This window comes from Marmota monax, unplaced genomic scaffold, assembly GCF_021218885.2.
Source record: "Marmota monax isolate L192 unplaced genomic scaffold, Marmota_monax_Labrador192_F-V1.1 WCK01_AAM20220418_F8-fsc00003, whole genome shotgun sequence".
Lineage (NCBI taxonomy): Eukaryota > Metazoa > Chordata > Mammalia > Rodentia > Sciuridae > Marmota > Marmota monax.
In genome coordinates, this window is record NW_026694084.1 from 3,474,621 (window position 1) to 3,546,709 (window position 72,089).

At 41.7% G+C, this 72,089-nt stretch overlaps 1 protein-coding gene across 2 annotated transcripts; it reads right to left on the reverse strand.

Moving 5' to 3' along the window:
- Positions 1-16,707: 16,707 nt before the first annotated feature.
- Positions 16,708-29,886, reverse strand: Gem (GTP binding protein overexpressed in skeletal muscle). 2 transcript variants are annotated; one of them, XM_046464914.2, is made up of 5 exons: positions 29,742-29,886; positions 28,050-28,389; positions 21,823-21,899; positions 20,872-21,076; positions 16,708-18,042 (listed from the first exon to the last, which is right to left on the reverse strand). In XM_046464914.2, the coding sequence occupies exons 2-5, from the start codon at positions 28,381-28,383 to the stop codon at positions 17,765-17,767; spliced, it is 894 nt and encodes a 297-aa protein (XP_046320870.1). In that variant the 5' UTR covers positions 28,384-28,389; positions 29,742-29,886; the 3' UTR covers positions 16,708-17,764. The 2 variants fall into 2 exon arrangements, with proteins under 2 accessions (XP_046320870.1, XP_046320869.1); XM_046464913.2 differs by lacking the exon at positions 29,742-29,886 and adding an exon at positions 28,657-29,694.
- Between the last annotated feature and the right edge of the window lie 42,203 nt (positions 29,887-72,089).

The window sequence follows — 72,089 nt, forward strand, 5'->3', positions numbered from 1 at the left end:
TAATTGCACAAACTTGAGGCTGCCTTCGTTAAAATAAACGCTGGACTCAAGAAAACTCAACTTGGAAGAAACAGAGGAGATCCAAGTTTGCCAGAGAGTTTTCTTAATGCTCTGAATAATCTAGAGTTGGCAGAGCTAAGCAAGCAATGGAAGTATCTTGCCTATACATTCTCCCAACACTAGCATGCTCCAGCCCAGATGATGGCAACCACCTCACTCTCTCCATTGCTATCCTCACCTTTGTTTTGAGAACTGGACCACAGCAGAAGCAAGGTGAAGGTGAGCTTAGTAAGCAGTGGGATACTGAATTTACAACACTCCAGCCACAACTGATGGACCACTTACTGTGACTCTAAGGACAGCCATGTAGACATTTAATCCTCACAACCATCCTATGATGTAGAGAGTGATCTATAAAGTAGGAATTTTAATCATCCTCCTTTTACAGAGTGGGAAACTGAGACACTGAGAGGTGATGTGGCCTGTCTGCAGCGCCCTTCTTCCCCACTGCATTATATTGCCCATGATGGCAAAAGTAGCAATGATGGCAACTCTTGTACCTGAAATGCACGAACTCGTACCAATGTAAGAGGAAGGAGGAAGCTGATCATTTCAAGAGAAAGAGTACAGCTTCCAGATGTTCATGTTTTAGAGAGATAACATTCATCTCAGAGATACAGGGTGCTTTTATTTATTCCAGTTGTTTTCAACCCTAGCTACATACAAGAACCACCTGTGGTCTTTTTAAAAATACCACTACCCAGGGAATGTGGCTCAGTGGTTAAGCACTGCTGGTTCAATCCTTGGTACAAAAAAAAAAAAAAAAACCACTATCCAAAACCTACCCCAACCTGGGCATCAGTAATTTTTAAAAATTTTGCAAGCAACTCTGAGACCCAGGCAGGTTAGAAACCGTAGTTTACTTTAATCAAACACATTTAGAAGATTAAAAAATAGAATTAGCACATGATCCAGCAATCCTGCTACTGTGCATACATCCAAAAGAAATAAGTATGTTGAAAGAACATCTACACACCATGTTTATTTCAGTGCTCTTCACAATAGCCAAGAAACTGAACAACCTAAGTCTCCCTCAACAACCTAAGTGTCCCTCAAAGTTAGTAGATAAAATATAATGGAGTCCTACTCAGTCATAAAAAAAAAATGAAATCCTGTCATTTGTGACAACATGGACAGAACTAGAGATCATTACATTAACTAAAATAAGCCAGGCATAGAAAGACAAGTGTGGAATGATCTCACTCATGTGAAAATTTTAAAAAGTTGATTTCCCAGAAGTTGAGAGTAATTACCAGAGGTTGGGGCAAGGAGGGAAGAGGTTCTTCAGTAGCTACAAAGTTCAGTTAGAAAGGAGAACAAGTTCCAGTGTGCTATTGCACAGTTAGGTGACCATAGATAGCAAATGTGTGCGGTACCTCTCAGAAAGCTGGAAGAAGAGTTTCAATGTTTCACTATAAAGAAGTGGTCAATGTTCAAGTAGGAAGATACTTATAAACTGATTACACAAGATACACAAGTATCAAAAATTACATGGTACCCCATTAATATGAATGATTTTTGTGGTTTTAGGTAGCAGCCAAAAAATAAACTAAGTTTTAAAAAATAAAAAAATAATAACCAAAAAAGGACCATTTTTAGTGGTAAACATATCTGGAAACAGAAACAGATATCATTGAATAAAATTATTCAGTATAATAAAGTTACAAGAATTTAAAGGCTTCTGGCCTGGGGTTGTAGCTCAGTGGTTGAGCACTTGCCTTGCATGTGTGAGGAACTGGGTACGATCCTCAGCACCACATAAAAAACAAATAAGTATATAAAACAAACATATTGTGTCCATCTACAATTTAAAAAAAATTTTTTTAAAAAAGAATTTAGAGGCTTCCTCAAATAGGAAGAAAAGTTTGGGTTCATAGAACAGGGAGAAGAGAATTTTGGAAGATTTCTAGACCCAGAAGGAGATACTGAAGCTCCAACAATAGTTAGACCCTGAGGGGAAGATGGCGGGGAGACTGCAAACATAGATACAATACTTCACTGCCTGTATCCATACCTTTGCTTCAGATTGAGGCTTTGCAACTTCTCACACTCAACCTGGAGTCTGTCTCCTCTACCCTTGAACGTGCACTGATCAGGTGACTCACTTTGACCAAGCGCATGTGGTGGAGTGCCAATTCCAACCCAGGCCTCAGGGACCTTGCACACCCCGCTCCCTCACTTGTCAGACATCCTATGTGTCTCTGCAGCAAACTAGCAGACCACCACAGACCAGATCCCAAGTGTTCCAGTCAGGACCCCAGACCTGTGAGAGTCCCAGCAAGATGAGCACATTGGCCCACAATTAACACGAATGCCCATTGTGAGCAGGCAGCTGAAACCAGAAGAGCCACTCACCCATTGGCTCTAAGTTGCTAACAGAATTCTAACCATGAAGGTTGAGGATGATTCATGGTGTGGAGTGAGCTGTCGTGAGAAGAGTGAAGCCTAATGCTGTTTTAGGTTGTCTTGGGTCTGTGCTCTGAACCTCCTCCAAACACACCCAACTAGAGCCCAACCTTCAGTGAACACACAACCTCCGGTTACTGGTGAAGAAAGCAGAGAAGAGTGGGAGTAAAGAAATAGGAAGGCACAAGGCCCTGGGTTCAATCCCCATGCACCACAAAAAAAAAAAAAAAAAAAAAAAAGAAAAGAAAGAAAAAGAAATAGGAGGCCACTGGGATTGTTGGTGGAACCAGGTGTGTCTGACTGAGGTTGTCTGCATTTAATTAGGTGGTCAGAGTTCTGAACATTTATTCCCCAAAGTCCCAGGCCACCCCTGCACCCTGGCCTTATCGGAAACCTGAGTCAAGTGACTCCAAACCTCTGATCCCAACCAGCCCTCTGAAACTTTTCATTCCAACCAACAATCCCAGTGGCCTCCCAGGCCACCCTCTATGCTGTTTTCACAAGAGCCAGGGCTTCTGGGTTCCTGTGACCACCCTGTCCAGCCCCCACCTGGCACTTCTGGTCCTCAGATGAGGAGTTGAGAACCAGTGGGCACTCGGGAACACTCCAGATCACCCCAGCCATCAAATTCCTTCTCCCCAGGGCTTGTGCTTGGCCCCAGAGCCAGAGGAGCCTCACACAGAGCTGCTGACCTTCCGTGTCTTCAGGAGGGAAATCAAGGCCAGCTGAGATCACAGCCAACACCAGAAACAGAGAAGAGCCCACCCACAGCCCCGCCTCCTGCCCCTCTCTCCTGCCAACCAGGGTCAAAATTGTCTGTGTGTGCTGAGAATTTCCCCCATCGAATATTATGTCTCTTGAGGAGAAATAAAAAACTGCCACCTGGTTTCTCTTTCAAATTCCAAGAGAACAGACTTGATTTTTGCTCCCCAGATCTCCAGGGGGTGGGAAAGAGGGCAATTAAGTTCATTAGCCCTCCATCTGCTCGGTTTTTGTCATCCGTGTTTTGCACAGCTTGGAAACCCCTCTCCAGTGTTTGGGAGCCTGAGAGAAGAGGAGCTGTGGGCTAAATAAACTCCCTGCAGCCCTGGAGTCTCATCCTACAGCAAGAACAGGGCCCTTCCCCAGAGACACCAGGCAGGTCAGGTAAAAATTAATTGAATGTGAAGCCTTCTCCCCAGGCTGACTGCAAGCCCTGTGTGGAGCCTCTCAGGAGTTTTATGATAATTCATCTTGTATTTTGTGAGAGGGCAGCTATAGGGACACCTTGATCCTGGTCCCTGGGTTTCAGGGCCTGAGTGAGTCCCTCCCGTGGTGACTCACAGAGGCAGGCCCTGTGCCCATCTCTGTGGAAGCCGTGACCTTGTCAGTTAGCAGCTGTCACCGGGGGTGCCTCCACAGCCATCAAAGCCACCTCCAGGACTTGGATCATTCCCCCCACAGCTTACAGATTCATCTCCAGGCAGCTCTGTATACTCCACCCATAACTGTTCCCGAGCTGCTGGGCTACCTTAAAAGGTCCCCTCTGAGTCTCCACACATCCCACACACTTCCTGTTGCTAACAAATGAGTGTAGGCTTATCAAGTCTGTGTGCAAGGTCATTAAAAACCAGGGCCTGCAGGGTCAGCTTTCAGCAGGCAATTAGGACCCCAATTACCAGCCACTAACTACTATGAGGGACCTCTGAGCTTCCTGCAGCCAGGGAACTGTCAACCTTCCTTTGAAACCTACAAGTCTGGAAAATTTCAGGGTGTGGGTACAGGGGAAGGGGACAGTGTGACATAGCGGAGGGAGACCTGGTTGGGGACTCAGACACCCTTTAGCCAACAGTAGGGAGCACAGGACCCCAGGGGAGCAGGCACAGAGGCAGTGGTAGGTCTCACCCTTAGCACTGGCTTTCCCAACCAGCTCATATATCGTTCTCAACAACAGGGCTGCTTCTGCCTCTAAGGTAGCTTTTATTGGGTTTGTGGGACCCGGAATACCCTTTGGGCTTTGAAGTCCATAATAGTTACCCATGAGGGCTTCACCCCCAGGGTCTTCAACCCAGGACAGGCCAGCTCCCTGGACTCCTCTGGACTGCTCCCCTTCCTTGTCCTCCCCATCATCTCTCTCAGTGATTCTGGGGCTGCATTGTAACATAGCAGCCCCACTCAGACCTGGGATCAAATGCTGTTGATAAGCTGGGTGACTCTGGGCAAAGTCCTCAACCTCTCTGAGCCTGTCTTTCCTCTGTAAAATACCAATATTGTAATACCTAATGAGGTTGCTGGGAGATCTCCTAGAGATAGTGCATATGGTAGGACCCAAAGTAAGTGCTTGGCAAATGATAGCTATTATTTCACAGGGTGGAAAAATCTGGGAGGAGGGGGCAAAGTCATAGTGAGCAAGCGACAGAGCAGAGAACAGAGGACTGAGAGGCAAAGGGTCTGGATAGACTCCAGGGCGGCCACTCAATGGCCGTGTGTCCTTAGACGGGTCATTTGACCCCCACCAGGGGGAAGAACAGCACGTCTCTCACGGTGGTTGTGCCAGGGCATGTGGGAGCACACCCATCACGGGCATGATATCATAGACTCACAGCACATAAGAGCAGCAAGAGCCCTTGGAAACCATCTTTACAAGGGCATGCGGCAGTCTTATTCAGTGTCATGTCCCTCTAGCGCAGAGCCCGGAGCATAACCAAAGTCCATAAATGTTTGTTTTTTAATTAATTGATTTGGCTTCACTCTCTTGGCTTTAGAGAGGAAAACCATCATGAAGCACAGAGACCACCAGGCATCTGTGGAGGAGCCCAGGCTGACGCCCAGACCCCCGGTTCCCACCTTCTGGTTCACATTCTAGAAAATACCACCCTCTGTCCATTTCCATTGACCCAGCTCCTCCCACCCAGGACTTCAGCCCCCAGACCCCACTGTCTGGGAAGCAAGGGGTCAGAGGATTTAGGAAGCTGCTTCCAAACCCTGAGAGGCTCCCAGTAAGGTCTCCGCATGGCTGCTAGAAACCCATCTCCAGAGGGTCTGAAGGGAACTGACTATTAGGTAATCCAAGAGTCTTCCCTTACAGCTGATAGGGGAGGCACCGTCCTGGTGGTTGGCCATTTGTTCCTCGCACACACACATCAGAACTTATGAAATGGTAGAACTACCTATGTCTGCCTGCAATTGGAAGAAGCTGAAAGGGGAGGTGCTGGCAACAGCCAATAAAATGCCACCAACTCTGATAGAGCACTAATCTCTAGGGTATGTAAAGAACTCAAAAAGCTAAGCACCAAAAAAACAAATAACCCAGTCAATAAATGGGCCAAGGACCTGAACAGACACTTCTCCAAAGATGATGTATAATCAATCAACAAATATATGAAAAAATGCTTATCATCTCTAGCAATTAGAGAAATGCAAATCAAAACTACTCTAAGATATCATCTCACTCCAGTCAGAATGGCAGCTGTCATGAAGACAAACAACAGTAAGTGTTGACGAGGATGTGGGGGAAAAGATACACTGCTGGTGGAACTGCAAATTGGTGCAGCCAATATGGAAAGCAATATGGAGATTTCTTGGAAAATTGAGAATGGAACCACCATTTAACCCAGCTATCCCTCTCCTATACCCTAAGGACTTAAAAACAGCATACTACAGGGACTCAGCCACTTCAATATTTATAGCAGCACAATTCACAATAGCTAAACTGTGGAACCAACCTAGATGCCCTTCAATAGATGAATGGGTTTTTTAAATGTGGTATATATACACAATGGAATATTACTCAGCAATAAAAGAGAATAAAATCATGGTATTTGCAGGTAAATGAGAAGATAATGCTAAGTGAAGTTAGCCAAAAAACCAAATGCTGAATGTTTTCTCTGATATAAGGAGGCTGATTCATAGTGGAGTAGGGAGAGGGAGCATGGGAGGAATAGATGAACTCTAGATAGGACAGAGGGGTTGGAGGGGAAGAGAGGGGAAGGGAGGGGCAGGGGGTAATTAATGATGGTGGAATGTGAAGGACATTATTATCCAAAGTACATGTATAAAGCCACAGATTAGTGTGAATATACATTGTATACAACCAGAGATATAAAAAAACTGTACTCTTTATGTGTAATAAGAATTGAAATGCATTCTGCTATCAGATACAAATTTAAAAAATAATTTTAAAAAAAGAATGATGAGGAGAGACATATGAGGACAATCAGAGGCCACACCTGAGACCACCCCTCCCACCTGACAGGGAGACTCAGGACTAATTAAGAGAAATGGGAAGAAGGCTAGAAATCGCAGGTGGCAGCAGGGATATTGTGAACCTACTTATACCCTCTATCTAGGATGGAATAGGAAACATGTTTTACATGTATTTTAATAACACACATATAACGCCAATTTCCTGAAGATCACTTATAACTAGTCTAAGAACTTTATAATTAGTCTCCAAAATTGTCACAATCTCTAGAATCCTAATACTAACATATTCTTACATGCTATGTTATTGGAATAATGTGTCAAATGTGCTGAGACACGAAAACACATGAATAAAAGATACCATTAACTGAAGAAAAAAAAAGTCACCAACTCTGAAAGTCGGGGACAATCCACAAGTCAGTAACGTAGAAACACACAGTTGTGACCGGGAGCACAGGCCCCGCCCAGGCCCCAGCTCTTTCTCCAGTCACTCAGAGCCTTTAGCTTGTCAAACACTCAAGACCTCACAAACCAGGAACCTGGCCACAACCACCAGGCCCTCTCTTCTGAGTTTACCAGGACCTCTAAAACACATCTGTACGGGGTCAAATTTAGTGTCTCGGGATGTGGATACTAAGCCATGTTGGCTGGATGCTATTGCTGTTTTAGAAGAAGTCTGCTGTCCATTTTCAGAAGCCAGGAGACTAGCTTTTGCATTTTGAAAGGCAGGGCTCTTCCACCTCTGAGAACCTTATCAGGCGTTTATCCCAAAGGTTAGGTCAGTGCTCATGGAAGTGTGGTTAGGAGACCTGCTCTACCAGAATCTCCCAGGAAGTTTGTGCAAGTACCTAATTCCTGTTATTAGCATGTGAGAGTATTTCCTAAAACATGTTCTGTGGAACAGTCAACCTGTGAGACCCTCCTAAAGTTTTCTTGGATAAATAGGTATGGAAAGAGGTACATACTCTACTCCTCCCAACCCGAGACTTACGAAGCCACATCAACCACTCTGAGAAAGTTTGCTGTGGTAAAATGTAGTGGGCATTTACGGTTCTGCCCGCCTGCGCTTCTTCTGCAAAGGCACGTAGGTTTCCTTCTGGGAAACAACACCCTTCCTCCCATTCACCCTGACTCTACATTTTATGTAGTCCTGTTTCTTGAGACCATTTAGTGCTGCTTCACACACACACACACACACACACACTCACACACATACACACACACACACACACACTCCCACTTACAGGCCCCTAGCACAGAACTACACACATGCAAAAGATTATTAGAGCTGAGCCTCTCAAATCACAACGCCCCTAGAAATTGTCCTTGAGTTGCTGTTTCTAAGATTTCTAAATTTTTCCCAAGATCTTGTATATCCGGAAATATGACCATTCTGCCTTTCTCTTAATTCCTATGAACTATTTTAAATTTTTTCCAATACTCTCCCTTTTTCCTTAAGTTAACTTATCTTGGTTTCTGTTGCCTGTAACCAATGAACTCTAGTTGATGCAAGAAACCTACTTCCATGCGAGATATATATATATATATATATATATATATATATATATATATATATATATATAATGGAATTTTATTCAGCAATAAGGAAAAATTAAATTATGGCATTTGCAGGAAAATGGATAGAACTAGATACCATCATGTTAAGTGAATTAAGTCAAACTCAGAAGGTTAAGGGATGTTTTCTCTCACATGTAGAACCTAGAGGGAAAAAGGAAAAGGAAAGTTCAGGCTGGATCTCCTAAAAATCAAAGGAAGGGGAAGAAAAAATAATCAAAGGAAGATCAGGAGAGGAATGGGACCATGTAATAGGAGACAGGAAGTGCAGGGAAATGGTATTAGCCAAATTATATTGTTCTGTGATGTGCATGTATGAATATGTAACAACAAATCCCATCAACATGTATAACTGTAATGCGCCAATTTTTTAAAAAAAGGTGAAAAAAAAAAGAAACGTATTTCCCATATGAGAAAAAATAAAGATGGACTGTTACCAAATACCATTTATAAAAATTAACTCAAAATGGGTCAAGGACATAAATGTAAGACCTAAAATCATAAAACTCTAAGAAGACAGAGAGCAAAAGCTTCATGACATTGGATTTGGCAGTGATTCCTTGGATATGACACGAGAGGGACAGACAACAAAAGAAAAAGATAAGTTGGACTCCATCAAAATTAAACACTTTTGTGCATCAAAGGACACTATCAACAGAGTAAAAAGGCAACCCCCAGAATGAGAGAAAATATTTGAAATTCATATGTCTAAGAAGGGATTAATATTTAGAACATATAAAGAACCACAACAAACTAAATTAAACAAAACTAAACTAAACAAACCAAAAAAAAAATTTTAATGGGCAAAGGACTTAAATAGATATTTCTCCAGAGATGATACACAAAAGACCAATAGGAACACAAAACAATGTCCAACATCACTGATCACTAGGGAAAGGCAAATCAAAATCACAATGAAGCACCTCGTCATACCCAGTGTGAATTGTTATTATATGGAAAAAGAAAGAAAATAGGAAGTGTCGGTGAGGATAGGGAGAAAATGGAACTCTTGTAATATAAAATGATGAAGCCATTGTGAAAAACAGTATGGCAGTTTCTCAAAAAATTAAAAGGAATTAAATCATACGATCCATCATTTCCACTTTGGGGTATATGCCCCAAAGACTTGAAAGTAGGGACTTGAACGTGGGGTATTTCTACACGCATGTTCATAGCAGCATTATACACAGAGCCAAAAGTTGGAAGCAACCCAAGGATCCATTGCCAGTGAATGGATAAACAGAATGTGGAAAAGACGGACAATGGAATATTATTCAGGAAAGAAATTCTGACATGTTTTCTAACTTGAAGAAACATTGTGCTCTGTGAAAGGAACTAATTGCAAAAGGACAAATACCATATGATTCCACATGTATGAAGAACATGCAGTAGTCAAGTTCACAGAGATAGGAAGTAGAATGGTGATAGCCAGGAGCTAAAGAGAGAGGGGAGTGGGGTGTTACCATTTAAGGGGTACAGAATTCAGTTTCAGTTGATGAAAATTTTCTGGATATAGACGGTGGTTATGGTTGCACAACAGGGTGAGTACACTTCATGCCAAAGAACTGTACACTTAAAAACGATTAAAATAGTAAATTACATGTTAGGTATATTTTGCCACAATATAAATAAAAAACCAATTTCACTTCCTTTAACCTGAACATATTTGACCAGGGAAGATTATACTGTTGACATTCAGGTTGCTTAGCCTCCTCCGACCTGCTTAAAGGCTTTCTGAAATTCTCAGCCTGTTCTCAGCTGCTAAGAGAGAACTCCTTTAGCTAAGGAAACTCTTCCCCTGTAAAACCCCTAAGAGACAGATGGCTTTTTAAATTCATTTACTCAATTTCTTCATTCAGATGAAAAAAAAAATGGAGCCTTAGAAAGAGGAGTTACTTGCCCTAATTACCCATCTGGAAACCTGCAGACCCAGGATTCAAAGCCTGAAAACTGGATTCCTGTGCCACCCCCTTCTCAGTCACTTCATGTCGTGTCTTCAGCCACCTTCTCACATAGCTGCACACTGGCATCTTCCTTCTCAGTCACAAATCGGGTAGATTCTTTGGGTCTACTTTTCTCTTTGTTGCCATATTTACAATCATAACCAGAAGCACTTTGAGACCCTAGATGCCCATTTATCTTTTGGATACAGCATTGTTCTGCTTAATAGCAGGAGAACGGACCACTTTGCCCTCCAACTGAGTTTTAATCAGTCAAATGTCCTCATCATCAGCTTCCAAGATATCAGTTCTCATTGCCTAGTCTGTATGGAGACACAATAAAGGAAGTTAAATTAAGAGTTCCCTTGTTTCACTCCCAGAAGAGGTAATGTTGGCTTCTCCCCAGTTGCTAATGTTTTTGAACTGGCTTTATATATTCCAAGGGAAAATGCTTAAGTCCAACCTGAGAGCAAAGTAGATGAATATCTATCTCTGTCTACACCACGGAGTGAGCTGGAGGTTGGACACTGAGAGACCCACCTACAGCACAGTCTTTTCCCCATGCCAGTCAGACACACGCCTGTAATTCTCCCTCAAATATTGTTGAAGCACTTGAAATGAAAACAAGCCCTTATACCAACTCATATGTGTGCAGCACTGCAATGACCGTGAAGGATTTGAATACCCTTTAGATTACAGATCACTTTTACTTAGCCCAGTCTGTCATCTTTAAAACCCTGAGGTTGGGATCATTATTCTTATTTTATATATGAAAGTTTTAAAACTCACTCATCATTTGCAAAAGCCAAGACTGGTATCTAAAGCTTTCCACTCCAAAACTAGTGTTCTGTTCTCTCACGTAAGCTCTTAGCTTTTATCAACATCTCAGACACCCTTCTTTCACCTGGCAGGAGCCTAAAGCCTGGGACAAGTGAGTTTGGACAGCTGTGCCAAGAAGAAAGAAGTTTGGAGAAGAGCCTTCAGCTCAATAAGGAAGGTCCAAGCAAAAATGAGCAAAGAGCTCCTCTGTGCCTGCCATGGTATGGACACAGGTGACATGCAGCATGCTCTGGTGGGAAGAGAAATGAGCTGGGATCTGGAGCCCTAGGTTCCAGGCCAACTGGGCTACCAAGTCTCCTGCAGCAAATCACATTCCATTTTGGGTTTCAATATTTCTGTATGTAAAAAAGGAGTAGGAGGACTTGGTATCTGAGGTCCTCTTCAGCTCTAAACTTGAGTCATCTTTGAGTTGGTCTACATGTGCTGCCAGGAGACAAAGAAAGTGAAGTAAACATTAGTCATCTCCATCCTCATCCACGTTGTCATCTTGGCAGTGACTCAGATAATGCACACATGGCAATTAACATGTGCCCTTCCCACAGAGCTAGGTGGAGGTGTCTGAGACACCCACCTGCCTCCTTGGGCTGCATATTCATAGCTGTAGTAGTTCTTGTCCAAAAGACATCTGGAGGCCCTGACTCTTTCATTTTTATTTTTCCACTCCAACTCAGAACTACTTTTGCCCAATCATTCCTCAAATAATCCAAGCTCCTCACAAGCTGTTTCCAAATATTGAAACACATTATGGCCGGCCACCAGCTCCATCTTATAATCAAATAGATGAATCACAAGGCAATTTCCTTCGGATTTTTTTTTAATAGGATTTCCACTCCTACCTCATTGCCTTGTCTGGCCTGATGTTTACAGAAAAAGAAATGACTACTTTCAAATATATCTCATCATGATTTTTTGTCAAATAAAAGCTGGCTGACTGCTGGAGGCACACTCCTCAGAACTCCTCATGTGCTGGGCCTGTTTTATGATACTCACTCAGGTGCCCTTCCTTTGCATCTGTGGGTCTCCACTCCCCAGAAGGGAACTTTTGCCAGCATTCACAGGAGGGCTAGATTTCCCCATCAGGTGTTTATTTTAAAACATCTGCCAGCTACATCTGCAGCTTTTAAATTAGACTGGTTTAAATGTGTAAGTATATATTTGTGTATATTCATGTACATATATATGGGGATGTGTCTATACATATGTGTGTGTAAAATTGAAAATACGTTTTAAGAAACTGCCCTCCAAAACTGTTTCATTACCCACAGGGCAGCCACATTTCTCCAAATCAAAGGACTGCCTTCAGGCCTCTGGGTGATACTAGCAAGAGTATTTCTCAATTCGCCTGCATTTTGATTTTTCTTAAAGTCTGACATTAAAAAGGAATCTTCTCCACTTTAAATCAAGAGCCTGAACACTTCGGTGCAATAGAAGATGCAGGGACACTCTTGTCCTTGTTTTTTTTACTACAGTCCCAGCGAACCTAAATAACAATGACTCGTCTTAAGCTTCAGAAAGGGCACACACCTCGTGAATGCTCACTGTCCTTGGCAGATTCTGAAATAATTAAGATGTTGACAGCATCCGCAGTTGGGGAACATAAAAATTGAGATGTGGAAGGAGATGAGAGTCTAGTTGATATGCGAAGTTATTCTAACTGCTATATTCATATTTAACTGGGAGCTCTCTTTCCTACGTCTACTCTGTTCTCCAGCACCCATGGGTGCGGTGGGGGATCACCTGTGCAGTGAGAACTTATGTCCTTGATTTGCATATATTTGTTTGTAGCCACATGACAAGAAAAGCAGGTATCTGGCTTTTACTTCCTCATTCTGCTGTGGATTAGACTGGACCAATAATTGCTGGTTTAGGGGGCCTTGCAGCTCGGAGGCTGTTTTCTAGGTAGTTTCAACCCTGGAATCCTCTTCCTTACTCCAGGGAAATCTATACCTGGCGCGCATGCGCTCTGGTCCCACTTGGACATTTTTTTCCACGCTGCCATGTTCTGCCCTACTCTGGCCACTGCAGTCCTCAGGCTTCAGTGCTTTGTGAGCCCTTCTCCTGCAAAACCACCAGATAGGTGCACTCTCTAGGCCCAAGAAACACATCTCAGGCATGTTCTGAAGTGAGGCCTCTCCCACGACAGACCTCCCTTCCTTTGCCTGAAACACCTCACTCCACCCTCTAGCGCAGGGGCAAAGGGGGTATTCTGATCAGTCTTCCCCCGTGGGGCTCCTGCCTTCTGGCTTCAGCCAGCCTCAGCACTCCAGGGTGATGTCCTAAGCAGCACCATCTTAATGGGTCACACCCTTTTCTGAAATATGAAGCACCTGTATTGCCTTGCGAGCCAAGTCCAAACTTCTCTGCCTGGAACTCAGCCTCATCCTATGATCGCTCTCTGACTTATCATTCCAGCTAACTCACTCTCCACCTCTAGAGTAGAGGGCAAGTTAATAAGTTAACAGGTTAAGTGCCTCACGGTTAGTCCTCATGATGTTCTTGTGAGACAGCTACTATTTTTTCTTGGTTTTCAGATGAAGAAATTGAGACTAATCCAGGCTATGAACTTATCCTACATAACCCAGTGTGTTCAGGTTCCTAGGGCTGCTGACATTCCCATAAACCTGGTGGCTTGAATGGACAGAAATTGACTCTTGAAATTCTGGAGGCTGGAAACCCCACATCCTGGTGTCTGCAGGGCCATGCTCCCTAGGGAAGTCTCTAGAGGAGAATCCTTCCTTGGCTCTTCCAACTCTGGTGGTCCCACATATTCCCTGCAGGTAACTGCACCACCCTCATCTTGACATAGCCCATTTGTCTCCTCTGCACTCCACACATTGGATTTGGGACCCACCCTAAAACCAAGCTGGCTTCCTTTTGAGATCCTTAACTAATTACATCTGTTCAAAGACCCTGCTTCCCAATTAGGTCACATTTTGAGGTTCAGGTGGAACTTGGACTTGGGGGGGACTCTATTCCACCCACTCTACTCATGTAAGAAATTGACACTGGGTTTATCTGACTCCGGCCTCAACATTTAACTCTGTGCTTCATGCCTGCCAGAAGGCTCTTGGCCAAACTGAATTTCTCTCACTTTTCTAAACAGATATCTCCCTTCCCTGCCGCTCTGTCTTTGCTCCTGCTATTTTCTTTATAGAGACCAATCTTTCCTTTTTTCTTTCCTTCCACCAACCTTACTCCTAGAAATCTTCAAAATGAAACTCAATGCCGTTTCCCCCAAGAAGACACCCAGGACTGCATGGGCCAGCCAGGAAACTCTTCCTCCCACCTGCACGTCCACTGCCTTACCTCACATCTCTGATGGCCATTATTGTCTTTGACCTCACATTCTAGATTTTTGTGCAGTTGTTTTCACTGGCCACCAGCCCCGATTCCTGCCAATGTTAACCATAGTTAAGTTTCTTAAAGGCAAAGATGCCTTTTCTCCCTTGTATTCTGCATAGCACCTTGCATAAGCAGCTTCTTAACTCTGGCCAAGTGAATTCTTAATCACCTCTTTCCCTGCAATAATACCTTGTGTATTAGCAAGCAAAAATGTGGAATGTATAAAATCCAGCTATTTCCAGTGCTCCTACCTTGCCCAAATGGAATTTTTTTTTAAAGGCCAATTTACTTTTCCTCATCTAATTCAATCATTTTAATAACTTTTTTCTTCATTCAAATTTTATCTAATAGGAACAAATCCAGGCCCTTCCAAGTATAATAATCCCACAAGTCTTTTCATTTTCTTTCTATTTCCAATGCCACCTTCGTTGGCTTTTGGGAACAGTCAGATTTACTGCCCTCAAGGTTTCCGAGGACAAGAACAACATCTTAGTCATCATGACATTCCCAGCACCCATCAGTGTCTGAATATCCAACAAAGTCTGAAGAAAGTGTGAGTGAGCGAAGGTGTGGACGCTGCGTTAGAGTAGGAAAAGTCTCAGTTCTCCCTGGAAGAGAACTTCTGCTTTTGCAGGTCTGAGGTCATCCTCACCGGGCCCATGAGGCAGATAATGCTGCCATCCTGACACATTACAGATGGGAAACAGAGGCCAGGAGAGAGTAAGGAACTTCACTTGGCCACACTTCCAATAAACATTAAAACCCAGGTCCATCTGGCTGTGGAGTTGTAGCTCTTAACTAAAAATCTCCTCAGATTGCTGTGTTGCCTGCATTGTCCCACCCTGGCTCAAGCTGGGGAGCCCTAGTGGGTCAATCCTGCCTAGGAGGCCTGGGATCTGTTGGCCATTTGGCTGGGGAGGTCTGAAAAAGATCTGAGGAAGGTTGATATGCAGGGTGTGTATATGTGTATGCACATATGCTGTATATTTGCTGTGTACATCTGTGGTATGTGTATGCTGCATGTGTGCTATGTGTGTTTGCTACATAAATGTGGTGGATATGTGCTATAGTGTGATACATGGAGACAAGAGGACTGAGTTATAGGAAACAGTTTTGGAGACTAGAATAGGCAAATAACCAGGAGTCACATTTTGACTCCATTCCTGGCCCGGACTCAACATCTGCATAAACTTAGACCAGTCACTATCCCCCTGAACTAGTTCGCTAAGAAATGAGGTTCTGTCACCCTCAAGGAAACACTAAAAGGATCTGTAAAATTCAAAAGAAAGTTATGAAAGTCTCAATACATGCAGGAGGATCAAAAGGAAAAGAACTTGTGGTCACGGATTTGAAGGAGTTCCCACTTGAATTGAAAGAATCAGACACATGAAACTAGCTCTCATTTATGCAGGATGAAAGATGTGCATGATGAACCATGAGTTTAGCATTTCTTGAGCTTTTTACTGCACAACAGATTAAAAGAGGCTAATCTCACAACAAGCTTACAAGTAGGTGTCATTAGCAAGCCCATTTTGCAGATGATAAAACTGATAGCTAAATACTATCCAAAGTTACACTAATGTTAAATGACACAGTCCAGATTCACACTTGGCCCATGTAACCCAAATTTTCTCTTTTATTACCTCTCTGTAGTGTTTCCTTTAGCAACTCAACAAGCATAGTGCGGAGAGACGGAACCTCTGCCCTTAGCTTGAGAAAGAAGCAGTCAACCAAAGAGCAAACCTTTTTAGAACTGTGTCACTTCAGACAATGTGAAAGTTCCCATGATTGTCACCTGTGCATCTGACTACAAACTCATAAAGATAGGGAGGTAGGAGAGTAAAAGAGAATGTACAGGGGACAAAGAAGATGTGGTAGGGCGACACCAGGAAGTTCCCTTCCAGCATAAGGGTTGCACACACCCTCAGAAAAATGCCACATGATTAACGTCAACCATATTAACGTCAGAGGGAAGACTCTGGTTCCAGCTTTGCCTGACTGATCAACAGCTGAAAATCACTAGTTCCCCCTCCCCTATATTTTTTAACTTTTCTTAATGCTTCAGTAAAGCTGAAGACTATGATCCCACAGGGAACAGATCAATCAGCTTTGACAATAGCTTAGCATTTAGGGGACCCCATATACTTACCCACTGAATCATCCAAAACTAACTTGAAATAATTGTGAACCACAATTCCAAAGGACAGATATATTTTTAAAACAGATAATTACTGGGCTTCTGCTAATGAGAAAATGAAACAACAGAATGGTTTATTTTTTTTTCCTCTCTGGAATATGCTTTTTTAAAAAACCATATAAAAATAATCATGATCATCTTGTTTGGGGAAGAAAACAGAATGTCTTTGTTTTCAAAGATTTTATTTCTTTTATTATAAGACATATAAGGTAAAAACTTGTATATTTTGAAAAAGATAGAAAATGGTAATAAAATGGACATTTTTCTTATTAAGAAATATGTTCATAAATATGCTTTATCAAATGTTAAAATGGTTATTTTGCAAAATAATAAATAGAGCAGAGCTGTAGCATACAAGGGCTAACTCAAAATACTGGAAGTTTTTATATATTTTATAAAAATTTAGCCTTTGATTCTATTTAAAAATTTGGCATTTTATACTCCAGGTTATCAATAATTCAGATTTTAAAAATATTTTTATGTTAGCTCCATGATTTCAAAAACAATGAAACACAAAAGGTGATTTTACTAAGTAGAATTTGTTGAAAATAACCTTCCCTTAAATAAAAAATTGTAAGACACATAAGATACATGTTTTGAACCTATAAATGGTACACACATTAGTTCCCAATACCACAAATCTCTGTAAGCATTACACAAAAATTGTTAGCTTAAGCTTTAGTTTCCAGCAAGATCCATCATTTCTTTTCACAGTTTGATGGAGCATTGATAGTCATGACCATGATGAGCCCAGTTCTTACAATTCTAGCTCCATGGAGATAAGGTACATGGACAGTTCTCCTCCTTTGAATAAATCCTTTCAGTGTTCCCATGTTCGTTTATCACCCAATGGCAAGAACACTGGGCAAAATTTTAGTGATGAAAAGCTCTTGTTCTAGGCATTCTTTTGTAAGCTTTGATTCTCTACTATCCAAAGGAGCAAAAAAAAAAAAAAAACATGTGAACACCAAACATGTCCCACAATGAGCATTAAGTGTCCACTTAGCAAAGTCAGCATTTTTCGATAAATAAATACTAATTGTTTACAAAGATCTTTCATTTCCCATGCATTTTGTTGCCCATGAGGCTAACATATTCATTCCCAGCTGCATTGAGGGAAGCCACATCTAACAATACTTAAGTATTCAATCTAATATAGATTATTGGTCCCAGTGGCCTTTGACGATGTCCATCAGGAGGACATCTGGGTGATGCTTGGTGTCTAGAGCACAGAGAGGTCGTGGCAAGATTTGGACTTGAGCTTGAAGGCCATGTTCTTGTTGTTTTTGGCCACGATCTTGCCCCAGAAGCGCCGAGCTTTCCTGGGGATGCTCTCTCTCCGTTTCTGGTAAGCCAGCCGCCGCTCATTTTTCTCCTTGCTGTCCCGACGTAGGCGGACCTGCCGCACGATGCCCTCGAACAGCTCCTTCACGTTGTGCTGGACAGCTGCTGAGGTCTCAATGAACTTGCAGTCGAACACCACAGCACATGCTCTCCCTTCTGGTAAGGAAAGGCAGAGGACAAAGTCAGGGGGACCGTAGAGTGTGATTGCACCCAGCATGCAGCCAAGCTGGATGATTCCCGCAAAACTATCCTCAGAGGGTAACTCTAGGTCAGTGCTATAAGCAATGAATAGAGGGAGCCACTATGACACATGCCCTCCTAGGGTACAAATAGAAGGACAGAGTCCCACAAGAGGATCCCTGGAAGCAGGGGAGATTATCTTCAGATCTGTTCACCAGGAATTAACTGTGTGAAGGTCCAATTGCATCAAATATAGCATATTAATTAGAACATAAAACCATAGCCTGAATTTATTATGGACTGACTACATGCCAAGAAGTAGGCTAAGTTCTTTATAAAGACTTTTTCAATGATCATAACAATCTTGGAAAATACATTATTATCCCCGATCAGGCTGGTGAAGAAATTGGGGGCAGGGCTCTTTTTAAAACTTGTCAGAGTTCACACTGCCTGCAAGTGGCTGTGAATCCAGGTCAACTTAAATCTCTAATCCACACGCTTTCTCTTGACTCAGTTTCCTGAACTGAGAATTAGAATGCTACCATTTGACTTTCCCCTCTTTTTTATTTTTATTTATTATAATTTGTTATATATGACAGCAGAATGCATTGCAATTCATATTACACAAATAGAGCACAATTTTTCCATATCTCTGGTTGTACACAAAGTAGAGTCACACCATTTGTGTCTTCATACATGTACTTAAGGTAATGATGTCCATCTCACTCCACCGTCTTTCCTACCCCCATGCCTCCTCCCTTCCTCTCTCTCCCTTTGCCCTATCTAGAGTTCATCTAATTCCTCCCATACCCCACCCCTCCAACCACATTATGAATCAGCATCCTTAAATCAGAGAAAACATTCAGCATTTGGTTTTTCGGGATTGGCTAACTTCACTTAGCATTATATTCTCCAACTCCATCCATTTTCCTGCAAATGCCATGATTTTGTTCTCTTTTAATGCTGAATAATATTCTATTGTATATATATACCTAAATTGAGAATTAGGATTTTACCACTTGACTTTCCTCTCTTAAAAAAAAAGCTGTAGGGGTTTTTTAAATATATATATTTTTAGTTGTCAATGGACCTTTATTTTACCTATTTATATGTGGTGCTGAGAATCAAACCCAGTGCCTCACACATGCTAGGTAAGCACTCTACCACTGAGCCACAACCCCAGCCCTATAATATTTTTTTTAAATGAGGTTTTTCAGTTACATCAAACTATTCAAGCTTCTCTGGAACAAACTCAATTTCAAATATTTCATTGTGTTCAATGATCACATGTCCCAATTCCAGTTTGGAAAGTAATGATTTTTGTGGACAATCATATCTTAGTAGTAAGACATTCCCAACAAGTTGAGTACACGGTCTTGACTGGGTTGGGTTTCTCTTCTCCAGAGCAGGGTCTAGCAATGCTGCATTTTACTTTTAAATTGTACAAGGGACAATCTATATTAGGTCACTATCTCAAGAGTCCTATAAGCACTTGGGTGTCCACTCAACAAAGAGGAAGTATCCTCAAACTTAAGTGTGAAAAAGTATGCAAAACCATCAGATTAATGTCTTAGCTGAAATTTAGAAGCAGGGGATAGGGTGAGGAAGTTATTTCTAGGGCTTGGAGGGACCAGTAACAGCCAGAATAGAATCCTTTTTCTCAACGAAACTCTTTCCCACAATTACCCTAAATCGAGTTCCCTATCCTTCTTGCATAAAGATGTTCTTTTCCCAGCTGGGCACAGTGGCATATGCCTGTAATCCCAGTAGCTCAGGAAACTGAGGCAGGAGGTTCCAAATTCAAAGCCAGCCTCAGCAATGGTGAGGTGCTAAGCAACTCAGTGAGACTCTGTCTCTAATACAAAATTGGGCTGGGGATGTGGCTCAGTGGTTGACTGCTCCTAACAGTACCATCACCACCCCCCCCCAAAAAAAAGATGTTTTTTTCCCTTCCTTGAACCCTGGGAGGACAAAGAGAAAAGTTTGGAGACTGCCAATAAATCCCTGAGGATGGCATTTCAAATCACCAGAGGGTGTACATTATTTAGCAATTCCTTTTATAATTTTAGAGCTACAGGTGTGATAAGAGGAGGTTAATTTTATAACCTAGGGCATTTCCATTTTGTATATGTGTGTGTCATGTGTTTCATTAAAGCCTAGCTTGAAAGCCTCAGTTCATGTCTCTGTTGAGCTGAAGTATTCAGTCCATTGCAAAGAGGGTTCTCCCCCACGTAAAATAAGAGAATTTTCTCGTTAATGTTTCTAAGTTCTATAATGCTACCATTTTCAGCTAGTTTAAAAATAAAAGACATCCTAATAGGGCCAACCAGGTATTTTATCAGAGTAAGAATAAGAAGTTTCTAGAGTGGCTTAGGAGGATTATCATAATGCATTCATGGAAAACCACCAACATAACCCATGTGACATTCAAGTTTGCTGTTAAAAGTAATATATAGTTGTCTTGTACAGAGGTCAAACTAATCTGAATAAGAAGAAAAATGCTCTAAAAAATATAGAAGGAATGAAAAGAAAGAAAAAATTAAAAGTCCCTGAGCATGATCTCTTCCCTAAAGGAATTCCAGGAAACCTCTTGGGGTGAGGAGATTGGACTCCTGCAGGAAAACCAGATGGACAAGGTAGAGCAACCAGCAGGGGATGACTGTTGGGGACTGGAGCAGTCTTGGAAAGTACAGGAGTATTTTTATGGAGCATTTTAATGAGTCCCTGATGCCAGCCTCATGAAAGAGGAAGGGAAGAACTTACAGGCAGGGGCTGTTTCCAAGGCACTGGTACCACCTCTCTTACCTGATACAGACACCTCCCTGCACCGAACTAGGTCACTTTTGTTGCCAACTAAAATGATAGGAATGTCCTCTGTCTGTCGGGCCCTGCGGAGCTGTATTCGCAACTCAGATGCCTTCTCAAAGCTCGCTCGATCTGTGATGGAGTAGACAATCAGGTAGGCATCCCCAACTTGCATGCAGTGGTCTTGGAGCCATTCATTCTCTCCCTAAAGAAATGAAAAGATCCTCTATGAGCTCAGGGTGGCCTGGGAAAGAAAGTGTCATTTTGCAAAGAAATCATATGTGTATCCTAAAGTACCTTTGCTGATAACAGAAGGGAAGAAAACTGCTTCAAACTCTTCAAAATCCTTTGAACTTCCATGCCTGTGAGATGTTGGGGCTGTGAAGATTACTAGCCTGTATGGTATTTGTGCCCAAAAGAGTTTACTCTCCTATGTCTTTTACAGCTTGAGTTGATAAATTACATAACTGCTCTGCCATACGGTATTTCTAACTCCCCCCCCAAATTCCTTTTCCTTTTCCAAGGAATAAAATTAAGAAACCTTTGGTGAGGAGGGTTCTCAGTAAACAGAAGGTCTCGCATATATGCTCAGAAGCACAAAACCTTTGAAAAGTAAATGTTGAAGACTAGTGTTGAGAATGTCAACTTCATACAAGATGGTTTTATGTGGTTGGAAAGTAACTCTATGCTTGTTTGAACTTTCCCTAAAACAAATACACTTTTTGTGTTTTTTAATAGAACTAAAGGTGGAACACTGCCACTTGCTTGTTATTCAGAGCTCATCTGTGAATGACCTGTTCCTTAGATCAGTTCTGTTCTTCCGAAGTAAATGCTTTTAATCAAGGAAATGAGCCCACCTCATCTGTGTAGAACAAGGTCACCCTCGCACCAAACAGCCTGTTCAAGGGCAAGCCCAAGAACTCTCTGAGAGCTTGAACAGGTTCGGCATACCTTATTTTCCCACATGTCCAGCAGTATAATTGTGGCACTTTCCCCGTCAACAATCAGGGTGCGCTCATATGTATCTTCTAGAAAAGAAAGAAGATTGATATTAAATTGATATTAAAGTCAGATGAATATGCAACACTTTGACATAAGGGGGCCATGCATAAAGTTATGCTAAAAAACACACTAAATATGCCACTAACTAGGTAGATACGCAGATATTTGCAAAGAAAAATTGCTTTTTGTCATCTTCAACAATATACGATGGCTATTCCTCTAGTATTTGGTAAGCAGATCGCCTGTATCTTTCAAATGTGTACCTCTAAACCAGTTGAATTAAAACATCTTCATTTTCATTGTTCCTCAAACTCTGTATAGGAAAACCACTTATGAAAACAAGGCTCACATAAGAGCCTTTGACTCAGGTTTAATGGATGAGGCTATGAAAAAGTATTAACTGTAAGCCCCATTTTCATAAGCCTTACATGGAAATCCATTGTACCTACCAGTGGATGGTTCCAGAACATTCATTGTCAATTTCATGAGTTTTAGCTCAGAGATATTTCTCCTCCTTGGAGAAGTGGGAAAAAAATCTTGAGACTATCCTGTTTGACCTATAGTTTTTTTATTCCTTAAAATAATAACAACAAAGGCTGGGGCTGGGGTTCAACGGTAGCACACTTGCCTGGCATGTATGAGGCACTGGGTTTGAGTCTCAGCACCACATATAAATAAATAAAAATAATGGTCTGTCAACAACTTAAAAAAATTTAAGAAAAAAAATTAATTAAAAATAATAATAATAACAACAACAACAAGAGTAACTCAGTTCTCTAGGACTAGATGAGCTTATTTTCCATCTTGAGTACAGCAGAAGTACAGCCTCCAGTTCTACTTGGTAATGGAAACTTTCCTCCCTGCACTTGAGCCCAGATTGAGTATAGGTGAAAGGTGAACACAGTACAATGGGCCAAAGTAGCTCCAGTCTGGAAAAATCCATCGGGGTGGCACCACGGGGTGTGCTTGGATTTTTGCAAGAAGGACTCCCTATCAACTCCAGTTGATCCCATCCTACTCTGTTTACACAATGTGATTTCCTGTTTTGAATTTCATCATTTGAAAATTATGACTTTTCTAATGATTTACCATTATTCTCATTCATCCTTTTGCCTAGAAGCTCTTCCCTCAGATACCAGCAAGGCTTGTCCCTTACCTTAACCTTCTGGGGAGGTATCCCTAACCATTCATTTGAAATCTCTCTTTAGTCTCACTAAAATTCCCTACTCTATCTCCTGCTTTGTTTCTTATTTGCATTATTGTCATCGAACATGCAACACATGTATCTTTCTAAAATTTTAGCATTTGTTGCCTCCAACTCCCCAGAATGTTAGGGCAGAGATTTGCATCTGTGATGTTTACTCTGCCCCGAGCACCCAGGATAGTGCCTGGCACATTGCAGGTGCTCAATAAAAATGTGTCCAATGAATGAATGAATGATATACACAGCATTGTGGTTATGAGCACAAGCCAACATGAATCAGAATCTGGTTTCATCCCTAATTAAGTATGTGGCTCTGGACCACTTACATAAATCCTCTGAGGCTGGGTTTTCTTCATTTACAAAATGAGATTGATAACCGTATCTACCACTTATGACTGTGTGACAGTCACATATACTAAGCCTGAACACAAAGTAGAAAGTGTTAGCTCTTATCATCACTTTCTCACATGCAAGAAGCTGGTTTTTGCCACAACCAGAATTTTCTACTACAGATAAATCCCAGCCTAAGTGTGCTATGGTCAGAGATCCAGGGAGGCTCTTGTTTTATAACAGAGGTTCATTGGTTTAGTGCTTCTTTACCTAAGAACTGGACCAGGAAAGGGAAAGAAAAGAAAACTCAGACAGGGGGAAGTTAACCAGGGATGGCTCTGTCCATTTCTCACCTCCAGTGTCATTAGCAGGAGTAACTGTTTCCCACTGGGGGTTTACAAATCTGTTGTGTCCTCCTATTTGCTGCATCCATCCTGCGCCCCTTGGAGGCGCTCACAGCGGGATGCAGTTTGGCTTACTGGAGGGCAGGGCCTCATGACCCCAGGGCACAGACTCCTACAAGCCAAAGGAAACCTGCCCAGCTCAGATGAGTGGGAGGGGAGATCTGACTGTCCCCTACTACCACAAAGTGTTTATCTTTTCTCTAAATACCCTCCCTGCACTCAGAAAACTCCCAGGAAGGCACTTTGTCTGCCTTCAGTCACCACCAAAAGCAGGTACAGGGAGATCTGCCTGATTGTCCAAGTCGTTCACATAGAAACATACCATGTTCCAACAACTGAAGGCCAAAGCAAACTCCACATTTCTCTTGGACTGAGAGATGTCAGAACATGTCTAGAGAAGCAGTGGACTAAGAATTACAGCTGTGAAAGTGGGAACAAGATATTTTGCTGTTCTGGAAGTTTCCTGACAGGATCATTCTATCTGGCCTGACCTCTGCCTGAAAACCACAGTGTTGGAGACCCGAGAGCCTAAAACAGTAGATCCTCTCCTTCCAGTTTGGGTTTATATCCCTCTGGCTGGGTGCACTGGGGACTCTCCTGACACTCAGAGTCCTGCTCAATAGCCTTCCACTAACTAAGTGCCTATAACCAAAGCTCTAGGTTTCTCTTCCTCCCTTAGTCCTCAAGCAATCTTTTAACCTCTCCAAGTGCTGATTGAACAAATTGAATAAAAGAACAGGAAATTCTAGAAGAGCTCTTGGAAATTTGCAAGGGGTTATAGAAAGGGTCGGGCCTTTCAGCCTGTGGGGCTTGTCCGGGATGTCCTCGTTTCTTTCATGCTCTGTGTGAATGCTGGGAGTGTCCTGGCACACTGAATAGCAAGAGATGTCATCCTAGTGGAGCCCAGGAGATTCTAGAGGGGGCTACTGTGCTCAGTGGCCATTTTCCCTGGACCAGTGCACCTCAGCTTATCTTTTCCAATCTGCTCCCACTGACAAAAACTCTGTCCCTGACCAAACGTGCATCATGAACCCTCTTCTTGGCTGGAGTTTCCATATCTGTCCTTGTAGAGTCCAGTTTTAATCAGAATCCTGCTGAGTCAGATTAGTGACACTTCCCCAGCCTCAATATCTGATCAAATTCCTCATTTCCCCCACCTTTGATGTCTAAGTCGTTGGCCTGGCTCCAGTAAGAATTCCCCTCATTTCGATATTTCTTCTTAGTGATTTTCCACCCACAGATCCTCCCAACCTGCTCCTTTGTTATAAATCCCCACTTGTTCTTATTACATTTGAACTTGAGTCCAATCTCTCTCCCTTACTGCTATAGTCCTGAATAGTTTCCCCATTATGTACATTTTTCTTTTACATCCCTCCCCCCCCAAGGTCTCTCCTGCCCAAGACTGGCTGGAGGCCTGCAGGTAGAACCTGCAGAGCTGTTGTCTCACGCTCCAGAAGAGGCTCCTATAGCCTCTCAAAGGCTCTGAGGCTCCAGCATCTCTCCCACCCAAAAACTTTCAACTACATTCAGCTTTCAGAGGCCAAGAGGTATCAAGGAAGATACGCTTGCTCTAATGTAAGGTCCTCTCCTCTATTGGCTCATGTCTCCTCTGCACATCTGAAAGGGCCCCAGGCAAGAATGACAAGAGGGTAGGTAGATAGGGAATAAGGACTTAGAAGTGATGAAACCGAAGTTCAGGAGAATAAGCACACAGGAAGGAAACAGCAGATCCAGAATCTATGGTAAGTACATTTATTCCACATTTCCTATGTGCCAGCACTAAACTACCTGCTTACACTACCTGCTTAATGTCTGCTCTTTTAATTTGTATAATGCCCTATGAAGTACTGTCCCAATGATACTAATAAGGAGGTTTCAGGAGGTTAAGGTGTTTGTCCAAGAGCACCCAGCTAAGTCTGTGTCACGTGGGGTCTAAGCCCACTCATCAGACTCCACGCCCAGTGCTCTTTCCTGCACTCCCCTGCAGGTTCAGTGCCTTCACACCTAGCACAGCGCTTCCAAATCCTAGGGGTCTTTAAGGTGCAGCTCAGACAGCACCTCTTCCCTGAAGCCTCTTCTGATTTTCAGTCTTTTCTCTGAATTCCACTTTCTCATAACCTGTTCTCCTTGCAATTTTTCCACAACACTTATCACATCCTCGTTTCATTTACAGTTGATGTATGTCTGACCTCCATGGCACACTGTGAGACCCTCTACGAAGGGAGCCCCCAGGACATTTGCATGTCCCCAGAGTGACTCAAGTTCTATAGTATATGTTCAGTAACTGTTTATAAATGAATGAATGGCATTAAATGTACACAGAGAGTCATAACATTATCACAATATAACTGTAACAGCATCCATCTTTATTGGGAAAAATAAGGATGAGAAAATTGTATATACTTTTTCTTATGGTTAATGCTGAGAGGGAAAAGACAAAAACAATGTAGGAGTGTGTCTTGAAAAACCTCCCTCGTGGGAAACACAAAGCCAACTAGTGATTCCAACAGGGCTTATATATAAGGAATATAATCCTAGATGGTATAAATTAAGTTACTCGAATAGGATATGTAAGATAGGAAGCACTTGTCAAAGATTCTCAGTTTAAGGACGTAAGAAAAAGATTCTCTCTCTCCTTATCTCCCTCTTATCTAATAAAGAGATTTCCCAAATGCAGAAGGCTGCCTCCCAAATTCCAGGTATGAATCACTCTTCTCAATACTTTATGCTTACTATCCTCTGGATATACACCATCCCATTCTAATGAACAAACATTTTTGAAAGTATATTATTCACTCCTTCAATCCCTCCCTCTTAAAAACAAACAAACCCTGTCAGTCGATGAGAGAGTTGTCAATCCTTAATTCTTTCAATCCTCAAAACACACTATTGCTACTTCTTAAATAACCTAATAATTTTAAATTAATTTCACCCCATTCTAAATTACAGCCACTGACACAGAGCTCCTGAGTGAGAAGGTACAGTGTGGTTTGCCCATCTTGAGGTACCCCAGAGCTGTCTTCTAGACACAGATACCCACCAGCCTTCACAAAGAAAAGAGAATCAGCAATACAGCACCAGTCCTGCAACTCTGGGATAGGCAAAGCCCAAAGTAAGAGAGAAATTGATATTACATCAGTGAGTCATCACTTATAGCCCAGTTCCTGAGCTGCCTCTTGAAGCAGTGAACTCCCTGACACTGACACAGTCCAGAGGAATAAAACCTTTAGACAGAATGGGCTGATGTATTGAGGAGTAGGATTCATATGCATCAGATGGGGAGGAAATGTGAGTCACCACTAAGCCATTTTCCTACCCCGGAAGTCTGTGATTCAGTTGTGTGTTACAGCTGGAAATATGGACAAACCATGTGACTTGGGTACACTGGACAGTTCTTCCTTCATTTCTAATAGTAGTAAATAGGGACACACAGCTACCCCGGTTACATGTGCTAAGATCAGCGCTGTAGTTGGAGGACACTGGACACCATTGGCTATTAGGATCCTTATATTCCATCACAGAATATAAGGCTCTCCTTTTCCTGTTATTAAGGAACACATGCATTTATGAAATACTATTATCACAAAACAATTTTAGAAATAGGGCTTCAACAAGTAAATATTTGAAATTATATTGTACAGGGAAAATTATCTTGGAAAAACTATAAGACTCCATACAAAGTATTCATCATCATTGTCATTATTTCAAAATTTTTTTAAAAAAATATTGAATTATTTCAAATACAGATTTTGAACTATTTTACACCAGTAAGTCTTTAATATTGGTTGTAACAGGCTGGTAAATATACTCAGTTTTTTTTTTTTGTTGTTGTTGTTGTTGTTGTTTTAATCAGTTTTGTTGTAGGTATAACCATGGGAAAAGGCTATACCTGTACTGAGCTCTTGGAATCTGATCCAGGACAGAGTCAGCAAGAGCAAGAAGTGGGATCCTGAACTCTGGCTCTGTCCTCTTTAATCAGCCTCCCTCAGACCCTTCCGATTAGGAATCTCAGAAACTCCCTATGGCTCAGGTTCAACAGACTTTGGTCTTATCTATAAGCATTGTCATTTTCTTGTCATGAGGGCCTGTGCCAGGGCCCTTCTGGGGACTCAGCTTCCCATCCAGTGCCAAGAAGGCATAACTTCAGCTCCCAAGTCTGCAGATAAATGACCCTCTGGCTCTCTTTCTGCCTGGACTACTGCTAAGAGACAGAAGCCCACCAAGCCTGCGACACCTACCTCCCAGCACCTCGCAGTCGCTGTCCAGGCTGTCGTGCACGCCTGCAAAGATGTTGGCCAGGGTGGACTTGCCTACTCCCTGCTCCCCTATGAGCACCACACGGTAGTAGGTGTTCCCTGACTCAGAGGAGATGACAGAGTCTGTAGAGTCAGAGGACCAGCTCCGCCGGCAGTGGTCCTCAGGGTTGGCAGAGTGGTGGTTGCGATGGTTGTACGGGTGGGGCTCTTTCTGGACCATCAGATGCCTGCCATCGGCTGGGATGCTCCAGCGCTGCTGCTGTGGCTGCATGCCCACAGTGCCCTGGCGCATGGTGACATTATTCAGAGTCATCATGGGGTCCTAGGGAGCAAAACAGCCAAGATGCCAACATTGGTGAAGATAAGTGAACGTTCAGGGGACCTAAACACATGGTCAGTCATTAGTGATATTCTATGAAATGGGTACGAAATTAAGTATCATTAAGGAACATCAAAGAAACAGTCTCCAAACCCCAACAAGCCAGGCTTTCAAATAGGGAGATACACACACACACACACACACACACACAATTAGTAACCATGTCCTCAGGCAGACTGTCAATTGCACAGGAAAAAAAAAAAAAAGTACCATTAACATCGCCCACTGCCCATAAGCTTCCTCCATCCTCAAAGAAGACTTGAGGTCTCCACTCTAAGCTGGCACAGAGGCAGTTGGAAGGAAACCACAGCCTCCAGAGATGGCTTGAAGAGCAACAAGTCAGGGCTGCTGGGGACCAGCTGGCCAGGTTAGCTGCTCTTTTCTAAACATGGCTCTTAATTGCACCAGCGTCCTGCAGGCTTGTGTGCCTCAGTGGGAAACACGTGGCAATGACATCACTCCCCCTGGCTGGACTGGACAGGCACTTATGGGAACTTCCATGTTTAGTAAAGTTGCCCTGATGCTCTCCAGCTGCCTGAAGAGACCGTTATTTGAGGAGTGGGGGCAATTTCTGTTTGGGGTTTATGCCTCAGCTCTGCCCTCTTGCCCACAGACACCACCTTTAAAGCATTCCAGCCCCAAGCCTAGTCATTCCAGCAGGTCACATTCAGATGTATCAAAAATTTGCAAAGTGCTTCACCCCCATCAAACCACATCCACTCCAAGATTTATTTAATTCCATTTCAGATTTCCACCTTCTTGAAACAAATCAGAAGGCCAAAGACTTTTCTAAACCACATTCACCAACTTCCTACAACTTTCCCTTTGCAAGACCAGGCACGGAGGGCTGTTCTCCGAGACTGCTTGAGATCAAGTAGAAGCATTCACATTTGAATCAGCAAGATCCACTGGAGAGTGACGGGTGCACAAACCTCACACCACGATCCTTATCCACGCATCAGGACCACCGATCGATGGGGGAGTTTTTGACACCTTAAGGGCAGCCCCTTAGTGGGTCGATTTGCATTCAAACAAGGAAAGTGTCATTGAGGGTTACCCGATGATCACACAATCTGCAGGAAGAGGTGACCCTCTTCCTGAACTGAACTAAGGAACCCGCTAATGAGAAATGCATCCTTTGCATCCGAAGTTCCTTCCCCTATCAGAAAACCAAGCGCAGACAGCAAGTTCCAGGGGTTCCCTTAAACTTAGAAAGTTCTACCGGCTGGGAACGCCCACTCCCTGTCCTCCCGCTCCCCGCGCCGCTGGAAGAGCGCCTCGGGACGCCCCCTTACTTGGCTCCGCGGGGCCGGCAGGGTGGGCGTCCGTGAGTGGGTCCGCGCTGGGATGCCGGGGCCGCTGAGCACCGGGAGACTCCGCTGTGCCCGCGGTCCGAGCCTACAGCCTGCAGCCGCCTCGGCCCCGCGATTTATACGAGCCCCGCCGACCCGCGACGGGGCTTTTCCGTGACGTCAGCGCTCCCGCCGGGAGGGGGCGGCTCTGCAGCAAACTCGGAGTTGCAGCCACTTGGCTAAATCAGTTACTCGCAGTCATGTGACCCCCACCTCCCCTTTAGAAAAAAAAATAATAATGACAGTTCAATCCTGGGTTTGCTTTATTTTGTTTTATTTTATTTTTACTAGGTGGAAAAATACACTTAGCGCTACTTAATCGCCCTTCCCAGCAGAGCACTTGCCAGCTGTCGGGATAAAGGATGGAGGTAGAGACACATTTGAGTAGCGAGCCCAGCTTTGCCAAGAAAACAAGAATGAGCCGGTGTGCGCGGGGGACTTCAGCCTCCAGGATGGGGCTGCAGCCTCCTCGAATGGTCTTTTGCACCACGGCAAACAGCCTCTTCCTCCCTCCTGTAACCTTCTCCCTGGATTGTGGGGAGCCCCACACTGCTTTGTTTTCCTTTTCTGGCTGGGACCCAGAGAGAGGTGAGGAAAGGGGAGGAGAGCTTATAAAGGGAACGTTTGGAAAATAACTGAATTAGGGACCCACGCAGATAGTGCTATAGATTGCTGGCCCTCCTGCCCTGGGCCAGAATGCTGAGGTTCCTCAACAGGGGAATTTAATCACATCCCAATCAGCACCATCTCTGAACCAGGCTCCCTGGTATTGCTGGGCCTGAGGCTTGGGGCCAATACTTCCCAGCCATGGGGAGGAGCTCAAGCCCAGGAGGGACTCCTGTGAATAAAGGGCAAAGGATAATAACAACTACTACTGCCATTTACTAAGTACTTCCAAGGACCTATATTTGGTACTGTTTGGCCTCCAGGGACCTTTACTCCTTACTACAATTCTGCAATGTGACTGGATTGCTGTATTCACCATATGAAGGAGGAAAATGAGGCACTGCAAGAAATTCTCCAAGGTCAGAGAGCTCCTATAAATGGCAGGGTCAGCACTCAAAACTTGGTATGCCTGACTTGCACTGCACCACCGAGGAAGGGTTTCTGTGACCTCTTCCCCAGGACATAGGAATTTCCCAGATCCTTTCCAACATATCCATCACTTTTTCAGCCAGCTTCATCTCTGGGTTGGCAGGTGGCTCCAGGAGCAGCCAAAGGCACCAGTGCCTATTAGAGAGGCTAGACTCTGCTGTGTTAGTCAATTCCTATCCTGCGGACATTTATCGGCTTTGGGGATTATCTAAGTGACCAGCTGCTAAGACCTGCCAGGCCCCAAACTGGCAAAGTTGGAATTTGCACAGTAATGAAGACTTAGAGCCCCATAGTCTCAGGGGTCTAGCCCCAATCTCCTGTTTATTCTCTACATAAGGAAGCTCTGGCTTGGAGGACTGATAATCATTCAGTTAGGATATGGTAGAGTCAGAACTAGAATCTGGGTATCATAATTTTCTGAACTAGGCCCTTCACTTCTGTCAAATTTTTCTTCTGGGCTTAGCCAAAAGAGAATAGCTACAGCTGGGCGGAGGGTGGGGGGAAGAGGGGAAGGAGACAAAAGAGAGACAGACAGAAACAGAGAGATCATTCCCAAGGGTATATCATTAAAATACATACAATTTGTGCACTATCTGCATTTCAGAATTATCCATGCTTTTTCCTTGCTAAACCTCATGCTCTGTAAGCTGGTCTCAACAGAAATATTGGGGGGGGGGGTAAAAACTAAGAATTAATCAGAGTTTATATCATATAGTCTCTCAATTCTTAGCACACTGATAAGAGCCTCACATTAATAAGAATCTATGGAGCCGGGCACAGTGGAGCACGCCTGTAATTCCAGCAGCTCAGGAGGCTGAGGCAGGAGGATCACAAGTTCGAAGCCAGACTCAGCAAAAGTGAGGGGCTACAAATCTCCATCATGTTGGATTAGGTCCCAATTTCCATAAGACTCCTATAGTGCAAGAATTAAAATCAAGAATCAATAAATGGGATGGACTTGAACTAAAAAGCTTCTTCTCAGCAAAAGAAAGAATCAGTGAGGTGAATAGAGAGCCTACATCTTGGGAGCAAATAAAAAAAAAAACACATGCACATCAGATAGAGCATTAATCTCTAGGATATATAAAGAACTCAAAAATCTTAACACCAAAAAACAAATAACCCAATAAATAAATGGGCCAAGGACCTTAACAGACACTTCTCCAAAGATGATATACATCAACCAACAAATATATGAAAAAAGTGTTCAACATCCCTAGCAACTGAAGAAATGAAAATCAAAATTACTCTAAGATTTCATCTCACTCCAGTCAGAATGGCAGATATTAAGAATACAAACAACAGGGCTGAGGTTGTGGCTCAGTGGGAGAGTGTTTGCCTGGGAGAGTGTGTGAGGCCCTGGGTTCAATTCTCAGCACCACATACAAATAAATAAATTAAATTAAGGTCCATCAATGACTAAAAACATTTTTTAAAAAGAATTAAAAGAATACAAACAACAATAAGTGTTGGTGAGGATGTGGGGGAAAAGGTACACTCATACACTGCTAGTAGGACTGCAAATTGGTGCAGGCAATCTGGAAAGAAGTATGGAGAATCCTTGGAAAACTGGGAATGGAACCACCATTTGACCCAGCTATCCCACTCCTCCTCAGTCTATACCCAAAGGACTTAAAAACAGCATACTACAGAACACAGCCACAACAATGTTTATAGCAGCACAGTTCACAATAGCTAAACTGTGGAAGCAACCTAGATGCCCATCAGTAGATGAATGTATAAAGAAAATGTGGTATATATACACAACGGAATATTGCTCAGCAATAAAAGAGAATAAAATCATGACATTTGCAGGTAAATGGATGGAGCTGGAGAACATCATGCTAAGTGAAATTAGCCAATCCCAAAAAACTAAATGCAGAATGTTTTCTCTGATTTAAGGGATGCTGATTCATAATATGATTGGAGGGTGGGGTATAGGAGGATTAGATGAATTCTAGATAGGGCAAAGAAGAGGGAGGGAAAGAAAGGGGGCATGGGGGTGGGAAAGATGGTAGAATGAAATGGACATCATTACCTAAGTACATGTATGAAGACATGAATGGTGTGACTCTACTTTGTGTACAACCAGAGATTTGAAAAATTGTGCTTTATATGTATAATATAAATTATAATGCATTCTGCTGTCATATATAATAAATTAAAATTTTAAAAAAACAGTGAGGGGCTAAGCAACTCAGTCTCTGTCTCTAAATAAAATACAAAATAGGGTTGGGGATATAGCTCAGTGGTTGAGTGCCCCTGAGTTCAATCCCAGGTACCACCCCCCCACACACAAACAAAAGGATCTATGGAGCTTGGACAGTGTGGAACCCACCACGCAGGTGTGGTGGGCCTGAGGCACTGTGAACCAAGGCATGATGACTTTAGCGGCCACCCTTCAGCGGCCAGACCATGGTAGGAACACCTGCTGTAGAAGACCACTCCATGCAGTGCTACAACCCAAAACCTGCAAGCATAGGCCATCCCATGACCTCACCTCCTGCTTCCTGACCTATAGTGAGAAAATGGAAGTGGGGCAGATCTGAATGGAAGTTGGGACTCAAGAGGTGACCCACAGCATTAATACTTTTTCAAACCCTAATTAGCATACATTTGGAACAATAGCAGTGATCCACATGCTATATAAACCCCTAGACTAGCACTCCAATGGAGAAAACCTGCTATTGGGTCCTTCTTGTACCGTAAAAGTTCTGTTCCTATTTCTATTCTTTAGTAAATCCTACTCTTACACTCACTCATCCTGGTCTGTGGATTTCATTCTTCAAAACCATGAAAAAAGAACCCAGAAAGAAGAAGAAATTGATAGTGAGATGCTGGGGTCTCCTGCCACACTGGAGGGCATGGCCCACCATTAAGAGCTGCAACACTTCTCAACTGCAGAGCCCTGCAACCTTCTGCAGACACCACCTGCCAGCAGAAGCCAAGAAACTCCAGTCTCACCCACTAGCAGAAGCAAGGAATGGAGTTTCATCTCAAAACTCTGGTTTTAGTATGGACTATTTTTTCAATGGTATATGTAAAACACACCAAAGAAAATTAACTACAAAGATTAGGATTGGAAGGTGCCACAGGAATAGTGTGTTTGAATAAAAAGATCTGCACTTTTAATTTTTCTGTCTCACAAGAAGCCGGATGAGGACAAATGAGAAAACAACTACTTAGGAAAAATTTCAACTGAACTGCAATTGTTGAATATTTAGAGAAAAGTCACAGTTGCACCTTACCAAAAGCACATTTGAGAGCCAAGCTACCTTGTCCAGGATTTCAACTCACTAGAACCATCTGAGGGTGTGAAGCTAGCTGGACAAAAAAAAAGTGAAATTTGGGCAGGTGGTGAAGAGGAGAAATTGGCAAAACATTGTCAATTCTTGTCTATGAATTATTCTTTCTGTATTTTCTCTGCCAGAATTTGAAGGCTTCCTCAAGTTCTAGCTAAAATGAGCCCTCAAGAGTAAAGCAAGGAGGCAGAACTTACAGCAACAAAAATAACTCACATTTACTGAGCAATATACAGGCCTTATCTCAGTTAATCCTCATCACCACTGCCGTTACTCATATTTTACGATGGAAATCCTGAGGAATCACATTGAATAACAGCTGATGGGTGGTAGAGCTGAGCGCTCTGGGACTACAGTCTCAACCACTGTTCTATTTTAAGTAGGGCATGCTTCAGCCCCTATACACATCTTAGCCCCACTAGTAAGAGGGGGCCTAGTCCCTTCCTAATTCCCTCAAAAGAGAATTTTTATATGTTGGTGAAAGTCCATCACATTTACTGGGCCACATTTTCCTGATGGGTGGGGTTAGTGTACTCAAAGATATGAGCCACACTTTTTTTCTCTCTCTCCTCTGGGCCCCAGGCCCTGGGTAAGAAGGTGAATTTGTGGTCCCTTAAGAACCTGCCCATCTTACTGTCACCATCGCTATTCTTTCAATGTGTAGCCTTAGCAACCAGATTCCATGATCTCCAGTAGGATGGAGAGATGGAGGAAAGACTGCACAAGGAGTAGGGTTGTGAATAAGGGCATCAGGAGCTTGCACAACCACTAATTATTATACTTATTAATATACTAGTGGCATGGTTAAGTCCTTTGTAAACAAACTATAATACCAACTCTTGAAAACTCTAGGGGAGGAGAGATGATGGATAGGCCCAGGATCTCTACATGCCAAGATCTATAATACTGTGCTAAAAGTTGTAATTCTATTCTAAAAACAACAAGAGCATTCACTTATCTTTAACATGCTATGCTGCCCCACACCATAAGACTTACAACAACTAAGGTGGTGCTTACCTGTGCCATCAAGTAAAGGCTACTCAATGGTAGAGGTGACACCAAGCAAATGCTCTCTCCATTGTCTACTAACAAAGGTAGATTATAGAAACAGCACAGAGTAGGTGATAAAATAAATGGGTTTCCTTTTTCCCATCACTTTTTAAATATTGTATTGGTTAACCTTCCATTACTATAATGAAATACCTGAGGCCATTAACTTTTATTTTTTTATAGTTGGACACAATACCTTTATTTTATTTATTTATTTTTATGTGGTGCTGAGCATCAAACCCAGGGCCTCACATGTGCTAGGCAAGTGCTCTACCTCTGAGCCACAATCCCAGCCCCCCCACCACCACCATTAACTTTTAAGCATCAACAGCTCATGGTTTCTGAAGGATTTTAGTCCAGGAATGGATGGCCCCATTAGCTTTGGCACTCTATCAAGGAAGCACATAATGGCGGGAGCATGGGACAGCAAAAACTGCTAAAATCATAAGCCATGATGCAGAAAGAAATACTAAGAGACCAGGGTCCACAATCCTCTTAAAGGCACAGCCCCAATGATCTAAGGACCTCCCACTAAGTTCTACCTCCCAAAGGTCTACACCACCTCCCAATGGCGTCATCCAGAGGGCCAAGCCTTTAACACAAGAACTTGTGGGAGCCATTCCACAAGGAATCTGCATAGCAAATATTTTGCATTTAATGCCTTTAAGCAAGCGTGCTCTCTAGTTCCCCCATGGTCCTTACTAATCCCTAACATTCTACTCCAACCAGCCTCTGTGGTTTATATAATCTACCTGGCCCCTAAAGACATTTGACTTTGTAATCCCTGCATGGGCTCAATGAAAATGTAGTGGATTTGACAGAAAAGCAAATTCAAACCTAGGCCCTGCCTCTTTTTAGCCTCATGATGCTGGGGATGTCACTGAACCCCAGAGACTCTGTTGTTCCGAGGACTAAAGACCCCCTGAATGTGGAAGTGCTTGTTAACCGTGGAGCACAGACAGCATCAATGCAAGTGATTACAACCATGACGCAGGAGCCAAGGATTGGAGCTCTGCCACCTGCCCTTGGTTTTGCTGCCTCTTCAAGCTCAAGTTAAATGAATCCAGCAGAATTCAGGACACATGAGGTGGAGGGGGGAAGGTCGGGAGATGAACTCATAGTCAATGCTACTAGGAAAAAATAATTAGCAAGGAGAGTGGCATGGTTAAGTCCTTTGTAAACAAACTAGGCCTCCACCAGCCACAAAAACACTCAGGGGAGGAGCTGGGTGGGAGGCAGTGTGCAAAGTGTCTGAGCACAAAAGGAACCACCCACCCACTGGGGGAATTCTAAAGAAGGAAAGAATTACTATATGGAAAATCATTGCTTTACAGAAGGAAGGGGTGGGGGTTCCAGTTGCAAAATCAAGAGAGCCCTGATTAAGAGAAAATAAAGATGGAAGAAAAGATGGCTAAGAATAACCTCTCAACATCCAGAGGCCTGCAAGTTCCAGATGGACAGTCCCTCCAGCTGCACCCTCCTTCAGACCAGTCCCCCAACTTCTCATCAGACTCCTGCTGAGCAGATTTGATTTCCCATTGAAAAAAATCTTAGAGAGCTCCCCTCCACTACTCCATTAGCTCAGCCTGCTGCAGATCTAGACAGCTAAAGAGGCAGAGATAGCCAGAGCCCTGCTTCAGAGTGCAGGGTGAGTACAGAGAGGGTGAGGGTGAGAAGCGCCTTGGGAGAAAGCAGGCATTCTCTTCCCAAATTCCTGCATTCATTCATTTAACACCCAAAAAACCTTAGAGCATCTACTCTATGCAAGGATCTCTTTTAAGGGCTGGGAATAAAGTCCTTACACTCACGAAACTTCTGTTCTGATAGGAGAAGTAGTTGATTCATTAGTTAACTAATAAAGTATCACCACTTTAATTCATTCAGTCAGTCATTCTTTGAGCATGGCACTCGGAGCCTCAGTTTTATAATCTGCAAAGAGGGGGTGAAAATACCGGAGAGGGAGTATAAAGTAGCATTGGGAGCATGCCCAGTAAGAAGTCCAAAGATGCTCGGACAAGTGAAAATGTGAACAAGGGAAGTTCCCATGCCCAACTGGTGGGAGTACAAGTTCATATGGCCACTTAGAAGGTCAAACATCAACAGCTAAGATGTTTATATCCTTTGCCACCCAGCAATTCCATTTCTAATATAAATTAAACCAAGAAATAAATGCACAGATGCTGGTGAAAGCACTGTTGGCAATAGCAACCATCTGAAACTGCCCAGTGAAAATAATTAAACAATGTTACATCAATGAGTTAGGAGGGGGCACATGCACACACAGGTCAGCCTCCTGCACAAGACAGGGAGTTACGGGAAGGCAAGACTATATAATGTCCAACTCTAAATCTCAACTCTTAAAAGTGAACCTGGCCCACGGTAGGTTCTTAATACGTGTCTTTTGAAAACCAAATAAATGAACAGCATGCTCCATCCACCTTATCCAGTCAGCTGTTTAAAACTCCCTCATTCCAACATCACACAATGACCCTTCAGCAGGACAGATCTCTTTCAAGAGGTCTGAATGCAATGGGCTTCCACACAGAGGAACTGAGTGGCTCCACAACTACGTGCTGGGCCCCTGCTGTGAGCAAGGACACATGTGAGATGCTATGCAAGGTCCACAACCCAGGGTATAACAAGGCCTGATTACTGAAGGAGCTCAGGGCCAGAGGACATAGAGATGTGCACACATGGAATGTGTTCCCATGCAGAATGTGAGATGCTGTGTTAGATGTGACACAAGTAATGGGAGGGAGTGGTGACCACATGGTGTCTCCTACAGGAGGGCCTTCTCTTCCCTCCAGCATGCCTGCCTGGGCCCCTACAGCACACTGTTGTCATCTCTCTTGGGAGAACAGCATTGAGAACCTCCTGGCCTGCTCCTCTCCTGGTACATGTCCCTTCCAATGGAGAGGGTGACCTTCCTGATTGGAGAGATCAGAGAAGAAACTGAGCATGTGAAATAGGCCTTCTTACTTCTTGCTCATCGGCAGAGTGCCTCTTGGAGGGATGATTTATTTTCCTCTTGCTGTCCTTCCAGCAGCACACAGCTGTGAGGGGAGAGGTATGTAGTTGTGTTCTGTGTGAACAGTGTGGCAATCTCTGTGGGTGGCCTTTCAGCAGCACTTTCTGCCCCTCTTCCCTTTAAGAGGTCTGTTTAGGTACTAGATGGAGAGCCTGCGGCATCAGAAGATGGGTCATGATTGGTCTAAACCAGCCAAGGTACGTCATCTCCTTTGCCAAAAATTGTTGTAAATATGGGCACATGATCCTGCTTTGGCCAATAACATGCAAAGGGTATCTCTTTGAAAGCTCCTGGGAAGGGACCTCCTAACTAATAAGAGAAAACCTCCTTTGCCATCCCACCTCTTTCTGACTCCCAATCTATGACTTAAGAACCTTGGGGTTTGTCACTCACTCAAACTCCAACTTACATGAAGGTGGGGATCAGACCTGACTCACTTATCACTGCACAGTCAGTGTCTAACATAGTGCCTGGCTCATAGCTGATATTTAATAATTATTTTTGAATAATAAAGAATGAGAGGTGGCACACATGAATAATCCCAGCTGCTTAGAAGGTCAAGGCAGGAGGGTCACAACTTCAAGGCCGGCTTGGGCTATTTAGCAAGATCCTGTCTCAAAATAAAATTTGAAAAAAGTGGTTGAGGATGTAGACAGTGGCAGAGTTTTTGCTTAGCAAATATGATTCCCTGGGTTCAATCCCTAGAGCCAAAAAAAGAGAGAGAGAGAGAAAGGCATTGAGATCTTCTTTCCATATTCTAGGCACTGTGAAAATGAATTATCTCTTTTAATCCTCATGAGTACCCTATGAGCAAGGTACTTTCATAATTATCATTTTACTCATGAATAAAATAAAACAGAAAATGTGTTTAACTTGCCCAAGGTCAGACAGCTAGAAAACTTCTGACTCCAGACACCATGGATTTAACCCAGTAGGTCACTGGAAGCCACACATTCAACAATTTAACTCAGTGTGAGGACTTGGGTTCCATCCCCAGCACCACATGAAATATCTTTTACATGCTGGCCTCTAGAAATACAAGGATACACAAGAGAGAGTCTCTGTACAGATGGTTGGGAAGAAAACCTGCTCAATTAGTAACATTTATAGCTGTCCTTCAAATATATAACAACAAATCCCATCAATAAGACAAATATAATGCACCAATAAAAGAGTAAGAAAAAATAGCTGTTTTTTTATAGATCCTGGTGTTTTACTAAGTGATGTGCTTTTATTATCTCATTTAATTTTCTCAACAGTCCTATGTTGTCATCATTAATACTATCCCCATTTTACAAATAAGGAAACCAAGGCATAGAGACATTAAATATCTTACCCAGGATCACACTGCTCAGTGATAAAGCTGTGGTTTATACTCAAGCAATTTGACTTCTGAATGGGAGCCATTATATCCATAATGACCATTAACCAACATTACAAAGTGACATGACAGACACTATAACAGACGTACGTGTTCAGAATAGTGAAGGCAATGAGAAAGTCATGATAAATATGCTTGAATGGGTCAGAGAAAAGTCCACAGAGAAAAAAAAATCAGTCATTCATGTGTTTTATGTATGGAGAGAAAATGGTAGGTGAGTGTATTTGTGTGTTTGCACATTGAGGTTGTATACATATTTATGTGTATGTTCTAGGCATCTGCACATCCCACTGTGAGGATAGGATATGCATATACAAAAAAACAGCACACACAAAGACCATTTGGAATGGCTGTGGAACAAGTAACTGTGAGGGAAATGAATGAGAGAGAGAGAGAGAGAAAGAGAGAGAGGCAGGCAGAAAGATGAGTCAGGGTCCTTAATAAATACTGAGCTATAAAAGAGCCCAATGGATGCCCTGTTCAGTCTCACATCAGTGAATCAAAGTTCTAGCATGAGATAAGGTGATGAGAGGTGGGGAGCAAAAAAAGGGGAAGCCAGCTCCATCAGCCTTGAGGTTCATATGGCTGCAGGAACCATTACGTGTAGGTACACATCCACCCTTTCCCATCTATAGACCAGAAAGTGCCCACAAATTTTATGAGGAAGCAGCTCCATAAAATGAAGCTAAAAGGCTCATGAGACCCAGTGGCTGCACTGCTGGGAAGGAGGATTGCAAGGGAGGCTGGAATCCACCAGGACCGGCCACAGATGTGCCCACATACATGTTAGGGGGAAGTTTCCTGCACAAACACCTGTTGAGAGCCACAGCCAAGGGGCCCCAGCAAACTTCCAGCTGCCGGCTGATGATTGGCTCACAGCGGCCCCAGCAACATCTAGCTGATTGGCTCCTCTGCGGTGATGCTCATTGGGCTGTTTCCCTGCCCTTTCAGACCACTGAGCTGCTCATTGGGGGACTTTTTTGGCTCCGCCCACGTGACCCAGCCAATCGGCCTCAAGAGCAGGAGGATTGTGGGAGGTGGAGAGAAGCTTGTGTGGGAGAGAGAGGCTTGTGGAAAGCCGGTGGTGGCAGTTGAGGCTCTGAGGGTTTTTCCTGAGAGGCTGTTTTGTTTGGCGTGTGTGGTTCTAAAAATAAAGTTAGTTTCTTTTGACAAGTGGCTCCTGATTGTGCCCAGCCGGACTGCGGCAAACACCCACTTTCTATTCACTCCTTCCACTTTCTCTTCTCCAGCCCTATCTCTCCTCTCACTCTCTTCTCCACTCCTTTGTGTTTAATCCACATTATTTTTCTGAGCATCTAAGACACAGCAAATATGGTTTGTGCTCAGCCAAGAGATCACCATCTAGACCCAATTTGAAATATCATGGTCGGATGGGGAACAGATGTTTCCAGCCATTAAAATTTATATGAAAACTATAAACATTCGTATGACAAATGAGATAAGGAGAAGCCTCTGAGAAATCATGATGTCATTCCCCCATTGGGGAATACAGCAAGAGTGATGCATGACCCAGTGGCAACAGGCCTTGCAATTTTTTTTTTTCAAAATTAAAACACAATCTGGGGTAAAGGAAAAGTAAGCTTTTGCAAGTGATACAGAGACCCAATATCCTTATCTATGTTACCCACACTGGAAAATTCATGCCTTGGGTTAAGAAATTGCATAGAAAAGATACCATCATCATAGTTATTACCCTAAAGAATTTTATAAGGCATCCATCATTTGTATGCTTAGATTATATAATCTAATATGTGGTTTGGAGTCAGGTTTTATGTTCTATTTTCTGTATCTTTTAAATTGCCAATGAGAAAAACTATTTATTCAGTCTTTCATTTGATAAATTTTGATGGGGGGTCTATTAGGTATTGGGCCATGTGCTAGGCTCTGGAGTACGCAAATGATAAGCAACATCATCCTTGTCCTTAATAAAGTCATAATCAGTAAGTCCATATTTAGTCATGAAGGGTCTGTTCACCTCAAAGGCCAATCCTTGTCAGTACGGATGAGTAGGATTATAGAGATTTCAATTGGGGGATTGGGACCTCAGCGCTAACAAACTCTTCTCAGCATTAGGTTCCCTCAATCCTGCTGAACCAAGATAGACTAGGTCCTCCAAGGACACCAACACATATATACAGAAAATGATAACCAGAGAAAAAATACCAGAAGTACTCTAAAGTAGCCTTGGTTTTTGGTGTTTGAAAATCTAATTCTATTCGTTCTATACTTCATTATTCCATTGTTATGGCATAATGGAACATTAGTTTGTCAGATCCTCTAGGGGATATTTGTTTATCATTTCTGTCTAGGTTGCAAAACACTGAGACATACTCAGTTACCAGCTTAAATGTAACAGAGACAAGAAACCATTGACAGCTGCCCTGCTGGGCTTCCAGAGAACACAAAGTTCATACAGGTTACCATACAATCTCATGTGAGATTGTCTTTGCAAAAATTGGAAACTGTCTTGAGCCACCTTAACTTAAAAAAAAAATGGTAGTAGTTACTATAAAAATGCAGGTATCCTGAGTCCCTAACCGACTTCTCTGAGGAATCAGAACCTGGAAATGGAACACTATACTATCAGAATGAAAGATGCAAGACTTTCCCTCTCCCACCTGCCACAAGGCCTCTCCATGTCTGATTCTTGCTACAGTAACGCTTTGTTTCTTTTCTCTCCACACACTAGCTTTGTCTTTTCACCCTACAGTTCCAAGTCCCTTCGCTCCGGCCTCAGTTCCACTTCCAAAGTCCCAGGAAAGAGCATCTGATTGGCTCAAGTTGGATGAAACTCTTCTGTCCAATCAAGGGAAGCCTGGAAGGCGGAGCCATGGAGCACAAACATGGCTGCCAGAGAGGAGCATCAAGGGTGTGAAAGAAGGATGTTCAAAATAAAGGGACTGCTATGAACAGAGCAAGTGCCACAAAAGGCGAGTGGTCATCCTTGGCTAGTCTGAGGTCTCCCCACAGGCTTCGCTTGCTCCCTGTCCTGACTGTGCTTTATGGTGAGCTGATACTAATAGTCTCTCCTACACTTACTACACTGTAGCTTCTCTTGTTTCATGCCTTCTCTTTACTGCCTTCTCCATGCCTCTTGGCTTCTCTGCCACTTTACTTCTTATATCTGGGTCAATAGAATCCACTCTCCTCAGAAGCAGATTGGATTGGATAGATCTGCCAACCCAAACTGATACATAGCTCCCTTTGGGTCAGTCACAAATCTTTCAATCCTTGATCCCATCAGCTATGGCCAGGGTAGTAGAGCTACCAGGCTGCAGAATAGAAATTAAATGTAAAGAGCTGTCTGCTTTGGCTTTTCCCAGAAGAGAGCTACAGGTCTGACAGTTTTCCTCAAAAGGGACCATGAGCTTCTAGCACTCAGGTTATAAAAGACCTGTCCTGTCTTCACATACTCTCAGGACATAAAATGAGCTTCTTAGGAATCTCCATGAGCTTTTTTAATTCTCAAGCAATAACTAGCTTAGCATTTCACATACATTTACTAAAATTCCTATTGTACTATTAAGTATACTATTATACCCTCAACTGGTATTTTAGCAAGCCTTATTCTCCTCAAATATCTACTTCTGAGAGCCCAAAAATACAACAGGACAATAATTAATAGATTAAAATAAAAAACTCACAAGCATTAAGACTGCTACATAACTTCTTGATAACTAAGGCCTTACAATCCTAGCAATAAGATTGTGATTCTTTTCATAAAATCCTCTGTAAATTACTTTTTCTAAACAACTAGAGACAAACAGTATACAAATATCTACTTTCTCTCTTGCTCCTCACTGAGAAATATGAGCTAACTATATTAAATGTTGCCATGCCTCAATTCTCGACATTAATTAAGGTGAAATGTAACACATAAATGCAAAGTAAGAGGAAAGAATATACTCCTGAGAATAAAAGATAATATCACTGAGAACCAATGGGAATTTTAGAAAAAGACACATTATGTTACCCAGAAGATACTAAATATTTTGATCTCCTAGCTACAACCCCACTTCCAATTAATTTATAGCCTAAAACATCCAGTCACTAGTGAGCACATCCCTATACTGAAGACGCAGGTCCTCTGAGCATTAGAAAGTTCTTTGATCCATGAGCAGAGACAAACTGATCCTTGGTGCCGGCCCAGATGGCACATCTCAGCTAGGAAAAAACAAAACAAAAACGAAAACATTAAGAGTGTAGTGAATTTTAACTGATTGATAATCATAAGAGACAATCTTTCCCACATGTCACTCACTAAAGATTTACTTTGGGCCCTCAATTGCAACCCTGAAATGTAAGAATCTATTTTAAATGGTAGGAGTGTACATAAATTTGGTTCAACTTGATATACTGTTTCCATAAGAGAAGAAAACTGATCAGAATTAGTTCTCATGGTCAGACCCAAACAAGATACTCTTGAACACCCAGGCTCTGAAATCAAGGGGAGAAGTATTGTGTCCATGAAGAACCCTGCTTCTTGTGATGAATCCAAATCCAGTTTGGAAAATCCCTCCCTGCCACAGGTCCTTCCTTCCCATCTTATGGTATGAAGCCACTATACCAAGTAGGACTTCAGTGATCATCTGGTGAACTCAGTGAAAATTTAGACACAAGGTCTAAAATTGAATACACCTTATTATCAAAGTTCAAAAGTAGTGAAGTCCCCTTGACTGCTGAGCCTGGGTGTTTGAGAATACCTTGTCTGGGCCTGACCATGAGAGAAATTCTGACAGTGTTCTTCCCTTATGGAAAGAGCCTATGAAGTTGGCACTTGTGTGTACACATATCATTTGCAAATATAAATAAGCAAAACAGAATATGTCAATATGAGAAACTCAATGACTTGAACTACCATGAATCTAAATAAAGAATTCCTTGGTAAATCTTCTAGAATGAGGAAGCCATAGATACATACTCATTAGACTGTGGGCCATTCAATAGCAGTTGTATATTATGATAACAACCACCTCAAAACTTAGTGGCTTAAAACAATCATAATTTATTAGCTTTTTATGCCACTGGGCATCAGTGTGGACTAGATGCAGACGATTGGATCTCTTCCTGGCTAGCAATTCGGTAGGGACTTGGTATTGCAAAATAGCCTTGTTCCTGTGGCTGGCTGCGCTGGGCTTCTGTCTTTCTATATGGCTTATCAGCAATGAGGCTAAGTTGGTTTTTCCAATGGCAACAGTAGTGTTCCAAGAGAGCAAGACTATAGGCTACAAAGCCTGGAATTCCCACAGCTGTGAGTCTCATAAAGCGTCTCCTGCTACATTCTATTGGACAAGGTAAGTTGCAGGTCAGCCCACATTCAAGGTGTAAAATACACCTCACCTTCTGAAGGAAGGAGAGGCAAAGTCAGAGGACTAAGGGAACTGGATCCAAGAAAGGGAGGAATTTGTGGCCACTTATTACAAACTACACAAGCAGCAAAACACATCTTAATGAGCACCATTCTCCCTAGAACCTAATATAGGGCTTGGCACACATTGAAGATATTTCTAGTCTGTTTTTAAATGAATACACAAGTCTTTGAAAATATAGTCAATTAGTTGCCAACTAGATGAAAGAGGAATTTCAAAATTAAAGCTGCCAGTGCTTTTTTAAACCTCGGGTACTGACATATTGGTCAATTCCACTCTTATGCCACTATCCTCTTTTCTCTGCTTACATTGGCATGAAAACTTGTTTTCTCCAAAGACTTTGGCTTGGATGAGACAAATTTTGACATCTTGTTGAAAATGTGTGCTGGTTCTCTATATTAGCTTCTATCGCTTTCAAAATAACACTGATCACACTAGATATAATTGGGGTTAGAAATATATAAATAAAACATCAGAATTATAAACATAACCCTGCCTCACAACATCTGATAGCACATACAATCACTGTCCATTATGATGGGAACAGAGGGTTACTTGTAGCTCATCCAAATAAAACTGTGGGTCCAATTTTTTATTTTTTTTCTTTGTTCTATTTAGTTATACATGATAGCAGAATGCATTTTGATTCATTGTACACAAATGGAGCACAACTTTTCATTTCTCTGGTTGTACACCATGTAGGGTCACATCACATGTGCGGTCATACATGCACCTAGGGTAATGATGTTCATCTCATTCCACCATCTTTCCTACCCCTATGCCCCCTCCTGACTCTCTGCCCAACCAAAGTTCCTCCACTCTCCCCATGACCACCCCCATTATGGGTCAGCATCCACTTAATAGAGAAAACATTCGGCCTTTGGTTTTGGGGGATTGGCTTACTTCACTTAGCAAGATACATTTTCTATAACATCTGTTATAGAATGGGCACCTAGAAGTGCCCACTTTTTTTTTTATTGGTTGTTCAAAACATTACAAAGCTCTTGACATATCATATTTCATACATTTGATTCAAGTGGGTTTTGAACTCCCAATTTTACCCCAAATACAGATTGCAGAATCACGTCAGTTACACATCCACATTTTTACATAATGCCCTATTAGTAACTGTTGTATTCTGCTACCTTTCCTATCCTCTACTATCTCCCCTCCCCTCCCCTCCCATCTTCTCTCTCTACCCCATCTACTGTAATTCATTTCTCTCCTTGTTTATTTTCCCATTCCCCTCACAACCTCTTATATGTAATTTTGTATAACAATGAGGATCTCCCTCCATTACCATGCAATTTCCCTTTTCTCTCCCTTTCCCTCCTACTTCATGTATCTGTTTAATGTTAATCTTTTCTTCCTGCTCTTCCTCCCTGCTTTGTTCTTAGTTGCTCTCATTATATCAAAGAAGACATTTGGTATTTGTTTTTTAGGGATTGGCTAGCTTCACTAAGCATAATCTGCTCTAGTGCCATCCATTTCCCTGCAAATTCCATGACTTTGTCATTTTTTAGTGCTGTATAATACTCCATTGTGTATAAATGCCACATTTTTTTATCCATTCATCTATTGAAGGGCATCTGGGTTGGTTCCACAGTCTAGCGATTGTGAATTGTGCTGCTATGAACATCGATGTAGCAGTATCCCTGTAGTACGCTCTTTTAAGGTCTTCAGGGAATAGTCCAAGAAGGGCAATAGCTGGGTCAAATGGTGGTTCCATTCCCAGCTTTCCCAGGAATCTCCATACTGCTTTCCAAATTGGCCGCACCAGTTTGCAGTCCCACCAGCAATGTACAAGAGTACCCTTTTCCCCACATCCTCTCCAGCACTTGTTGTTGTTTGACTTCATAATGGCTGCCAATCTTACTGGAGTGAGATGGTATCTTAGGGTGGTTTTGATTTGCATTTCTCTGACTGCTAGTGATGGTGAGCATTTTTTCATGTACTTGTTGATTGATTGTATGTCCTCCTCTGAGAAGTGTCTGTTCAGGTCTTTGGCCCATTTGTTGATTGGATTATTTGTTTTCTTATTGTTTAATTTTTTGAGTTCTTTGTATACTCTGGATATTAGGGCTCTATCTGAAGTGTGAGGAGTAAAAATTTGTTCCCATGATGTAGGCTCCCTATTTACCTCTCTTATTGTTTCTCTTGCTGAGAAAAAACTTTTCAGTTTAAGTAAGTCCCATTTGTTGATTCTTGTTATTAACTTTTGTGCTATGGGTGTCCTATTAAGGAATTTGGAGCCCGACCCCACAATATGTAGATCGGAGCCAACTTTTTCTTCTATCAGACGTAGAGTCTCTGATTTGATATCTAGCTCCTTGATCCACTTTGAGTTAACTTTTGTGCATGGCGAGAGGAGGGGATTCAGTTACATTTTGTTGCATATGGATTTCCAGTTTTCCCAACACCATTTGTTGAAGATACTATCCTTCCTCCATTGCATGCTTTTAGCTCCTTTATCAAATATAAGATAGTTGTAGCTTTGTGGATTAGTCTCTGTGTCCTCTATTCTGTACCATTGGTCCACCCGCCTGTTTTGGTACCAGTACCATGCTGTTTTTGTTACTATTGCTCTGTAGTATAGTTTGAAGTCTGGTATCGCTATACCGCCTGATTCACACTTCCTGCTTAGCATTGTTTTTGCTATTCTGGGTCTTTTATTTTTCCATATTAATTTCATGATTGCTTTCTCTATTTCTACAAGAAATGCCGTTGGGATTTTGATTGGCATTGCATTAAACCTATAGAGAACTTTTGGTAATATCGCCATTTTGATGATGTTAGTTCTGCCTATCCATGAACAGGGTATATTTTTCCATCTTCTAAGATCTTCTTCTACTTCTCTTTTTAGGGTTTTGTAGTTTTCATTGTATAAATCCTTCACCTCTTTTGTTAGGTTGATTCCCAAGTATTTTATTTTTTTTGAGGATATTGTGAATGGAGTGTTTTTCCTCATTTCCGTTTCAGAAGTTTTGTCGCTGATATACAGAAATGCCTTTGATTTATGCGTGTTGATTTTATATCCTGCCACTTTGCTGAATTCATTTATTAGCTCTAATAGTTTCTTTGTAGACCCTTTTGGGTCTGCTAGGTATAGAATCATGTCACCTGCAAATAGTGATAATTTAAGTTCTTCCTTTCCTATTTTTATGCCTTTAATTTCTTTCGTCTGTCTAATTGCTCTGGCCAGTGTTTCGAGAACTATATTGAATAGAAGTGGTGATAGAGGGCATCCCTGTCTTGTTCCAGATTTTAGGGGGAATGCCTTCAATTTTTCTCCATTGAGAATGATGCTAGCCTGAGGCTTAGCATAGATAGCTTTTACTATGTCGAGGTAAGTTCCTGCTATTCCTAGTTTTTCTAATGTTTTGAACATAAAGGGATGCTGTACTTTGTCAAATGCTTTTTCTGCGTCTATTGAGATGATCATATGGTTCTTATTTTTAAGTCTATTGATGTGGTGAATAACATTTATTGATTTCCGTATATTGAACCATCCTTGCATCCCAGGGATGAATCCTACTTGATCATGGTGCACAATTTTTTTGATGTGCCTTTGTATCCGATTTGCCAGAATTTTATTGAGGATTTTTGCATCTAGGTTCATCAGAGATATTGGTCTGTAGTTTTCTTTCTTTGAGGTGTCTTTGTCTGGTTTCGGAATCAGGGTGATGTTGGCCTCATAGAATGAATTTGGCAGAGCTCCCTCTTTTTCTATTTCCTGAAATAGCTTGAAAAGTATTGGTATTAATTCTTCCTTAAAGGTTTTGTAAAACTCCGCTGTATACCCATCCGGTCCTGGGCTTTTCTTGGTTGGAAGTCTTTTGATTGCTTCTTCTATTTCATCTATTGCTATTGGTCTGTTTAAGTTGTGAGTATCCTCCTGACTCAGTCTGGGCAAATCATATGACTTAAGGAATTTATCGATGTCTTCACTATCTTCTATTTTATTGGAATATAGGTTTTCAAAATAATTTCTAATTGTCTTCTGTATTTCTGTAGCGTCTGTTGTGATATTGCCTTTTTCATCCCGTATGTTAGTAATTTGAGTTCTCTCTCCTCTTCGTTAGCATGGCTAAGGGTCTGTCGATCTTATTTATTTTTTCAAAGAACCAACTTTTAGTTTTGTTAATTTTTTCAATAGTTTCTTTTGTTTCAATTTCGTTGATTTCCGCTCTGATTTTAATTATTTCTTGCCTTCTGCTACATTTGCTGTTGTTTTGCTCTTCCTTTTCTAGGGCTTTGAGATGAAGTGTGAGCTCATTTATTTGTTGGTTTTTCCTTTTTTTGAGGAATGACCTCCAGGTGATGAATTTCCCTCTTAAAACTGCTTTCATTGTGTCCCATAGATTCCAATATGTTGTGTCTGTATTTTCATTTATCTCTAAGAATTTTTTGATTTCCTCCTTTATGTCTTCTGTAACCCATTGATCATTCAGTAACATATTGTCCATTTTCCATGTGATGTAGGATTTTTCCTTCCTTCTTTTATCATTGATTTCCAGTTTCATTCCATTATGATCAGATAAAATGCATGGGATTATCTCCACCCCTGTATATTTACTGAGGGTTGCCCTATGGCATAATATATGGTCTATTTTTGAGAAGGATCCATGTGCTGCTGAGAAAAAAGTATATCCACTTGATGATGGTTGATATATTCTATATATGTCAGTTAAGTCTAGGTTGTTGATTGTGATATTGAGTTCTATAGTTTCTTTATTCAACTTTTATTTGGAGGATCTGTCAAATGGTGAGAGAGGTGTGTTGAAGTCACCCATAATTATTGTGTTGTGGTCTATTTGATTCTTGAACTTGAGGAGAATTTGTTTTATGAATGTCGCAGCACCATTATTTGGTGCATAAATATTGATAATTGTTATGTCTTGTTGGTGAATGGTTCCTTTTAACAGTATATAATGTCCTTCCTTATCCCTTTTGATTAACTTAGTCTTGAAGTCGATTTTATTCGATATGAGGATGGCCACCCCTGCTTGCTTACGAGGACCGTGTGCGTGGTATATTTTTTCCCAACCTTTCACCTTCAGCCTGTGTATGTCTTTTGCAATCAGATGTGTCTCCTGGAGGCAGCATATTGTTGGATTTGCTTTTTTAATCCATGTTACCAGCCTATGTCGCTTTATTGGAGAGTTTAAGCCATTAACGTTTAGAGTTACTATTGATATATGGTTTGTACTTCCAGCCATGTTTGATTATTTATCTTCTTTTTTTTTAATTTAATTTAGTTTGTTTCTCCATGGTTAGCTTTCCCCCGCCCTCTGTTTTTATAGAGGCACTTCCCACTGATGGTTTTGGTTATTGTTTTTCATTTCTTCCTCTTGTAGTGTTTTGCTCAAGATGCTTTGCAATGCTGGTTTTCTGGCTGCAAATTCTTTTAGCTTTTGTTTATCATGAAAGATTTTTATTTCGTTGTCGTACCTGAAGCTTAATTTTGCTGGATACAGAATTCTTGGTTGGCATCCATTGTCTTTCAGTGTTTGAAATACATTGTTCCAGGATCTTCTCGCTTTCAGCGTCTGTGATGAAAAATCCGTTGTTAACCTTATTGAATGTTTACCCCTGAATGTAATCTGCCTCCTTTCTCTTGTAGCTTTTAATATTTTCTCTTTGTTCTGTATATTGGATATCTTCATAACAATGTGTCTTGGCGTTGGTCTACTGTGATTTTGTGTGCTCGGTGTCCTGTATGCATCTAAAATTTGTATATCCGTTTCCTTTTTTATTTCTGGAAAGTTTTCTGTAATTATTTCATTCAGCAGGCTACTCATTCCCTTGGTTTGACTCTCTGTACCTTCTTCTATCCCGATGACTCGTAGGTTTGGTTTTTTTATGTTATCCCATATCTCTTGAATGTTTTTCTCGTGGTTTTTAACCAGCCTTTCTGAGTTGGCTAGGCTCTTTTCAAGATGATATGTTTTGTCTTCATTATCTGACGTTCTGGCTCCTACTTGCTCCACTCTGTTAGTGATACTCTCAATTGAGTTTTTAATTTGGTTTATCGTTTCCTTCATTTCTAGAATTATTGTTTGATTTTTTTTTTATAATCTCTATCTCCTGATAAAGGTGCTTAACTTATTCTTTTATCTGTTTATGTAATTCATTTTCAAAGTGTTCTTTCACTGTTTGGATTTGCTGTCTCGTATCCTCTTTAAGGTTCCATTCCATCTGTCTAAGGTATTCCTTGAGTTCTTTATATGACCATTTTTCTGCTGACTCTAGGTCCTCCTGAATATTTAGGCTGTCCTTCATTGTTTGTACCCCTTTCCTTCCTTGCTTTTTTATGCTGCTCATGTTACTTCTTGTTCTGTTTGACTGCTGAGTTACTGTTTACTCTTATAAATTTATTTGATGCTTGGGAGGGAAGATATTAGAAGGGAAGGGAAGAAGTCACTAAAGAGAATGAGAGTAGGCAGGTAGAATTCAAGGAAGGGGGAATAAGAAAATTGAAAACAAATGAAAAGACAAAAGAAACAAAAACAAAACACACACAAAAAAGTTAGAAAATAAAGAAAGAAAGAAAAGAAAAAAAAATTTTTTACAAAAATAATGATAATAAAAATAATGAAAATTAAAATTAAAAAAATTATAATAATAATAAAAATTTTTTAAAAAATTAGAAACATTAAAAAAGTTAAAGAACAACAACAAAAAAATTGAAAATGAAAGAAAAGAAATGATAATAATAATAATAATAAATGCAGTCATAGAGTTCGATTAATTTCTCTTCCAGTAGGTGGAGGTGTGCCCACTGGGTCAAGCTTCTCCTCTCACTAAGTGGGAGCCAATCACTGTGTAGCAGCTCTTCCTCACAGACTGGGCGGGTCTCCAATCCTGAGTGCCTAGGGCCTTCTCTTGTGTTTCCTCAAGCCAGGCCGTGCTCACCTGTGACGCTCACCACAATACTGGCTACACGCCAGGTCTGCTGCTCCTGGGAGCCCTGTTGAGCTGGTTTCAATGCAGTTATCTCCTCCGTCCGTGACGTCAGTTCTCTGCCAAGGTGGTATCACATGTAAATGGTGACCGTTCGTTCCCTTTGCCAGGTGACCAATGCAACGGGTGGGTCCTGACTGTCCCAATCCCCGTTTCAATCCTGTGGCCACTACCTATGAAGGCTCAGTTGGTTTTTACCTCTGAAAGTTCCTAAGGGCCAACCAGTTATTTCAGCGGGATTGTTAGTGCTGAGTCACGAGAAGCAGGCGAACCGGAGCTTGGATGCAGCCGATCCGGGCTCGGTGTGTGTGTTCTGAGGGGCCCAGACTGTACACCCCAGATCCACGTCAGCTCAGCATTGCCTAGTGATCCTGAGCAAACAGCATTTATACAATTTACAGCTCCCTATGCCCACGCAGTTGAAGAGGTCAGAGACTTGATCTCTCCCTGCCCGCTGCCATGTTAGATCTCCTCAATGATATTCATGTTGCCCTTACAGCTTCCTGGTATAAGCAAGTTCTTGGGATTATACAAACTGCTGCTCTGTTTCCAGTCCAGATTTCTAGAAATTAAACCCTGCCGCCGTCGCCTCTTCCCCGGGGCCATGCTCAGGGGCGCCGCACTCGTCCGCAACTGTAGCTGCACCGCCGACCGGTGCCCAGCCCCCGGGGCCCAAGCGGCTGCCGCTGCGGCTCTCCAGCTCCCTCCTCTGAAGCACGGGTCCCCTCGCAGGGGAATGCAGAACGACCCCAGAGCAGGCTCTGCCTGAGGGTGCAGTGGCGAACAGGCGACCCAGGCGCTCAAGGCTGCGGTCCAGCCTTTGGAGGACAGGGCTCAGCACACAGCCCAGCTCCAACCTCTAGGTGCGGCTGCCGGACAATGTAGCCATAGCCATCAAGACAGCCGGCAGAAAGCAAATGGTGGCTCCCGCAGAGTGGATTTTCGGCACAGAAACCGCAGCCCAGCCAACGATCCCAATCCACAAACTCTCCCTATATAAAAAATATTCAAAAAAAAAAAAAAGGCGGGGCGCACTGAGCTTTCTTTGCCTCGGGTACTTACAATCCACTGCTGATTACACATTCACCTTTTCTGCCCGGAGCGAAGCGAAAGAGGAAGCAGATGGGAGCAAAGTGCCCGCGGCTCTCGAAGTGCCCACCTTTTAAGTTCTCCCTCCTTCCTTTTCCTCCACCCAGTCTTTTCATGAAAGGTCTGCAGCACAATCTGCAGCTAAATAGTTTTGTCAGCCCATTTCCCAACTCTAGAGTTTGTGGAGTGGTGTATTAGTCAGATTTTGCATCACTATAACCAAAATACCTGATAAGAACAACTTAGAGGAGTAAATGTTTGTTATGGCTTATGTTATCAGAGGTCTGAGTCCATTGACGGCTGTCTGCATTGCTCTGGGTGTTAGGTGAGACAGATTATGGGGAAAGGGTATGGCAAAAAGAAGCTGCTCAGCTCATGGCAGAGTCAGGAAGCAGAGAGAGAGAGGGAAAGATGCACCCTTCCAGGATACAGCCTCAGTGACCCACCTCCTCCACCCATGCCCCACCTGCCTACAGTTACTAGCTAGTCTATTCAAACTAGGATGGACTGATCAGGTTATAGCTCTAACAGTCTAATCACTTTACCCCTGAGCATTACAACATTAACACAGGAGCCTTGGAGGGACACCTCATATCCAACTATAATAGATGGGAAGAGTGATAGTCTTCCTTCATGTCATACTCTGTCCCTTTCAATCCATACTAGCAGTGTTTATACTGCTACAAAATTCTTACACAGATCTTTGCTAGATAAGCAAATCTCCACTTTGTGTGTGTGTGTGTGTGTGTGTGTTTTGCTGAGATGGCTGAGAGATAATGCCCTTAAGTTTCTTAGATGCTCTCTGGTTTGATTGAACTATCTGTGGGTCATATCCTTCAGAGAGACTTTTGTGTGGCAGAATATTCTGACCTTTTGATGTTTCTGAGGTATTAGCAAAAGACCATACAACCACACCCTGAGCTTTATTTATTTTTTGAGAGCCTTCTTTCCTTACCATAAATCTCTCCATTTTGGCTTTTTTTTTTTGTTTTTTTTAGTTGTAGATAGACACAATACCTTTATTTTATTTTTATGTGGTGCTGAGAATCAAACCCAGTGCTTTCTACATGTGAAGCAAGCACTCTACCACTGAGCTACAATCCCATTTTAGCATCTTTTACAATGTTGATAGGCTGAACATTTCCCAAAACATCAACCCCTGCTTCTTTTTTGTTTAACATTTATTTTGCTCCTCTCCTATTTTATTATAAACAAAAAGTAGAAATCAGGTCTCAACTTGAACACTTTGTTTGCAAACTCCTCATCTAAATATCTAAGTTTGTTATTTACAAGCTCTGTTTCCATATAAGTGCAAAACACAATTCTGCTAACCCTCCTGCTGCTATATAACAAGGATCCACTTTCCTCCAGTTTCCAATAATGTTCTCCTCACTCTTTTTGAGTCCTCACCAGAAGTGTTCTTAAAAATCTACATTTATATTCATAGTCTTTCACAACCATTTGGGTATGCTCAAAGATGATTCTCCTGAGCCTTCACCAGCAAAGACTTTAGAGTTCATATCCTTACTGTCAGCCTGTTGATAGCAACTGAGGCTCCTCAGCATTCTTCCAGGCCCTGCCTGTGGTTCAAGTCCAAAGCCACTTCAACATTTTTAGTTAAATGTATTGGTGACAGTAGTACCCCACTTCCAGGTACCAAAATCTATACTAGTTCTCTATTGCTGCTATAATAAATTATCACAAATTTAGTGGCTTAAGACAACACGTTTATTATCTTATGATTCTGTGGGTCAGAAGTCTTAACATGGGTCCCACGAGGCTAAAATATGGAGGACTAGGTTCCTTTCTGGAGGCTTTTGGGAAGACTCTGTTTACTTGCCTTTTTGGGCTTCTGGAAGCCACTGCTACTCCTTGGCCTGTGGTTCCCTTCCCCCACCTTCTAAAGCCAGTGACAGCAGGTGGAGTCTGCACCATCTCTCTGACTCTTCTTCCATTGTCACCTGTCCCCAGGGCCACAGCCCAGGGGAAATTCTCCACTTTAAGGAGCCCAACCACATAACCACATAATTCAGAACAAGCTCCTCATTTCAAGGCTCACAACCTTTAGTCATATCTGCATAACCCCTTTTGCTGTATCAGGTAAGAGTCACAGATTCTGGAGTTTAGGGCATGTCTTTGGAAGGCCATTACTCTGCTACCACAGAAAGACGTCTCTATCTTGTTCAAGCTACTATTATTTTGTTTTAGGCACTAGAACCAAACTGGTGTTCTAATTAATATCCTCCTGTCCACTTTCATGTCCTTGAGTGGTATTAGACCCTGTCTTTTAAAAGTATGGCTATAAGTCAAGACAAGGTAACAGCCACTGAGGAGGAAAGATAATAAACAATGCCCTACTTGATCTGAGTGTACCTCACTTTATATAAGAGTGACCCGAGGGGCTGGAGTTGTGGCTCAGTGGTAAGAGCACTTGCCTAGCATGTGTGAGGCCCTGGGTTCGATTCCAAGCACCACATATAAATAAATGAATAAAATAAAGGTCCGTTAACATCTAAAAAGGAAAAGATTAAAAAAAGAGTGACCCGAGATCATATGCAAAATTACCATAGCTTAAATAATAGGGAGAATTGACTGTTGAAAAATCATTTGTGATGAGAAACACCTCCACATAAAGTGAATAAGCATAAACTAATATATCACTTTAGTTAAGATTTTTATAATTTTGACTAAAATCAAGTATGCCTGCATATAAAACATAAATATGTCACACAGCTACTCCTTGAATGCCTAGCACTAGACTTTGTGCTAGGGTTTTACAAAACTCAAAAGATTTTTCTGAAGAGAGCAGGTAATTCATGTTGCTTTATTTTTGAGAATATTCAACTCTCCCATAAAAGGCAAGAGAAATGGGTGGGCTAGAAACCCACAAATGTAAGTGAATAACATTAGATGTCAGTTAAACTCCTTGGAAGTGTTAAACATGGATGATGAGTCAGATGAATAAGACAGAATTCTTAAGTATTTTTAAACATCAACAATAAGGAAATAATAATCTGTCAGAGCTGTTAAAATTAGAATCAAATGTATGCTAGACCAAGCAAGAGTGTTACTTATAGACTCTAGAAGGGTGGAAAGACCAAGTCAGAGGTCTAGTTACACAGCCGTTGAGCTGACAGCAATGGACCTCCTGAGCTGACCATCCATAATGCTCTTCTCCTGGCTTCATGTATATTCTACAAGAAATAAAGATAAAAGCTAGTGGATTGATTAGCTAACTGGTAACAGCTGTGGCAAGATGTACTTTCCCCTATGCCTTGCTGATAAAATAAAGGTATGTGTTGTCCCCAGGTCCACTCCATTTTATTGCTATTCAAACTTCAACTTAGTCCTTATAACTACACCATCGGCAGAGAATGCTATTGTAGCCAAAAGAGGCAGGACATCTGAAGATCGCATAGCCCAAGATTCAGCAGGGTGAACCGTGTACCCTATCCCAAGTATGCAACTATACCCACTCTCTTTCCCTTTGCTTTTTGCTTTTATTAATTTTTTAATAAACATGTGATTTGGGTCTTAATTTTGTTCTCTGAGCCTTTCTGGAATCTGGGATAGCTTATGTGGTAGGGTTCTTGGAGACAACCTTGCATGAAAAAATAAAATTAGGAGATTAACAGGACCAGAGGACCCATGAGGGATAACCCTCAGACACAGAGATTCCTAACAGCATCCAAGGACTCACACATGGTCAGAAGGTGCCTTTTAGGTTTAGGTCAATACTTTGCTGAGTTCCCTCAACAGATGCATCTTTACCCATACAGCTACAATCAGAAATCTGGGAGTCAGACTTGTTTCTCCCATCTCTCTTCTTCCTCACATCCCATCCAGCACAAATCCTGTATATAATACCGCAAAAAAAAAAAAATTGATTTCATGTACTTTTCTCCATTTCTTCCATGACCACTCCAGATCAAATCTCTGACCTCCCCGTGTAAATTTTAGCAACTGCTTCCCAATGTGATTCTCTCTGAATTCCCAGACCACAGAGTTTTTAAAAACATAGATCTCACCGGGCTTGGTGGCACACATCTATAATCCCAGCGACATGGGAGGCTGAGGCAGAAGGATCACAAATTCAAGGTTAGCCTCAGCAACTTAGTGAGACCCTAAGCAACTTAGTAAGTACCTATCTCAAAATAAAAAAAGGACTGGGGTTGTGGCTTAGTGGTAAAGCACCTCTGGATTCAATCGTCAGTATCAAAAACTAAAATAAAATAAACCCACAGATCTCTTCTTGGTCTTCCCCTTCTCGGTGACCATCACTGGTTCTTTTGCTCTCAGGACAAATTCCACCTCATTTTTAAAGTTCCATAATTCCCCATAACTCCTCCCCAGTCCTATTCCTGTTCCTATTGCTTCTCTTTCTGGCTATTTCAAATCCTCTGACCTCCATTCAGTTGCTAGAACATACCAAATTCTTTCTCTGTCAGTCTTTGAGCTTGAAACACTCCTTTCCCACCTCCTCCAAGTTAATTTGAGGTGGGGGAGTGGATTATATGGGCATTGATTGCAATGACACCAAGTTAATTCTTCATTACCCTTCAAATCTTGGCTCAAGCATCTCTTCCTCAGAGAGGCCTTCAACCCCTCTCTGAGGAAGAGATGCTAAGTTAGCCCCCCTAAGGTTTGTCCTCAAGGCTTCCTGTACTTTTCCTTCCTAGGGGTTGACCACAGGGACAACAAATATTTGCTGAGGATTTATTGGGCATTCTAAGCACCAAAGATACAGCAGTCATGGAGTCATTCGCCGTCACACGTTTCCATTCTATTGTTTTATCTTAGACAGTCATTTGGGATAATGTCCATATCCCATCAAGTCAACAGGCCCCAGTGGACAGGCACCATACTGATATATTCACCATTAAATCCCCAGCGCCTTGTACTCTGCCAGACACTGAGAAGGTATTTAGTGAATAGTCACTGAACAAACAAACATGCCCTGATAGCCCCACTCCTATAGCACAGGTCAGACCCAAACTAAAATCTAGTTTCCACCCCAGGTTCACACTTTTTCTATTGCTCATGGGCTAAAGACAATTAGACAGACTACTTCAATGATGCTGACCCTTCTGAACAATGGTTTTTGTTTGTACAATAGTTTTCAATGTGCATTTCAAATGTTGTTGTTTTGATATCCAGGTAAAGGAAGCAGAGGCAGTGTTCCTAGCCACATCTTTCAGAAGTTAAGGCTCTGAAACCTCTTGAAGGTCACTCACAAGTGACATGGCAAGGGATAAAACCTTAGATCTCCAGATTTGTACTTTTAAAAACTAATCCAAGTCCCTTCCTTTCCCTAAAGATAAAATCTTATTCAGCTGATTTGGCTATCAGAATAGAGAGACCCTAAGCCTTTGAAAATAAAACAGATCCTTACTTTAATTTCTTTTGGAAGATGAGCGAAGGGAGTGTTCCTCAAAATTTCACATCAGACAAGCACAAAATTCAAGGGAGAAGATAAACAAGGAGAAGTCTGTCAGCAATGAGCTCAGTTCAGTTGGCAGAGGATGTCAGAGATAATCTGGTGCCTTGGGCCTGAATCTATGAGTGTCCACTGATGGAACCTGAATATAGTGTTGCATAAACAGAGAATCTGACATCCATCCTAGGTGAGGAAAAGCTAGACATGCCAGGGCTTCCCATCTCACTTTCACCAAATCTGGATTATTTGTCCAGAAAAAAGAAGCCCTTAAAATCAACCTTCCTTGGAAATATTCAAAGAAATCAAGAGATGAATCTACTGAGACTTTTGATTCAAGAAGGCAGACTAAACAGGCTCTCACCTCTCCTCCTTCATTAAATCAAATGGGCATGATGGTAAGGAAGAGAAAAAATAAAATATTGTATATCATAAATGGTAACCTTCAGTAGGTCAGAAACCTGATAGATTTCTGGGCATAAGGGGAGCAGGTGAACTTATATTGAACTTACATTTCTCAGAATGTACACCAGAGAAAGTGGTGCCCAAGGCTGGAGCCATTTTTGGGAAGCTCTGAGCTCAAGGTCACAAGAACAGGTGGGGGGGAGCGGGAAGTGGAATTGAAATCAGGATGACAAATTGAAGGCCTGTGTCTGGAAGAGATGGTGAGTCAGGCCACGTCCTTGCCCTCACATTTGGAGAATAAGTCTTAGCTGGAGGATTACTCCTGGGGGGAAAAAACTTGAGCTACCTCCCAGAGAGAGTGAAAAAATTTCCTTAAGGAGAACCAAGCCTGCAGTTCACGTGCTACAGCCTCCAACAAGCACCCAACCCTTGGTCTTCTTTGCATTTATTCCTGTTTCTCTTAGAACTCCAGTTTTGCTTTTGGAAGGCACACATCTTGCATTGACTACAGACTAGTCAATGAAAAACCTGAAAGCCAAAGTACCTTCCTCTCTCGGCCGAGAGGTGAACACCTGACCCAAGTGAAGCCAACCAGATTATTTCTCTAACCAAAACAAAGACTGAAAATGGATCAAGTTCTCTCACCCTCGAACAATGCTCTGAATAAACCGTTGCTTTCCTTAACTGTGGTTGTTGCCTGGAGGTAAATCCCTGGAGATGTTCTGGTTTCTGTGGGTCCTAGCCCCTGGCCTGTTCCAACCTGGTCCCTCTGCTTTATCTGAGAATTTATATGCTGCCCCCATATCTTTTCAGTAAATTTTCCTTGCATGTAAAAGCCAATAACTGACATATAAAAGTCCAGTGAAGCCCTCATTATTTAGCACTTCACCTCTCACCATCTACCCTACTATGGTTTGGATGTTTGTTCCCCAAGGGTTCATGTGCTGGAAACTGGGTCCCCATGGTGCTGATGCTGACAGTGGTAGAAACTTTAAGAAGTGGGCAAAGAAACTTTAAGAAGAGAGTGCAAAGTAACCAGATCATCAGGACTTTGCCCTCAGAAGGGATGGATGCTGGTCTCTTGCAGTGAGAGACATTCTCATAAGGGATGGATGCTGGTCTCTTGCAGTAAGAGCAGGTTGGTATAAAGCAAGGACACCTCACATGCTCAGTCTCTTTTGCAAATGACAATTCTGTTTCTTCACCAAGTTGTATTGAGGGAAGGGGGGTTCCCTCACCAAAGATCAGACTCACAAGGTCACCTAATCTTCTACTTTCAGCTTCCCAAATTGTGAGCTAAATAAACCTCTTTATAAAGTATTCTGCCTCAGGCATTTTGTTATAGAAACAGAAAATAGACTAATACATACCCTATAGTAAAAGCTTCCAGTGCACACCCACTGGTTTTAGCCTCTTTTCAAAGGGCTGTAGATATATACAATAGTGAAAAAAATCACACAAAATAAGACATAGATGCTCAAACAAAATATCTGACCTCAAAGGAAACAGATAATAAAGTGACAAGAAGACAATCTAAAAATAATTTTAATTAGAATATCTAGAGAGATTTGAGACAACAATGCTCAGGCTGAGGCAGGAGGGTCACAAGTTCAAGGCCACCTCAGCAACTTAGCAAGACCTTGTCTCAGTGCAACTAAAAAAAGGGCTGGGGATGTAGCTCACGGGTAAAGCAGCCCTGGGTTCAATCCTCAGTACCACAAAAAGAAAAAAGGAACAATAAAAGATATTACAAATACATTTAAATTTTAGAAAGGCTACAAGAAGATCTTCTGGAAAGTCGAACAAAAGCCAAAGAAATGGAAAATTAAGCAAAATTTTAACTCAATCTGAAAGCATTCTCCCATATGGATTTCAGAAAGTGAAAATACAGGAGGAAAATAATGAAATAAATAATAAATTTTTCCAAAGAGGAAGCAAGATATATGGCTTCATAGATTATAAGGGCTCAGCAAATTCAGAGCAGATAAATCAAAAAGACCCACACAAGGGTACATCGTTGTAAAATTTCTAAACACCAAGGACAAAAGGAAGATCTATTTTTCCTGAGTCAAAAAAAAAATATCAAGGTTAATGCCAAAAGAAAACAAAATAGATTGGTGTCACACGCATCAGCAACAATGGATGTTAATAAATAATTCTCCATGCTCTAAGGGGAAAATTATTTTGAACCTAATATTCTGTACATAGCCAAGCTCTCAAGGAAGTGAGAAGTAAAAAGGTTTACATTTTCTCACATACCAGAACTCAGAAAAACTACCTCCCATAATAACCTTTCTGCAAAATAAATTATTTTACATGTGGCCAGTGCATGCCTGTCATTTCAGCTCCTTGGGAGGCTGACGTAGGAGGGTCGCAAGTTTGAGGCCAGCAGGGGTAACTTAGTGAGTCCCTGTTCAAAATTTTAAAAATTTAAAAGGGTTGGGAAGGTAGTTCAGTGATATAGTACCTGTCTAGCATACCCAGTACCCTAGGTTTGAACTCTAGTAACACACACACACACATGTGCACACATACACACATAATCCACAAATTAAAAGAAAACAAGGAATCTAAGGGGGAGAAAAAGGAAAACATGAGATTAAATAAAAAGGAGACAACCAAGTATCTCAACTTTTTAAAAAGCGCAGGAAAACAGTTATGCAGGAAATTAGGAAGTAACCAATCCAAATTAAAGCAATAAATAAGAGAGCTATGATGAGAGTAAGACTTCAAAAAGGAAATTCACATGAATAGTTAGTTTAAGCAGTTGAGTGTTCTAGGTGGTAATATAAAATGCTTTTTTGTTCACAGAAAAAAAAAGGGATAAATAAAAACCCGCACAGGGGAAAGACTATAAAATTAAGAAAACCACAACCCAAAATTCAGGATGATTTTTGAGCCATTGTGAGAATAAAAAGAAAAGGAAATTCATCTGACCTTGGTGCTTAGAACATTCTACTTCATGTCATTCAGTTTGTAACGTATGACCAGTTTGCCTTCCTTCCTTTTATAGAACATAGATGTTCTATACAAAATAAAATTTATATGAATCATATTATTGCAAACACTTCATATTAATGCCCCATTCTTACTGTTAAATAAAATAAAGATGCAGGAAATAAGAAGAGGCGGAACAAGATGGTGGCTGAGTAAGAACCTCCAGTGGTCATCTCCCCAGAGACACACCAATTTAAACAGCTCTTTACACACTGAACTTCCTTCACTAGGGTCAAGAAAGCCAGGATGTTTCTTTATATATATATATATATATATATATATATATATATATATATATATATATATATATATAATTTTTAAAATACTTTGAAGAAGACAGGAAGGAAAGAGTTGCCTTCCCCAACTCCCAACTCAAAGAAATCCAGTGTAGAGACACCTCTTGCTTAGAGGATGGAGAGAGGATTAAATCCAGGCCTTAGTTTGAAACCCAGTACCAGGCCTGACACAGAGAAACTGAGTGCTGGGAAGAGCCACAGCCCTAACACCAGTACCAGCAGATGGAACTACTGCATTAGGTAGGGCACCAACTGCCTCCACCAATCTCAGGTAGCAGAAGGAAGAGCAAGACCCACCTCTGGGAAGCATGATGGAAAAAGGGAAAAGAATAAAGAAAGTTTATGAGAACACTGGGACAGCATTAAAATAAAAATTTGAAAAAGCAAATATTTGGATTGTTGCAGCTCAAGAGGGACTTAAGAATGCCAAAGGGGCAGGAAGTTTAATCAAAGAGACAATACCAGAAAACTTCTCAAACCTAGAGAATGAAATATCCATGTACAGGAAGGTCAAAAGTCACCAGATGTAATTCAACACAGTCTACCCCAAGACACATAATCAAGTTCTCAAAGGTGAAAGATTAACAGAATATTTCTTTCTTTCTTTATTTTGTGGTGCTGAGGATTGAAGCCAGGGCCTTGTGCATGCGAGGCAAGCACTCTACCAACTGAGCTATATCTCCAGCCCCAGATTAAGGGAATATTCTTAAGGCAAAAAGAGAGAGAAAAAAAAAAACATAATGGTTTCCCAATTCTGATAGCAGATTTTGCAGCAGAAATCTTACAAGCCAGAAGAAAGTGGCATGAGATTTTCACAGCACTGAAGGGGAAAACTGACAACCAAGAATATTATACCCAGGAAAACTATGCTTTAGAAATAAAGAAGACAAACAAAAGCCAAAATGTATCTCCACCAGACCTGTCTCTCCATCTTTCTCCGTCTTTTGCACACACTCACGCGTATAGACACACATACAGAGTTAAAGTTCTTCAAACTGAAAGATACAAGTAAGAAGAAAACACCAGACAATGTAAAACTCACTATAAAAGTAACTAGACAGAAAAGTGTGGGATGTTCCAATATTATAAACATGATACATAAACCATTTATCTTTAATATTAAGACTAAAAAATAAAGTAATTAAAAATAATCTTAAGTCTTTTAATATGTTAAGAAATAGGCAATATATAAAGATATAAAATGGACTACTAAAAAATCAAGGTGGGAAATGCAAGTATAGAGCTTTTTTTAAAAAAATTTATTATTTAGTTGTAGATAGACACAATATCTTTGTTATATTTATTTATTTTTATGTGGTGTTGAGGATCAAACCCAAGGCCTCACACATGCAAGGCGAGTGCTCTACTGCTGAGCCATAACCCCAGCCCACAAGTATAGAGCTTTCAATAGTATATTTTCTCTTTGTTTTTTGTTTCTTATCTTTACCATCATCTAAGTTGCTATCATCTCAAAACAGCTTGCTATAATCAAAAGATGCTTTTTCCAAGCCTATGGCAACCACATATCAATAATCTACCAATAGATAAATCAAAAACAATATGCAAGGAATAAAAATACTACTAGAGCAAATCAGTTAAGCACAAAGAATGATAGTAAGATATTGAGAAAGAAAGGAACTACAATAAAATTAGGAAACAAATTACAAAATGACTAGAGTAAGACCTTACTTATTGGTAATTATCTTAAATATAAATGGATTAAATTCTCCAATTAAAATACATATAGTGACTGAATAAGTTTTTAAAAAATAAGAACTAACTATATGTTGCTGACAAGAAATTCACTTCATTTCCAAGGATACAAATAAACCAAAAGTGAAAGGATGGGGTAAGATAGTTAATGCAAATGGAATCCAGAAGAAAGCAGAAGTAGCCATACTTATATCAGATAAAATGTCTTTAAATAAAAAGCAGTAAAAAGAGACAGGGTAGGTGTGATAGTCAGCTTTTCATCATGGTGACAAAATACCTAATCAACTTATAGGAAAAAAGATATATTTTGGCTCTCACTTCAGAGGTTTCATCTATGGTCACTGGGATCCATTGATTCTGAGCCTGAGTTAAGGCAGAACATTATGGCAGAAGGGTGTGGCCAAGCAGAACTGCTCACCTCCTGGTGGCCAGGAGTCAGAACCAGAAAGAGATAACGGGGGAAGAAGGGACTGGGGACAAGATATAGTCCCCAGGAGCATGCCCCCAAGGACCTACTCCCTTTATTTAGTTCCTACCTCCTACAGTTTCTACCACCTCTCAACAGTCCATTCAAATTATGAATCAGTTAATGGATTAATCCACTGATGAGATTAGAGCTTCAATGATCCAATCATTTTCTAAAAGTCCTACCTCAGAACATTGCTACCTTGGGAACCAAGTCTTTAATACATGAGCCTCTGGGAAACGTTCCAGATTCAAATGGTAACAGTAGGCTATTATATAATGATTCTGTGATCAATTCAGCAAGAGGAAATAATTCTAAATACATATGCACCGGATATCAGAGTACTCGAATATATAAAGAAAATATTAATAAAAACTTAAAGGGACAGAAGACTCCAACATGATAATAACAAGAGACTTTAACTGTCAGCAGTTGACAGGTCATCCAGACAGAAAATCAACAAAGAAATAGCAGAGTTAAATTGTACCCTAGACCAAATAGACCCAACCAACATCTACAGAAGATTCTAGCCAACCACTGCAGAATAGTCTTCTTCTCATCAACCCATAGAGCATTTTCCAGAATAGATCATATGATAGGCCACAAACAATTCTCAACAAATATTTAAAAACTGAAATTATATCAAGTATCTTTTCCAACCACAATGCAATAAAAGTAGAAATCAATAAGAAAAACTTCGGAAACTAAATACATGGAAATTAAGTAACTTATTCTTGAAAAACCAATGGATCAGGGAATAAATCAAGAAGGAAATATAAAAATTTCTTGAAACAATTAAAGATGAACACACAACATCCGAAACTTGTGGGATACAGTGAAAGTTGGATAAAGATAGAAATTTATAGCAATCAACACAAATATCCGAAAAAAGAAAAATCTTAAACATCCTATTGCTGTGTCTCAAGGAACTAGAAAAATAAGAATAAATCAAACCCAAATTAGTAGAAGGAAAGAAATAATGAAAATCAGAGCAGAACTAGATGAAATAGAGACCTTAAAAAATCCAAAAGATGAACAAAATGAAGATAAATGCTTATCTTCAAAGAGATAAGCCAAATTGATAAACCCTTAGCCAGACTAAGAAAAAGTGAAGACTCAAATAAATAAAATTAAAGGTAAGAAGGAGAGACACTGCAGAAATACAAAGAAACATTAGAGATTATTATTAACAACTATATGCTAACAAATTTAATTACCTAGAAGAAACGACAAATTCTTAAACACATGCACCTTGCCAAGATTGAATCATGAAGAAAACCTGAACAAATACAGAATACTGAAATTAATTCATTAATAAATAGTCTCCCATCAAAACAAAAGCCCAAGGCCAGACAGCTTCATTGCTAAGTTCTACCAAACATTTGAAGAACTAATATCAATTCTTAAAAAAATTGAAGAAGAAGGAATTCTCCCAAGTGCATTTTGTAAGGCCAGTGTTACCAAAACCAGACAAGGTCATAAAAAAAAAGAAAAATTATAGATCAACATTCTTGATGAACATATATGCAAAAATCCTCAACAAAATGATAGCAAACACATTAGCACATTAAAAAAATTTTTCACTATAATCAAGTGGGATGACTCCAGGGGATGCAAGGACAGTTCAACACAAACAAATCAATAAATGTGATATACCATATCAACAGAATAAAGGCAAAAAGCCATGGGATTTTTTTAACAGATGCAGAAAAGGCATTATAAAATTCAACAATCCTTCATGATAAATCGCTGAACAAATTAAATATAGAAGAGAGATACCTCAACATAATAAACACCATATATAATTTGTCAACAGGCAATATTACATTGAATGAGGGAAATATGAAAATTTTTCTCTAAAAGCTGGAATAACGGCTGGGGTTGTGGCTCAGTGGTAAAGCACTGGCCTAGCACGTGTGAGGCCCTGGATTCAGTTCTCAGCACCACATATAAATAAATAAAATAAAGATCCATTGACAACTAAAAAGTATTAAAAGAAAAAAATTTTTAAAAAAACTGGAATAAGCCAAGGCTGCCCACTTGCTCCACTTTTATTCAACCTAGTACTGGAAGTCTTACTCAGAGCAGTCAGGCAAGGGAAAGAAAGAAATGCTATCCAAATTAGAAAAGAGGAAGTCAAATTGCCGATGTTTGCAAATGACATGATCTTTTACATAGAAAACCTCAAATACTCTACAAAAAGACTATTAGAACTAATGAATGAATTCAGCAAAAAGTCAGAATACAAAATTAACATACAAAAGTCAGTAATGTTGCTATATGCTGATACAAATCATCAGAAATAAAAACCAAGAAAGCAATTCCATTTACAATAGCTGCCAAAAAATACCTAAGAGTAATTTAATCAGAGGGGATAGATCTCTACAATGAAAATTATAAAACATGCGTGAAAGAAAGTGAAGAGGACATTAGAAAAATGGAAAGATATACCATGTTCATAAATTTGAAAAATCAACATTGTCCATCCTACCCAAAGAGAACTACAGATTCAATGTATTCCCTGTCAAAATACCAATGACATTTTTCACAGAACCAGAACAAATAATCCTAAAATTTATACAGAACACAAAAAAAGTAGTCAAAGCAATCTAGAGCAAAGAAAAAACAAAGTGGGAGGCATTACACTACCTGACTTTAAAATATAGTACAATGGCTGGGGTTGTAGCTCAGTGGTAGAGTTCTCCCCTCACATGTAGAAGGAACTAGATTCGATCCTCAGCACCACATAAAAATAAAATAAAGGTAATAAAGGTATTGTGTCCATCTACAACTAAAAAATATTTTTAAAAATATATAGTACAAAGCTGTAGTGATCAAAACAGTGTGATATGACAAAAAACACACAGATCAGTGAGAGATAAAGCACCCAGAAGTAGACCCCACATCTAGAGTCAACAGATTTTTGACAAAGGTGCCAAGAACACACATAGGCTATTTGGCTGAGAAAGATGGCGGCGAGGGGAGTGCATTACCCCCGTGTGCTGCTTCACTGTGTGGGAGTATGACAAGTCAGGACGGCTAAAGGATATCTTGTTAGGAATTTCCAGCAATAGTGGGGTGCGCCGGAACCTGGAGGAAGGATTTCCATCGCATGAGGATCGGCTACGGGGACTCAAACGCGAGAGGTTTGTCGCACGGAGGGTAATACTGCTTATTCAGCAAATCGCCCCGCGGCTAGAGTCTGCAAGGCGCGCTGGGATAGAGACGCAGGGTTACAGCGCTGCAGTTTCTGCCAGACGCGCAAGCACCGCACTCAGGGCTGAATTCTGGGTTCGAGACGGGGAAGGAAGCGGTCCATCTCGGTTCTCCACACCGGGCAGACCACAGAGGAGGCCAGCAGCCACCATGTTGGTAAACTGACGTCACCACACCTGTTTTTGACTGACCGCAGCTCATTCAGCCATAGAACAGGTAATTTCAGGCTGCAATTCGCCTGCGGCTTGCAAACAGATTGCTAGGGTTCAGCGCCTGGGGGCTTCTTAAAATCTGATCTTATCGGAGTGAACACGGAGCGCGGGGCGGCCAAGTCCCGGCTCCCGGAACCGTCCCGGAACCGCCCTGGCTCCGGGCTGCGGAGCCTGCGGAGGCTGCTTCTTGGACCCTGCTAATATCAGAGCAAACACGAAACACCAAGAAGCCGAATTCCAGCTCCCGGAACTGAGCCCGCGGGGACTGCTTCTTGGAGCTTACACTTATAGGAGCTTACACCGAGCACAGAGCGGCCGAGTTCCGGCTCCCGGAACCGTCCCGGAACCGCCCTGGCTCCGGGCTGCGGAGCCCGCGGAGGCTGCTTCTTGGACCCTGCTACTATCAGAGCATACACCAAGCACTAAGCGGCCGAATTCCGGCTCCCGGAACTGAGCCCGCGGGGGCTGCTTCTTGGAGCCTACACTTATAGGAGCTTACACCGAGCACGGAGCGGCCGAGTTCCGGCTCCCGGAACTTCCCTGGACCGGGGCTAGGAGCCCGCGGAAACTGTGTCTCGGTCCGGGTCCTGCTGAGGGCAGGTCAGGACTCACCCATTGCTTGGGTTGCCTGGCAAGGGGAACGAAATGCTGCCATTCGCATAGGATACCAACATGGCAGAGATCTGATGTCAGCAGAAAGCGGTGGAGGAGAGATCTTCATCAATACCAGCGGTGACATAAGCAGTTGGTCTTCTGGTAAGGGGGGTGAGGCTCAGTCACCCGAGTCTCCTCAATTTGTCCTCGAGCCGGAGGGAAGGAGCCGGGCCGCCGCCAGCCCCCGGAGCAGGCCCAGCGGCTCGCCAGCGTGGTGACCGCGTGACCCCAATTGGAGAGGGGGCGGAGCGGAGCCGCCACCCACACCCGCCAGGTGGGCAGACCCACGACCCAGTAGTACATGGGCGTGGTAGGAGGGGCAGGGCAGAGCCGCCCTTCGCGCTTGCAAGGTAAACAGACCTGTGACAGCCTGGCGGGTCAGGCCCAGTGGCCTGCCAGTGTGGTACACACGTCACCCCAACTCGAGTAGGGGCAGAGCAGATCCTTATCCCACGCCCGGATCAGGCCCTGCCGGTGTGGTGGTCACGTGACCCCAATTGGAGTGGGGGTGGAGCGGAACCGCCACCCGTGCCCGCAGGGTGAGCAGACCAGTGATCAACCTGCAGATCAGGCCCAGGGGTCCGCAGGCGTGGTAGGAGGGGCAGGGCAGATCCGCCGCCCGCGCCTTCAAGGTAGGCAGACCTACAACAGACCGGCGGATCAGGCCCAGGAGCCTGCCGGCGGGGTACAAACACCACCCTAATTGGAGTAGTGACAGAGCAGAGTCGCCTCCCTTGCCAGGAACAGACCCAGCATCCTGCAGGCGGGGTAGTCACGACACCCCAATTGGAGTAGGGGCAAAGCAGAGCCTCCACTCGTGCCCGAAAGGTGGGCAGATCTGCGACCGACCAGCAGGACAGGCCCAGTGGCCTGCTGGTACGACAGACACGTCACCCCAATTGGAGTAGGGGCAGAACAGAGCCGCCACCAGCTCCCAGAACAGGCCCAGTGACCTGCCGGCGTGGTAGCCACGACACCCCAATTGGAATAAGGAGAGAGCAGAGCCGCCGCCCGCACCTGCAGGAAAGATACGCAAGCAGTATGAAAAGACAAGGAAAGAAAGGACCACAAGCAATGCAGGTCAACGCAACTTTAGAAGAGGTAACAGCTGCAGCAGATGGAATGTCAGATAAAGAATTCAGGATATACATGCTTCAGATGATCTGGAGTATCAAGGAAGACATTAAACAGCAAAATCAGACAATGAAAGATCACTTCGACAACGAATTACGCAAACAAATCCAGGAAGCAAAGGATCAACTATACAGGGAGATAGAGGTTATAAAAAACAAGCAATCAGAAATCCTAGAAATGCAGGAAGCAATAAACCAACTTAAAAACTCAATGGAGAATACTACCAACAGAGTAGAACACTTAGAAGATAGAACATCAGACAATGAAGACAAAGTATTTCAACTGGAAAAGAACATAGACAGCTCAGCAAGACTGTTAAGAAACCATGAGCAGAACATCCAAGAAATATGGGATAACATTAAGAGACCAAACTTAAGAGTCATTGGGATACAGGAAGGTACAGAGCTCCAAACCAAAGGAATGAGCAGTCTATTCCATGAAATAATACAAGAAAACTTCCCAGACTTGAAGAATGAGACAGAATCCCAAATCCTAGAAGCCTACAGGATGCCGAATGTGCAAAATCATAAGAGATCCACACCTAGACACATTATAATGAAGATGCCCAACATACAGAATAAGGAGAGAATTTTAAAAGCTACAAGAGAAAGGAAGCAGATTACATTTAGGGGCAAGCCAATCAGGATAACAGCTGATCTTTCAACACAGACTCTGAAAGCTAGAAGATCCTGGAATAACATATTTCAAACACTGAAAGATAATGGGTTCCAACCAAGAATTGTGTATCCAGCGAAATTAAGCTTCAGGATGGAGAATGAAATTAAAACCTTCCACGATAAACAAAAGTTTAAAGAATTCGCAGCTAGAAAACCATCTCTTCAAAACATCCTAGCCAAAGTATTACAGGAAGAGGAAATGGAAAATAACAATGAAAACCAACAGTGGGAGGTAGGACAGTAAAGTGGGGGGGGAAACAATCAAAGAGGAAAACAAACAATGTTTAGTAACAGAAATAAACAAATATGGCTGGAAGAACAACCCATATCTCAATAATAACCCTAAATGTTAATGGCTTAAACTCACCAATTAAGAGACACAGGCTAGTAGAATGGATCACAAAACAAGACCCAACAATATGCTGCCTACAGGAGACGCATTTGATAGGAAAAGACATACATAGGCTGAAGGTGAAAGGTTGGGAAAAATCATATCACTCATATGGACTTCGGAAACAAGCAGGCGTGTCCATACTCATATCAAATAAAATAGATTTCAAGCCAAAGTTAATCAAAAGAGATAAAGAGGGACACTACATACTGCTTAAGGGAACCATACACCAACAAGACATAACAATCATAAATATTTATGCCCCAAACAATGGTGCAGCTATGTTCGTCAAACAAACTCTTCTCAAGTTCAAGAGTCTAATAGACCACCACACCATAATCATGGGAGACTTCAACACACCTCTCTCGCCACTGGACAGATCTTCCAAACAAAAGTTGAATAAGGAAACTATAGAACTCAATAACACTATTAATAACCTAGACCTAATTGACATATATAGAGTATACCACCCAACATCAAGCAGTTACACTTTTTTCTCAGCAGCACATGGATCCTTCTCAAAAATAGATCATATATTATGTCACAGGGCAACTCTTAGACAATATAAAGGAGTAGAGATATTACCATGCATCTTATCTGATCATAATGGAATGAAACTGAAAATCAACGATAAAAGAAGGAAGGAAAAAGCATACATCAATTGGAGAATGAACAATAGGTTACTGAATGATCAATGGGTTATAGAAGACATCAAGGAGGAAATTAAAAAATTCTTAGAGATAAATGAAAACACAGACACAACATATCGGAATCTATGGGACACATTGAAAGCAGTTCTAAGAGGAAAATTCATTGCTTGGAGTTCATTCCTTAAAAAAAGAAAAAACCAACAAATAAATGATCTCATACTTCATCTCAAAATCCTTGAAAAAGAAGAGCAAAACAACAGCAAAAGAAGTAGAAGGCAAGAAATAATTAAAATCAGAGCTGAAATTAATGAAATCGAAACAAAAGAAACAATTGAAAAAATTGACAAAACTAAAAGTTGGTTCTTTGAAAAAATAAACAAAATCGACAGACCCTTAGCGATGCTAGTGAAGAGAAGAAGAGAGAGAACTCAAATTACTAGCATACGGGATGAAAAAGGCAATATCACAACAGACACTTCAGAAATACAGAAGATAATCAAAAACTATTTTGAATCCTTATACTCCAATAAATTAGAAGATAGTGAAGGCATAGATAAATTTCTTAAGTCATATGATCTGCCCAGATTGAGTCAGGAGGATATAGAAAACCTAAACAGACCAATATCAATTGAGGAGATAGAAGAAACCATCAAAAGACTACCAACTAAGAAAAGCCCAGGTCCCGATGGGTATACAGCAGAATTTTACAAAACCTTTAAAGAAGAACTAATACCAATACTTTTCAAGC

Bases quoted from the DNA above. Each gene is read 5' to 3' on its own strand.
- Gem (XM_046464913.2), bottom strand. From the start codon at position 28,692: ATGGAGGAAGCTTATGGGCAGTGGGCGATGTTAATG. The intron at 28,390-28,656 runs GTACTTTTTTTT...TTTGCTCCCTAG, and splicing joins GGCAGTGGGCGATGTTAATG to GACCCCATGATGACTCTGAA. The intron at 21,900-28,049 runs GTAGGTGTCGCA...TTTCTTTTCTAG, and splicing joins CGACTGCGAGGTGCTGGGAG to AAGATACATATGAGCGCACC.